The sequence below is a fragment of the Lathyrus oleraceus genome, chromosome 5 (assembly GCF_024323335.1).
Source record: "Lathyrus oleraceus cultivar Zhongwan6 chromosome 5, CAAS_Psat_ZW6_1.0, whole genome shotgun sequence".
NCBI lineage: Eukaryota > Viridiplantae > Streptophyta > Magnoliopsida > Fabales > Fabaceae > Lathyrus > Lathyrus oleraceus.
In genome coordinates, this window is record NC_066583.1 from 127960126 (window position 1) to 128032214 (window position 72089).

General features: G+C 35.8%; 1 protein-coding gene across 3 annotated transcripts; it reads left to right on the plus strand.

The window, feature by feature from the left end:
• Nucleotides 1-7287: 7287 nt before the first annotated feature.
• Nucleotides 7288-51464, plus strand: LOC127088281 (BEACH domain-containing protein B). 3 transcript variants are annotated; one of them, XM_051029205.1, is made up of 42 exons: nucleotides 7288-7588; nucleotides 7810-8109; nucleotides 10273-10336; nucleotides 10590-10809; nucleotides 11430-11606; nucleotides 12412-12732; nucleotides 13688-13910; nucleotides 15549-15617; nucleotides 15943-16401; nucleotides 16569-16884; nucleotides 17410-17874; nucleotides 18004-18162; nucleotides 18265-18414; nucleotides 20206-20361; nucleotides 21449-21490; nucleotides 21617-21961; nucleotides 22645-22818; nucleotides 23143-23303; nucleotides 23414-23732; nucleotides 23924-24353; nucleotides 24455-24791; nucleotides 24867-25055; nucleotides 29058-29313; nucleotides 29505-29696; nucleotides 29777-29995; nucleotides 30137-30313; nucleotides 35523-35635; nucleotides 35750-36211; nucleotides 36362-36575; nucleotides 37243-37464; nucleotides 37584-38054; nucleotides 38149-38469; nucleotides 38578-39030; nucleotides 39118-39164; nucleotides 39369-39462; nucleotides 45618-45824; nucleotides 47791-47916; nucleotides 48021-48392; nucleotides 48576-48807; nucleotides 49222-49984; nucleotides 50073-50150; nucleotides 51000-51464. In XM_051029205.1, the coding sequence occupies exons 2-40, from the start codon at nucleotides 7991-7993 to the stop codon at nucleotides 49905-49907; spliced, it is 9759 nt and encodes a 3252-aa protein (XP_050885162.1). In that variant the 5' UTR covers nucleotides 7288-7588; nucleotides 7810-7990; the 3' UTR covers nucleotides 49908-49984; nucleotides 50073-50150; nucleotides 51000-51464. The 3 variants fall into 3 exon arrangements, with proteins under 3 accessions (XP_050885162.1, XP_050885161.1, XP_050885163.1); XM_051029204.1 differs by lacking the exon at nucleotides 50073-50150 and having other exon boundaries at nucleotides 7289-7588; XM_051029206.1 differs by lacking the exons at nucleotides 7288-7588; nucleotides 7810-8109; nucleotides 10273-10336; ... (1 more) ...; nucleotides 11430-11606; nucleotides 50073-50150 and having other exon boundaries at nucleotides 12558-12737.
• The last annotated feature ends 20625 nt before the right edge of the window (nucleotides 51465-72089 follow it).

Consider the following 72089-nt stretch of genomic DNA (forward strand, 5'->3'; position numbering starts at 1 on the left):
TCAGTAACTCTACATGGCAACATAAAAGAAAACGAGTTTGCCAAAGTTTGTAACTCCACAAGTCATTGTATGAAGATTTGCCAGAGTTTGTAACTCTACACGGTAGAAAGAGAGATTGCTAGAGTCTGTAACTCTATAAGGCAAGAAGAACAAGTTTCCAGAGTCCTTAACTCTATAAGGCAGATGGAAAAGTTTTTAGAGTCTATAACTCTATAAGGCAAAAAGAGAGGTTGTCAGAGTCTGTAACTCTATGAGGCTAAAATGCATGAATATTTTCTAGAGTTTGTAACTCTATAGGGAAAAAAGAGAGGGTGCCATAGTTTGTAACTCTATAGGGAAATAATGAAAGATTGCCACAACATGAGGCTCTAAAGGAAAAATAAAATAAATAAAAAGGGGTTTGCCATAGTCTGCATTTCCATAAGGGATTATATGAAGATTTACCTGAGTCTGTAACTCTACAAGGCAAAATAAATGACCACCATAGTTTGTAACTATATAAGGCAGAAAGAGAGATTGCTAGAGTCTATAATTATACATTGCGAAATGAATGATTGCTAGAGTCTGTAACTCTACAGGGCAAAATAGAGCTTGTCAGAGTCTGTAACTATAAAAGACAGAATGAAAGATTGCCAGAGTCTGTAACTCTATAATGTAAAATGAAATATTGCCAAAATCTATAAATCTACATGATATAAAGAAAGTTGCTAGAGTCTATAACTCTATAAGGCAGAATGAAAGATTGCAAGAGTCTGTAACTATACAAGGCAAAAAGAGAGCTTGCCAGAGTCTGTAACTCTATAAGGTAGAATGAAAGATTACCAGAGTCTATAACTCTATAAGGCAAAATGAAAGATTGCCAAAGTCTGTAACTCCATGGGGAAGAAAGAAAGTTGCCAGAGTCTGTAACTCTATAAGGCAAAATAAAAGATTGCCAGAGTTTATAACTCCATAGGGTAGAGAGAAAGTTTATAGAGTTTGTAACTCTATAAGGCAGTACATAAAGAGATTAATTCAGAGATGGATGTTTAACCATGAGGTGATTAACCCAATGAATGTATGGATATAAAATATGATTGTTGTGTTTGATCCAAAGAGGAGGTGTATTATTGATGCATATTTCTGAAGAAGACTTGTCAATTATTTGATTCAAACTGCACCAAAGTCTATGAACGAAGGCGAATACTTTGAGTAACCAAGGCTTACGCCCCATACTCAAATGTACTATAGACAAAGTTAGGAATGATCCCTCTCATCATTCATCGTTGCTTAAGGCTCGTGGCATGTAACTCTCATCATAATTGACAAGTGTTAAGGGAGATTCTGTTTGTTGCTCCTGATGATGAAGTATTGCTTGTGAAGAAGGAGACTTGATAATTATTCGATTTGAAATATACTAAAATCTATGAGTAAAGGTGAATACTCTGAGCAACTGGGTCATTCGTCCAATACCCAAAGATATTCATAATGAAGATATGAATTCTCCCTCTCACCCCTTCTCTATTGCTTAAGGCTCGTGGCGTATAATCCTTATCATAACTGATAAGTGTTAACTGACGAGCCTTTGTTGTGCTTGAATAGTAGTCTAGTATCCAGTTTGTCTGCAATGTTGTGTCTGACTTGTATTGATTTGAATGTGAAGTCTTGAGTTATTTGTCTTGATAGATCCAATGCAACTTTAGTATATGGGACCAGTCTTATCAAGAGATAAAAAAGCTTCTGATCACTCGACTAGACTGAGGTAATAGGCATATGTCAAAGGATTAGTTGATCAAATAAGATTATGATCAACTTAATCAAACAGGGGAAAGTCCAATTGCAAGTCAGACTCAAGAATTCAAGACCTAAACTCAGGAAAATCAAAGTGTTATCAGGCTTCAATTTCTAAAATTAAAACTAACCTAGAATTGAGATGAATAAGCATTCTATTAGTTAGGAGTTAATTGGAAAGTTAATCCTAAAAATATTGATTATTTTTCTAAGCTAATGTATCAAATAAATAAAAAAAATAGCATCAAAATCACATATTTTTCTAAGTATTTCATACCAAAATAAAAATGTGAAAATGTACGTATAGTAAAGGGCGCTGGGCCTAAGAGGTCAGGCCTATGTTATTGTTTTTTGTTGTTTGAAGTCAAAATCAGTGGTGTATGTGGGTAAGAAGGTACGCATAGTAAAAGGGCTTAGGCCTGGATATGAAACCCACCAGAATGAGGGCAAAAGGGATGGAAGAGTTCGATTTCCACCTCATTCTTCCTTTTCTCCTAGACGATGTTCTCTCCCATCTCTATGACCTAAGGGTGGTCAGATATCGCCCCGCCGCGCTAGAACTCGCTTCGGGCGGCAGGGTATCACCAATTCCCACAAAAATGCCATCATCTTACTCGTATCCATTTCCTCTTCCTACATCTACCATTCGTCTATCCTAAATCATAACTAAAACCCTCGTTCTAACCAGAATCCACAAGAACCCTAAAACTTCAAACTAAAATTGAATAGTAACCAACCATGATCTCAACCCCTAACCTTAGGGTTTTTGAACAACACTACAAACTCTACATTATGGTAACAAACATGGTGCAAAGAAGTGAAAAAGCAAAAAGGTGTGACCTACCTATAGAGCTGAGAAGTGCTATGGTTATTGTTGCAGCATTTGAAGGCGGTGATAAAGACAAGAAAACCAGATAATACATAATCAGGTAAGAACTTCGATCCTTCACTACTTATAGTTACCTCTTATTCTCCTCTTATTATTTTCCTTCAGAAACCTTGAATTTGAGATTAGTCTGTAGGATATGAATGTATGTTGTTGTTGTGATGTTCTTGGTATGCTATGGTTGATACGAGTTGCAGAGAGTGTTGGTGTGAGAGACTGTGAGAGAAATATTAGAGCGTTTGAGGCTTAAGCTCAACCAATTAAACTTTCACGTGAAGCTTCAATGACCATGTGATATGAGCTTTGGTGAGGGTGAGATTATATATATATATATATATATATATATATATATATATATATATATATATATATATATATATATAGAGAGAGAGAGAGAGAGAGAGAGAGAGATTTTGATTGTATAATGATCCCATCTCCCTAAAATGAATGGCTTGATGAATTTATAGGAATCTAAGAGATAATAGAGTGAGGTTCTATTAGATTTTTCAAGTGCCAATTAGTTAAGGGTTAAAAACTTTTAACTAATCGGTTAGTTAGTTAGTTTAGGATGGAAGTTAGGGTATGTTAAGTTAGTTAACGGTTACACATCTGCTAGGATTTGAGGTGTTAATAAGTTAGTTTTGTGAAATGAGTTAGTGTTAGAGAGTTGAATTTGAAGTTAGTCAGAAATTCACATTGTTAGTTGTAGTTAGAAACAATTTGGATTAGTTTGAGTGGATATTATAATTAGAAAATAGACTTGTTAGTTGGATACTCTGATGCTGATTGGGCAGGGTCACCCATTGATAGACGATCCATCTCTGGGTATTGTGTACTTGTTGGAGGAAACCTTATATCTTGGAAAAGTACGAAACAAAGTAGTTGCAAGATCAAGCGCCGAGGCATAGTATAGGGCCATGGCAATGGCAACATATGAACTTATTTGGTTAAAACAGTTGCTCAAGGAACTTCAAATTGAAGAAACAATACCAATAACACTTATTTGTGATAATCAAGCTACATTGCACATTGATTCAAATTCAGTCTTCCATGAGAGGACCAAACATATTAAGATAGACTGTCACTTTGTTAGTGAGAAGAACGAGCCAGGTGACATCGTCACAAGCTTTGTCAACTCTAATCATAAATTGACAAACATGTTTATAAAATCTCTACGAAGTCCCAAAACTAATTATATATGTAACAAGCTTGATGCATTTGACTTATATGCTCAAGCTTGAGGGGGAGTGTTGATATTTGTAAATATATAATATTGATAATAATTGTATATAGAATAGTCCCACATCGACTATATCATGTAATTAGTTATAATCTCTCTCTATATATAATAAAGTCTCTGTAATGCTTTTCAAAACACAAGGTTTAACCTAAATGTCTCTTAGTCTCTCCTAATTTAATAAGTTAAAAGTCGTGGTTAATGTAACTGTTAATTAAAGGAATATTAATTCACTTGAACTGAAATGGTGGAATCAAAGTAAATAAAGCGAGTCCAATGTTGAATGTATGCAAGGAATAACAAACTGTATGCTTAACTCATGCTAATTTGAATTGTAACCTAGTTAGAGAATTGTTCTGTTAGTGTTGAAATAAGTTTGTTCAATCTGAATTGAATTGTTAGAAGTTGTGTTAATACTTTGAACTGTCAGTGAAAACTTGGTTGGCTAAATTAGAAATAAGTTATCTATTAGTGGGTTGTTAAACAATGAATCAGAATTGGATTATCTTGAACTAGATGTGTATGTTCAAAATTTTCCAAAATTGTAAGTTAAACCTAATTTAATTGGTTGTTGACAACCATTTGTTGAATTGAATGCTAAGATATCGAATTAAAAAATATGAATAAGGATGGATGTAGGCTATTGTATTTGATGTATATGCATGGTTGCATTATGGACTGACATGTTTGAGTTGTTATGTAAATCTGTTATGAAATCTTATTGTTAGTTGATGCATTATGGGAGTTAAGTTAGTGTTAACTTACTTGAAAACTGGTAGCTTCAGTTAGTTAAATTAGGAAATTAGGGTTGTGAGTTTGATTAACTACTATTAGATGCTTGTTACGAGTTATAGTTAGTTTGTTTTTGAATTAGACCAAATAAATGTGAAATGCCGATGAACAATGGATCCTATGCTTGTTATTAGGTTGTATTGAACTCATTGTTAATGAACTTCTAGTTAGTGTTTGTTTGTTATGGCTTGGAATTAGTTGTATCTGCTTTGATGTTATGACCTTCAGTTCCAATTAGTGTTGGCTAACTATTAATGTTGAATCAAAAAAAGGAAACATTGCTTGCAAATGGTTAAATTCAGTTGGATGCCATCAGGAAAATTAGTTATGAATTGAATTTGGTGTTAATTTCAATTGTGTTAACATGCTAATTTGGTTTATGGTTTTCTCACGCGTGCATGGTATGAACATGGCTTGAATTGATGCATAACATGGTGTGAATGAGAGTTGACGTTGTCTAGGTTTTTACAGGGATGCCTTAGGCATTATGAAGGAATAAGGTATTGGTCATGAAGTTGTTTTGGCACGGCATAAATGAAGGTGTTTTCATGAAGATACTTTGAAGGCTTGAATATCTATGAAGAATTTTGGACCAAAAAGAGATGGCTTATAAATGGAAAATAAGGAAGGTTAGGGTTCAAGATAGGTAGTTGACTTTTGTCAACAGTTTGACCAAAAAGTCAACAATTTACCAAAAGTCAACCTAGGCCAAAATTTGGATTTTCTCAGTGTAATTTTGTATAGACTTGAAATGGATGTTTGAAATGTAAATTTGATGATTTGTAATGAGAAAAGACTTTTTGAAATAAATTGTAACTTATGTTCCAAGTAATGTGTTTTCTTTCCATAACATGAGTCAAAATGCACACTTGAATGCATCTTAATCTTTGAAATGAACTTGAATAATTTTGAAATGAAAAAGGCCTTCTTTAAATGATAACTTGTATCTTAAGAAAGATGAACTTTCCCTTTAAATTGAATTTGAATATGAATTTGAATCTTGCAATTTGATATTGTATGAACATGAATCTTGACTCTTGAATGGACCACAATGCCTAGCCTTGAATCCACCAAACAAATAATGGACTAGTTGAATGAAAAAACCTATAAGAGATTTAACCAATCAAAGAAAATCTTTCATGGTTGTCCAATGTGATATTTGCAATCCACAGTCAACTCCACTACCATGGTGGAATTAAGAACTAGGGTTCCATGATCAAATCCAATACCGTGATGCAGTCCACATAAATCTAGATCTCAAACATCAAGATTTAGGGTTCCACATGCATTAATCCATAAAGAGTGAACCAATCACCATTGTTGTGCAAAAATAGTCAAGACATAACATACACTTGATCCACTAGCTTTGCACCACATATAAGCAAGACCCTTTGGATCAATGATGCCTATTTGAGAATGCAATTATAAATGAATGATATAGATGAATGTATGTAGAAGTATCTAAAGCCATAAGTCAGACAAGATTGAAAAAAAGGGAGGGCAAATTTTGGGATATGACAACTAGCTTAAGAGATAATAAAACAAATGAAATAAAATCAATAAACAATACCAACATTTTAATCGCAAGTTAATCAAATTAGGCTTGACTCTCTAGCTGAAGCATGTTCCCCAGTAGAACCGTTAGCTGTCGTAGTGTGAAAAATACTTGGAGCGCTCACGCGCTCGAGATGATAATAGAGTCGCTACCGAACTTTATTTATTCCAAAAGAAAAGAGAGAATATCGATAAAACTCTTAAAAGAAAAAATGTTCGTCACAACCAAATTCGAGTTCGGGAGTCGATTATGTAAGGGAAATGTATTAACACCTCTCACATCCGTTCTACTCAACGGAAACCATTTAGTTAGATTTGCGATTACAATGTTAACTTATGTTATTTGTTTTCTTCTAATTATTAAAATGTTAAAAGGAAAATAAAATGTCTCAAAAAAGGTTTTATTAGGGCGCTTGACAAGATTGTGAGTCTTACTTCTACGTATCCTCAAGTGCGATGAAGAATTCAAAACTACGTAGCTCTAGTAGAAAACAACATATTTGTTGGTTGATTTTATTGAACGAATGTTAAGGTCACGTTATAGTGGTTAAGTGTTATTTGTATGCTCGCAATTGGAGTCTTAAACATTTGTTTGTAACGCGGTAGAATGAATTTTGATCGCACGATGGCGGTAAAAGATAAGTTTGATTGGTCGAAATTTGTATTTGAGTGAATGACGAATGTTCAGATGATCGATGCATATAACTCATATCCAAACAATCGGGGAAAAGAATGGTATATACCAAACTGTTCCTTTTTCACCTAATTAATTATGAAAAGGATTGTATATAAATAGGGTTTTTTGAATTAAAGAGAAATACTCGAATGATCTAACTATACGACTCGTATCCAAATATCAAATAAATTAACGCGTGCAGACGCATATCTATAGAAAACTTATAAACTTCAATAAAATTCAACATTCATTTTTTTTTTTACATAAGATATTCAAAAAATGATAAATCCTATATCATTTTTGTAATTAGATCAAATTTGGAAGTAGCTCATCTTACAACGACCAAACGACACTCTCCTCTTATCGGTGTATATTTTCGCAACCTGTGAGAGTGGAAAAGGAAAATAACACGGTGAAAAAAAAATATCGTCAGGGAAAAACCCAACCCAGGGTAAAACCGAAATTACACTCTTTCCGAGTTTTCTTTTCAACACTTTCCTCTCTCTCTATTACGCATTTCTCAAATTCTTGCAGTAATAAAGATTTCTCCCGATTTCATCATCGATTCGCTATTACAAACAGATTACAGTTGAATCGCTGTCTCCGATCTCAATCCACAAACCCTAACATTCAATCTTCTTTTCATTTATCGGTCATTCCATCTTCTAATCAGGTATACTCATTATCGATTGTTGAATTTTCTTATTGTGTTCAATCAGTACAATTGAATTCGTTAATTTTTTGGAAATTTGCGGAAACATTAAATCATGTCTATGTTTGAGCTTGATTAAGCTGAGAAAATGGAATGGTTGAAGTTAGAGTGGGAACTGAGAAATTGATGGTGATTTTCTGATATTTGTTTCCAACTTGTTTCGCTTTAATTTTTGTCTTTAGGTTTGAATGGGGGTTTGCCATAGCTATCAGTGTTTGTTTAAAGCATCTGTGAATTTCGGACACAGTGCAACACTCAACTAGATTGTGTTGTTTCACATTTATAATTTAGTCTCGGGAGAAGTGATGGCTGGAACTACCGTTTTTCTAATGAAGTCTCACGAATAGATTGTGGTGAGGAAGGATGAATATCGTTAAGGGTGTCGCCGACCTTATACGAAGAACTTCCACCGGGCAAAGTGGCGAATCCTCAGGTTTCCAAGCTCATAAGTTCACTCCTCCTGGACCCAAGTTTCGCTTCAGGTAAGATCAGTGTGCGGTAATACTGCAATATTGAATTATAAATTTGTTGTTTTATTAGCGTGTGATGGAAGCACTTGACTTAATTTATTAGAGTTTTATGTCTTGTGATGTACCAAGTGTTTAGCTGATTATCAAGGTTGCCTTCTTTCACAATTGAGTCTCTTAGGAAAGGGAGTTTTATCATTCGTACAGTTTCCTCGAGTGTTCCGGTGCTATAGGAATAAATTGCGCTGGGCAATCACCTGGGTATTCTTCAAAATTAATACCGTATCACTATCAGGGATTGTAATTAGAAGAGTTGGATTGTTGGACAATCACTAGGGTATTCGGCATATTTAATACCATATCATTAACAAGGATTGTAACAAGAGTTGGGCTTGCAAGTGTCATCCCTCTTTAGTCCGGGAGTGAATGGTTGTTTAACATTAAGTGCAGTTGCTTTTACGGAACTGTCTTCTTTTAGCCAATGGAGAAAACTTGCACATTGGATAATTAAGGTTATTCTTTATTACTGCATTTTGAGAATAAATGAAAAATCTTATGTTTTTACCAAAGAAAATTGATGAGTCCCACGTTGGACATGTTACGGCGTGAAAGAGTGTTCATAAGTGGGAGGCTACGCCCACGTTACAAGTCGGTATTGATGTATTGTGGAGCAGTGTATTCAATGGCGGATGACGGAGAGTCAAAGTCCCTATACCGGATGCTTGTGGCGCCATTATGGCGGAGAGCCAAAGTCCCTATACCGGATGCTTGTGGCGCCGTTATGGCGGAGAGCCAAAGTCCCTATACCGGATGCTTGTGGCGCCGTTATGGCGGAAAAACCTGCAATATCGGCTGATAGTTACCATTGCAGAAAGCCCCAAAACCACCATGTATATCCGCCATAGCGCCATGGTGGCGGATATTTGATAACACTGTTGTGGATTTGAGTTAGATCTAACCCGCATCTAAGGATGATTTTTGTCTTTGATTTAATACTACTCTCATTTATCAAAAGGGCGTTTGGGTACTTAATTAAGCGCTTATCGTATAAGAGCTTTTCACTTTAATCCATTGAGCTATTTGTTTTTGATATGCATATTAATTAATAACTACTTGCATTATCATTTGTTTTTGATATGCATATTAATTAATAACTACTTGCATTATCATTTGTTTTTGATATGCATATTAATTAATAACTACTTGCATTATCATTTGTTTTCACTATAAGTTGAATTTGAAGTGGGCGGAAATCAACGATGGTGCAAGGGTAGGCTTCACATGACTGTTTCCATAAGTTATCTTACAAAATTTATCATAATTAATATTTTAAAAACCAGACTAGAGATTGAACCGGTGAAATCTCTAGGATGTGGTTTAATTGGTCTAACCACAATTGAATTGAATGACAAATAAATAAATAAGAAGTAATAAATAAATAAATGCTAAAAATAAAACCGGTTGTACCATGGTTCAAACTGATTCAATCTTGGTTCAACTAGGTTATTGCATGTCTGGGATCAAACCAGCCGGCTGAACTAACAAGTTCAATTTAGTTTTTAAAAGATTTGATTAGAATAAGTTGAAAATAGCTTTGGGCACATCATAAGCTATTTTTGTGAACTCTCCCAAACACTTACCTACATGCTCATGTCATCAAATAAAACCAATTAAGCTCTTCCAATTCCAAACACGATCCAAGAGTTATGACATTTGATTTACTTGGGGTTGGAGAAAGCAAATGTGTATTTTTGACACACAAATAATAGCCAAATAGCATATTGATTCACAATTTTGGCATTTTGCTCTTGCCAAACCATTTAAACTGAACCATAAAAAACAGATTTTGTGTAAAAGGACACAAATTATTTCAGAGGTGGTTGCCCTGCATACAGAAATAGGCGTGTTTTACAGTACACCAAAGGGTTGTGGGAGGTTTGCAAATCGGCAGTAAATTATTTTTGTTAATGCTGTTGATAGCTGATATCCATATAAAATGCTCAACTTTGACAGAGCTTTGGATATCAAATATATTTTGTACGAGATTTTTTTTTCTTTTCCGTATTTGGGTTATAGACTGAGAGATTCACAAAAGAAGAAACTTCAAGACTCATTTGTGTTCATACCGGTAAAATACATTTAATCTGTAATGATTTCATTTGAATTGACTTCTTCCAGTGATGCTGGGGATGAGGCAATAGTAAATACTCTTTGGGAGCGATATCAGCAAATTGATGATAAGGTACGATTGGATTTATGCTTACTAGGTTTTTACTTACCAAATATATAAAGTTTCGAAGCTTGGCAAATTTCATTTAATTCAAGTCATATAAGCTATTCAGTCTGTTGGCTTTGTTTTCTATTTATCTATCTATCTATTATCTATGTGTAAATTAGTTTTTGGATTGCTGCAGTTGAGATTGTTACTAAATTCGCCTCATGACAGTAGTCATTTATTTAGTAATTTTCCTAACAAAAAGACCTTATTGTTTTAGGTGGAGAAAAAGAGGATGCTTCATGTTTTCATCAAGCAATTTGTAGTTGTCTACAAGGACTGGGTACCTGTAAATTCAGGAATATTATTAGAGTCTGTTTCTCTTGAGAATTGTTCATCTACTGATGATGCAGTCATTGGCTGCTCAGCTGGACATCCTGTCGAAGTCATTCGGGTATTAGTTGATGAGGTCACACAGTTAAGCTCACTAGTCACTGAGTGTAAGATGCATATTGCCATCCTTGTATTATATTCATCTTCCTCTTTCTTAATTAACATTCACTATTAGCAAGTCCAACTAGTTTTGTACATGCAATAAAAATTAGAGTTTGGGACTAATACCATCTATAAAGGGCTGTACCATCTATATGTAAGATATTTGAAACAGATGTAGGAAAGGAGGATACATGCTTGATTTTCTTTTATCCGGATTGGTTGTTTAGTTCACTTTTAATTTTTCATTTACCAAGTTAAAAAATAAATAAGTACTTCATTTCTTTGATGACTAAATGTTTTAGACTTAAATTCAGTTTTAAGATGGTATCAGAGCCGGGTTAAGGACTGCAATGTGGACATTTGGCCTAGGCCCATGCTAGGGGTGAGGGTGGATGTTGAATATGTATTTGTGTTGTTGGAGTTTGTTTGAAGTCCCACATTGCTTAGGTTCCCGGGCTGTTAAACATATAAATATGTGAGGGCAACCTCACCCTTGGAGCTTGCTTTTGGGGTTGAAATCCAAGAATATTTAACAGTGCAGAAATGATAATTTTTGTTGCTAGTAGTGGTACTGTTACTGCTGACGTAATTTGATGCAATTCTTGTCTACTCTTGCTATTTTCAGTGAGCACCAGCACTTTGCAATTGCCAACAGAATTGTCTGGGGCTGCAACCAAGTCGTATATTACTTCTGAAGGGTTTTTAATTTTGGATGCCTTGAAAATCATTGCCCGTTCGTTATACAATTGTAGAGTATTTGGATACTATGGTGGAATTCAAAAACTTACAGCACTAATGAAAGGTATAATAAATTTTTTGGTTCCTGATTTTGATTACTTTTGTGCATCTTTTAGGTACAATTATAGATTTTTTTCCTTCTGAAAATTGGTGTAAGTTTCATATTTTCCTATTGTTTTTCTTTTTAATCCTTTAGCAATTTTTAGGTTGTTAATGTTGAGGCTTAGACATATCTGTTCCATCGTTAAATTTTAACAGATGCTTCTTGTTTTTTATTTGTTTTCTCACCTTAATGGACGTTGTACTCTTGTGCATTTTGTTCAAATTGGCATACTTACCGAATAACTATTTTAAAGATATTTGATATTAGGTTTTAATATTGGGCCTAACTCATTATCACAAAACCGACTTGTAAGGTGAGAAATACCATTCTTTAAAAACTCACTTCAAGCTTTATCTTTATCCTATGCGTGACTTGGGTTTTTCCGGACACCCCCTCATGCTCATCATTACTGGACTTGGGGTGTGGATATAAGTAGTGGGTGACCCAGATGAATATGCTTTGATACAATATTATGTTTTTGTAATTGGTCTAACCCATTACTCACAAGATCGGGTTGTATGGTAAGGGCTGCCACTATTTATAAACTAATCTCAGACCTTATCTTTATCCTATGTGAGACTCGGGGTTTTCCCAATATTTGACAAGTATCACTTCCCAAATACTATTTTCCACTCTTCCATTCATTATACGAAGCCTATATTTTGATAATTGACTTTGGTGCTTTGATTATTTGATTCTAATATGTTGCCATTATAAGCCAGAAATTGCGAAGTCTATTCTAATTCTGGGTTCAATTGTGTTGCAGGGGCTGTGGTCCAACTTAAAACTATAAGTGGTGCCCTTTCTGCTGATGAAAGTTTTCCTGACTTTGCTATGGAGAAAATTAATCTACTCCAACAAATTCTGATATACGTTGTGTCAATATTTTATGTTTTCATTGACTTAGGTTCAAATATAGACAAAATGGACGAGCTGTTCTGCGGTCTTGTAGGCCGTTTTTCACGTGTTAATATTGCAATTAGCTCCTCAAATAGTTCAAAGCTTTTGTCTACTGAAGCAAGGTTACATTGGCGTCAGAAAGCAGTTGTTTCTGTGATGGAAGCCGGTGGTCTAAATTGGTTAGTAGGTAAGGTAGGCATCTGTTATATTTAGATATTTGAGGTTATTAGGTCTTTGTTGTTTCGCCGGTTGATTTTCCAACTTGCCAAATTATATGCAGTTGTGTATTAGGTAATCATATACACATGAAAGGTACAATGAATTCGACAAATGCATTATTAAATGTTGGTTAAACTAATATATAGGTGTCTGTAGTTCTAGTTAAACTTTTTTTTTGTTTTGAAAATAGGTACATTGACTGACAGCCATTTAGACATCATATATGTTTATGTTCATCCGTAGGTTATTCTGGGTTACTGTTACAGGTCCCGGGGACTTGATTATAAATATTCATAGTTTGGTAGGACATAATTGAAAATTTCAAAACAGTTAAACCATTGATGTCTATTTGATTTTTTTTATAAGGTTCTTGTTAAAAACTTTTAAACCCTAGGGGAGCTTTTGAAATTTATTTAAATTGTAGGGACTTAAAAAGTAGTTTAACCTTAAATTTTAGTGCATTCACTGTTTGTGTGATAAATCCAGTTATGATTAAACACTGACATGGAGATTGGGGCCAGGGTATGTATTGCTCACAGTTCCCCTTATCTCATTGAAGTGTGTCTATACAAGATAACTACTAGTTTTTAACTTAAAAATAAAGATTTTTTTTTTACCAAATCGAATTAAAAGATAAAGCACACTATTAGGCTTTTCAAAATAACTTATGCTTTTAGGCTAAAGTATTTCTCGAGATTAACGATTTGGATAGAAGCGTGGTCCTGGATAGAACATTTTGACAATAGTTGATCCATGTAGTTGAACCCACTTAGTGGGATAAGACTCGTCTGTTGTTGTTGTTATTGTTGTTGGATGTAGGTTTTTGTAGACCCTTATCACCAAAATATATTTGTGTGGTGACATGCTAGAGATAAAGACATGTTGGACTCGTTTTGTATTCACTAAACTTAAATTTGCCACAGAACTGTTGCGCCTCTGTAGAAGATTCAGCTTGAAAGAACTGTTGATGGATGATTCACTTCAGTACTTGAGCTTGAAAATCCTTTCTTTGGCCTTATCTGCAAATCCCCGGGGTCAGAATCACTTTAAAAGTATTGGAGGGCTGGAAGTGCTGCTGGATGGTCTTGGATTTCCCTCAAATTATGCAACAACTTACAGTAAATTAGTTTTGACTAATGGATTCAGGTATTTTTATATGTATTTCAAGCCGGTTATTCTCTAGTTAGGTTAGTAGAAGGAGATGGTGTGGTTCTCTTAAAAAAATTGTATATGCATTATTCTCGAGGGATTGTTGCAACTTTTAAAGTTTGAGTTCGATAACTGGATGACTAGCTTGATGCTGATGAAGTGTCTGAGCTTATGCATCATATTCCGAGTCTGTTGTCTGTTTTATAAATACCAATACACTCATATGTTATCTCTTCTACTGGTTTTGGCTTGTATTAAGTATTTTGGTAAAATTATCTGGTATTTTGCTACTTCTGTTACTACTTGAGCACACTATTTTGGGATTATATACATTATCATATCAAACCTGTCTTTGAGAAATTGGTGATTTGAGAATAGAGCTATGGTACTGACTGACTTAAGAGATTAGTTTTCAGCTTGATATTATTTATAATGAAAGCTGTACAAAAATAATTCCTTAATTAAGGGAATAAATATGGACAAAGTCGATCCTATTAAAACAATTGTATACAAAGAAAAAAAGCAGTGAGATGATCTTAGAGCTTTTTTTCGAAGAAACCACATGTTAACAGCAGCTGTCCAATTTAAATAATTCTCACCGTTGAGTTTCTCGGATGTTATAATGGGATGGCCCAAGAAAACGAAGGAAACAAGGCTCTTACCGGAAGATCCAGACTTGCTATTGTCTTTTTATTTTGAAAGATCTAAATCTGAACTCTTCTTTGATGATAATAGAAGAACCAGTACCAAAGAGAACAAACATGAACAATCACGAACAGTGCCAAAAAATGCTCAGGCAGTACCAAAACGCTAAGAAAACACTGAAGAGAGTGAGATCCACTGACCAAACTAGGTCGAAACAGGAAGAGTAATGTCTCACAAGCAGATGGGACCAGCGGCGACCTCATTTGAGGTCTGGAGGGTGGCCTTCACGCTCCGGTAAGACTGACGGCAAAAGAAATGCATGTGACGGCACATGCAGCTGCGGTTGACGGCAGGACTATGTGGACTGGCTGATCCGATGACAGCGAGTCTGGTTCATTGTTTCACCTAAGGTCCCGTGTTTCGGCTAGGTTTTGACACTTTTGACAGGCCCAATGATTGTGAGCTCTGGTATCAACTTGAGAAAAGAGTTTTGGACTTTGGTACAGAATGACTTGAGACTTGAGATTAGACCTCAGCTTGATATTACTTATTATTTATAACAAAAGCTGTACAAAGAAAATCAAGTGAATAAATGGTTAGACTTCTTCTAATGGTAGTTATAGGCAGTTATGAGAAGTTATTATGACAGATATATTATTTAGGAATAAATAGGGAAAGGATAGGAGAAACTGGGGATGGATAATTATTGAGTGGTTTTGGGTGGGAGTGACCAAGCTCTCGAATTCTTGATATGGTAGCGTGTTTTCATTAAAAATAACATCCCTTGATATGTATAGTCTTCCACTTGGGGAAAGGCATTTGTAGCCTTTGTGAGAGGTTGGATATTTCTGTTTTCTTTTCTTTAGTTCATTCACCATAGATACCAGTTTCTATCATAAATATATACATAAATAATCTTAATAAAAACATAATTATATACAAGAATAAAATCAGTACATATCTCAACAGTTTTGCTTGTCTTTTTTTCAGGGATGATAAACCATTGCAAAAAATATTTCAGCTTCATATTCTTGCTCTGGAAGTTTTAAGGGAGGCTGTGTATCCTTCAATCTTTACTAATTTTGTGAATTTTGGATGACTTTCACTTTTCATTTGCCATCATTTTTTGATGAGTTCTGAAACATTGCATCAACACCATTGCATACTAAAGTTTGGAAACATTTAAGCGTGTATTCACACAAGCTATATTTGTTTGTCATTCTTAATGATTCCTCTCTGAGTTTCATTCCCATGGGGTATATGTTAACATCATCCATTTTGCATTAGTTTTGCCTTTTCCTTTTTTGGAAACTGGTTTTGTATTGAATCTCATTAAAATTTAACAATACATTTATTGATGTTTGAGACCTTGACAATAATATAGCTTTGGGAACATGAACAACTTGCAATTTCTTTGTGAAAATGGTAGGGTACATAAATTTGCAAATAGTTTTTGTTCACCGGCTTTTGTTCTTCAAGATTTGAGACAAGGGGGAGATTTCGCTGAACTTCAGGCTGTCAGTGTACCTGCTGACATTCACGAAAATGAAAATGATATGAAGTATGATCCAGCTGCGGCTTCTGCTGGCCTTCCATCTAATGCTTCCTTTTCTCATTTTTGGAATGATTATGTCCTTACACTGAGCGGAAGTCTCTGTTCATTTCTTATAATTCCTGGAGTTTCTAAATCTCTTAATATCCAACTATCTTCTGGTCGACTTGCATTGCCTGTTTCCTCATCATATTCCGAATTGTCAATCAAATGGGTCATGAGGGTTCTTTTTACAATATTTCCCTGCATCAAAGCTTGCTCAAATCAGAATGATTTACCAAGCTATTTAAGGTGAGTTTTATCACTGGTTTGCAGTGTCTTTCCTTGTGCTGTTTGCTCAAAAATCTTAATTAACCATCAATAGCAGTTGTGGCAAATTACTCCGTCACTATGGTTATGAAATAGAAACAGCATATACTGAACTTATTTTTGTTGCTGTTTTTCTTCCCATTTTCCAGGGTTTTTGTCACTGTTTTACAGAACAAAGTTCTCGATGCATTTAGAAGTCTTCTTTCTACTTCTCCCACGTCACTTGAAATTTTTCGTGAAGAAGGAATATGGGATCTCATCTTTTCAGAAAATTTCTTTTACTTTGAATCAGCTTCCGAAGAAACTGCTGGACAAATATTTGAACACAATAAGAAGGCCGAAGTATTGTCTGCTTCAAGTAGCACTATTGATACACCAGAAGTCAATGGGGTTAATAGTCTGCAATTGGAAATAATCTCATTTGTGGAATTTGCTGCAACTTCTAATGGAACTACACACAACATGGTGGGTCCTTCCCCCCTCTCCTAGGATGTATATTTTCCTAAAATTTATTTTATTTTATGAAATTAAGGCTTAAACACAGATTTCATATCTGTTGAAAGAGAGATAAAAGATAGGTATATGGTGAAATCTTTGTGTGAAGCTATGGAGCGGGAGGCAGTAATTTATAGAGAAATGTTTATAAGTATGTAGAATGTTGTTCATAATAGATAATAAATTACGAAATCATTTTACAAAACAGAAGTGCCGTAACTTGTCAAAAGATTTTCCTATGCCGCACATGTTGGATATTTGTTTTAAATTATGTGCTACCCGTCTTGTTAATTTGCTCTATGCATTATTATTTTGCTAAAGTAACATTACTATGTGCATGTCTTTTGCATGTGTGTGTCAATCATTTATAATTATATCTAATATCTATTCATTATCTTAACTTTCTTTCTATATTTTAATATTTGTGGTGCATGCGTTTTTCAATTGAGTTCAAATTGTCGAGAATGCCCTTATTTTACCTTATTTTGATTACAGACTGAATTGTCCGCTCTGCTGGATGCGCTTGACCATTCTGCTTGTAATTCTGAAATTGCTGGTCTTCTTGTGAGGAGTTTGGTTCATATTTTGCAGCTCTCACCCGAGAAAACTATTGCTTCCTGTAAAACCTTGAATGCAGTTTCTCGGGTTTTACAAGTTGCTTGTGTTCAAGCACTAGAGTGTAAAAGATCTGGAAGTATGAACCCCTCCAGTGTAAATAGTGGTTTGGAAATTTCAGAATCGGTGCCCGATCAACAAAAATGCAATTCACCCGAGACAGTGCAAAATTGGTTTGGTTGCATGAAAATGTGCCTGGAGTTCTTTACCAAGTTTTCTGCATCATCTGAAGATACAAAGAGTTTTATATTGCAGAGTCTTACAAGCATTGATTGCTTGTTTGATTTATTTTGGATAGAAGGTTTGAGAGATGATGTGCTTGGGCACATACTTGATCTCATGAAGGTGAAAATTTAGTTTTACTTGATTTTGGCTGTTGAGCTATAGTGTAACTTTAGAATTCATATTCTAGGTTATATTTATCTTGTGAGTATTATATATTATGTTGCTATGTTTAATATTGTTGTTTTTCAGATTATGCCATCCTCGGATGAAGATAAAAAAGCAAAGTTACAGTTATGCTCTAAGTATTTGGAAATGTTTACGCAAATAAAAGAACGGGAGAAATTTTTTGTTGATCTGTCTATTGATATGTTGGCTGGAATGAGATCTATGCTTCTGGCTAATCAAGCAGTATGCATCTTATGCTGATTTATTTCTCAATTTTGTTAGTTTAAATGAATATGCATTTTGCAATTTTACTGAACAATTCTCTTTGATGTTTTAATGTTTCAGTACTATCAGGCACTGTTTCGTGATGGGGAATGCTTTTTGCATGTGGTATCATTACTTAACAGCGATCTAGACAAGGAAAATGGGGAGAGATTAGTTTTAAATGTACTCCAAACACTTATTCGTCTGCTTGCAAATAATGATACCTCAAAGGTGCTTTCTTCATTGCTGTCTTATATTTTCCCTTTTTCTTCCCTCGTGTGGTAATAGTTCTACGCGCCACATTACTATTTCTTGTTTCTTTCTTTTTTATCTATTTTGTTTTGATTAAGTGCATATGTTAATAGATTGTACTGTTTTTATGTCTGGTCAGAAAGTTCTTTCTTAAGTTGTTCTTTGGCTGTGTTTTACTGTTGTGTTGGTAAAGACAGATGTGTCATTACATTACATCTCTATAATTCCCCCCATGCAGCAACTCCGTTATCTTTATGAACCGAAATTTAATTTTATTTAGAAGAATGGGTGAAAGAATAGAACTTCTGATTACTTGGTCAAGGACCTGTCATACCACCATAAGAACTAATTCCCTTGAAAGGCTTATGCAAACAAATGGCTTTGTTACATCTCGAATTGAATAAGGATGCTTCATTGTTCTCTTTTGTGCTTCAAACCTCTCTGCTCTTTTGATAAATTGATCTTTAGTGAAATTTTAAAAAAAAATCAAAGAGGAATGTATGATGAACTTGATGTCGAAAAACTTTTCTTTGGGGGAAATGGCTATGGAGCTCTCTTTATTTACTATGCACAAGTTCATTGAGATCAAATTTGGTCAACCCCGTCATGGGTAGAATAGGATGCCAACTTCTTGATGTCTGCTATCAGTCCATACCATTTATTTCTCCTTTAGGCCTCACTTTGATTTCTTGTATCAATTTACTTGGAGAATTTTAAATGGTCAATTTTGATTTTCTAGATGCCTTTTATCTCGTTATCTGTTTTTTACAGATAAAAAATTGGCAGGCTATGGGGTTGTTGAGTAAAAAACAAAGGAAAATAAGTTTTTTCTCCATTTTTTGTGGTAGTATTATAGTATAGGTAATAGTATCTATAAAAAAATTCTTATGTGAATGGAAAAGGGAAGCAAGGCTCTAGCTTAATGCTGTATTTAAAAATCAACACTCAACAGTAATATTGTCACACTTTGAAGAGCATTGAACCATAAAAAGAAATTAAACCTTCTTCTTTGATGCTCTTTCATGGATATGACTGTCTGTGTTGTTAACCTAAAAGTGATGGTTCTAATGCATGTTGGGTAATGATTAATGCTGGGGAAATAATCGTTTCTTTTAAAATCTCTCTGGAGTTCATTAAATGCTTTTTTACACACTAAATAAACTAATCCAGCACACCCGTACCGTTGAACCTATGATTCTTCATTTTCAAATTATTTTGGTTGTCTTCTATCTGTGATTTTGGAGAGTTTAGGGTTCTTCTCTCATGGAAATTGCATGAAAATTTAGGTTAGAGCCCTAAGTGCTACAGAGGCATGTGATCTCTAGAAACAACAAAAATATATAGGCTCAAATGAAACATGTCTAAATGACCCTCCAGTTGTCCTTTAATCCAAGAGCTAATGCCTAAGTTTATGCTTTTTAGGAATGCATCGTCCTAGTTATTGTTACCAAACCTTCCCTTACACAGGGGTCTCATATTTGTTTTGCAGCGGTGGGATGTTTTTTTATGCAGTAAACCTTATCCTATACAGTAAAAGGTACTAGTTGAGCATTATAAACAGTTGCATATTAGCATGCAAATAACAAATCTGAGGTTTGACTGTTTGCCTATTGATAGCATTTTTGTCTTCAATTTTTTTTCAGACTGTAGTCTGTTTTGCATTATAACAGAGGGTTTGATATTTATATAAATATCGAGATCTTGTACTTGCTTGTTTGTATCAATGTCCTTCTATTCAGAAGTTCACTTACTGTTCATTATCTCTGGCAGGCCGCATTTAGAGCTCTAGCTGGAAAGGGGTACCAGACTCTGCAAAGCCTACTGTTGGATTTTTGCCAGTGGCATTCAAGTGAAAGCCTTTTAGATGCTTTGCTTGATATGCTTGTTGATGGTAAATTTGATATCAAGATCAGTCCTATAATTAAGGTGATTTACTAACCAGTGCATTTTTTTGATCCCCTTGCACTGTTTTATATTCCATTGCAAGAAACTGAAGAAAGTTGCATTTGTTGCATCCAAATGCTATATCATATTTCAGTAATGATATTTTGACACAACTCCGGGGACACCATACAGTGACACTATATGTTACTGGTCACAGAATGCCATGTGATTAATGTGTGCCAATACTTGGTTAATTCAGTTTATTAAAGTGGTTGATGAGTTATCCTTTTCTTTTCGTGACAATTTTTAATAATTTTGACAACCTCTAAAGTTACATGTTTAATAACATGCAAATACTTGATTAATTCAGTTCATTATGTGGTTAACGAGTTACCACTTTTGTCATAATTAATTTCTATTTTTTAGTACATGGTTAATGACTTATAAATAATTGGATGATTTAGTTTATTATGTGGTTATTTTGATGCAACATTTTTCACAACTCACTAATAAGTGTCTGGTTAATGACTTGTGAATACTTGGTTACTTCAATTCATTAAATAATTAATGAGTTGCTTTGATACTATATTAACCACTTATGAAATAGTTATTGAAGATCATGAATGACACATTGTTAATTTGGTTGATATTAGTGGTTAATACAGTGTTGAAAGTGGTTAACTTGAATCTAATTAGTGGTTAATGATAACCCCATAAGGAATTGAATTAACCAAATATTTGTATGTCATTAACTATACATTTTAATTTTAGTGGTTGTGAAAAAAGGAATTAATCATGTAAAAAAATTGATAACCCATCAACCACATAATGGACTGAGTTAACCGAATATTTGTATTTCTTTTCTTTAACGATGTACGTTTTGGTGAGTTGTGAAAAGAGAAATTATGTAACAAAATTGTTAATTCATCAACCACATGATAAACTGAATAAGCCAAATATTATATGTCATTCACAACCCAGAATAGAGTGAACAGTGTTGGGATTACAGTGTAACTGATTGTGTGTACAAAGATTGTTTTTGTATCATATTTAGTTCTGTTAAGTTTTCATTTAATAAATCTTAGTCTAGCATTTTCTTATTTTTCTGCTTTTCTGTTTTTGATTTCAGAACGAAGATGTGATAATATTATATCTGATTGTGCTGCAAAAGGTTGGCAATTAATTTCCTTTTTCATTAATTTTTCTTCTTTTCATAATGGTAGTTAGTAGTTGCCAAACTTTGTTTTGATAAAGTAATAACATCTGTTTTATTGCTTGTTATTTTGTGATTGGGCAGAGCAGTGAATCATTGCAGCATCACGGGCTGGATGTGTTTCAGCATTTACTAAGAGATTCAATTTCTAATAGAGCTTCCTGTGTCAGGGCAGGGATGCTTGATTTTCTTCTGAATTGGTTTTGCCAAGAAGATAATGACAGTGTGATATTTCAGATTGCCCAGTTAATTCAAGCCATTGGTGGGCATAGTATATCAGGGAAGGACATCCGTAAAATATTTGCTTTACTCCGAAGTGAGAAAGTTGGAATGAGGAGGCAGTACTGCTCTGTTCTGTTAACAAGTCTCTTGTCAATGCTACATGAGAAGGGGCCAACTGCCTTTTTTGATCTCGATGGGCTTGATTCTGTAAGTCCTGAAGCCATTGTAAACTCATCTATAACTCCCGGTTCTTCTATGTACTGTTTCGAAGTATTTTGTATCTACAGTACTTTTTCTTCTATCCATTCCTGGGCATATAAAATTGTGTATCTTATGGGTGCGTTTCATTTGCAAAAAAACAAGGTACTGTACAAGACAACAAAATTTGTTGTGTTTGATTTGTGAAGTAACTATGGGACTGGACAAAAAAGTGAATGAGGGGCTGAACAAAAACCTCTAGTTTTGTCCCTCACCAGACCATGGTACAAAAAGCTGTCCATAGATAGACTATAAAAAGAAAAAAAATTCCTTACACATAAATTATATATTCTTTTTCTCTTTTTCCTCTCCACTCTTATTTCTCAAATTATGTGCATGTCTCGACAGAATCTACTCATCTTTGCATTTTGACTTAATTGCGGACTATGAATCTGCATTTAGTCATGCATTTAAAAAAATACTGGAAGGTTCTTAATTTTCTTTAAGTTTACTCTTGGATGTAGGAAACATTGTTTCTATTGATTGTTAGTGGTTGTTGTATGTTATTTGTAAAGTTACATTTTTTTCCTTTTCCTGCTTGTAGAACTAATGTTCCATTGCCAAATAATATACAGCCACATTGTTCTTACTTGTAAGTGATTTATTATCTTATTCCTTTCTAATCCCTGTAGGGTATTATTCTTAAAACGCCTCTGCAGTGGCCGCTCAATAAGGGCTTTTCTTTTTCCTGTTGGCTCAGGATTGAGAACTTCCCTAGAAATGGAACAATGGGTCTTTTCTGTTTTCTTACAGAAAATGGAAGGGGGTCATTGGCTGTGATCTCAAAGGAGAAGCTCATTTATGAGGTTGGAGTTAAATCTTCTGAAAATTTTGTTCATGTTGATTGTAATTTTAATTATCTTTTATTCTTAACTATTTGATATATTTTCCTTAGACAATTTATCTTTTTTTTCTCATAATCTTGAGGGGCTCCAATTATGTCTCCCCTGTAGTACAGATTCTTTGTGAAATAATTTACAGCATTCGGATTATTCAAGTGTAATTCGTTCAGTTATGTCACCCTTTGTTGACAATTTCTTTTGTTGCTTTAGGCCTTACCTTATATTTTCTGTGCCTGTTGTTGTTGACTTAATTTGCCTTTGATGTTTGTTTTTGCTTGTCTCTTGTAGTCAATCAACCTGAAGAGACAGCGTTCAGACCTGCACGTTAATTTAGTCAGGAGGAGATGGCATTTTCTTTGCATAACTCATAGCATTGGAAGAGCATTTTCTGCAGGTAGCTTGTTGAGATGTTACTTGGATGGTGATCTTGTCTCATCTGAAAGATGCAGGTTCAAGCCACAATAACATTTATTTATTTATTTAAGGGAGTTTATTTGTGATCAGTTGCTAAATTGCTTCTTGTGGCATTCTGACTAGATTTACATGCTTTATTTTTCAGGTATGCAAAAATCAGTGAACCATTAACTAATTGCATGATTGGTGCAAAACTTAAGATGCCTCACTATGAAGACAGCACACTCACTTTTGAATCCATCCGTGATTCATGCCCATTTTTTGGCCAAATTGGTCCTGTTTATTTATTCAATGATGCCATTTCATCTGAACAAGTACAGAGTATCTACTCTCTAGGGCCAAGTTACATGTACTCTTTTCACGATAATGAAGCTTTACCACTTTCTGGTGATAAAATACCTAGTGGGATTCTTGATGCCAAAGATGGTCTTGCATCAAGAATTATCTTTGGACTCAATGCACAGGTCCCTTACCTTTGTCTTTTCCCTTTATATATGCCCACTCATGCATATCCTTACCTTTTTCTTTTCCCTTTATATTTGCCCACTCATGCATATCCAATTATTATTTGTTCCTTTTTCATAGAGGAGATTCTTTTGAGTCATATTTCATCTATATTTGGACTCAAGCATGTTTGTTATTTTTTTTCCTTCAGGCAAGTGTTGGTAGAATGTTGTTTAATGTTTCACCCATAATGAGTCACGCATTAGATAAGAATTCTTTTGAAGCTTCTGTAATTGGTGGGACTCAATTATGCTCAAGACGCATGCTGCAGCAAATAATATATTGTGTTGGTGGCGTATCTGTGCTTTTCCCTCTAATCACACAGTGTTGCAATTTTGAAAATGAAGTTGGGGAATTTGAAAAGACACCTTTAACACGGTCAACGAGGGAGTGTGTGATGGGTCAAGTTATTGAACTTATTGCATCTCTTTTAGATGAGAATGTAGCAAATCAACAGCAGATGCACATTGTGTCTGGATTTTCAGTCCTGGGATTCTTGTTACAATCGGTTCCTCCACAACAACTTAATCTAGAAACTCTTTCTGCTTTGAAGCATCTTTTTAATGTTGTCTCTAATTCTGGTATACAATTTGTTCCCATTCCTTGTACATACAATTTTCATCTGTTGATATTTCCTTTTGCCACTATTTAGTCTTTATATTTCCATTGCAATGCTCCTCAGGCCTGGCAGAGTTGCTTGTGGAAGAGGCTATATCTAGCATTTTTCTTAATCCTCTTATCTGGGTCTATACTCTTTACAAGGTACAACGTGAACTGTACATGTTTCTGATCCAGCAATTTGACAATGATCCTAGATTACTTAAAAGTTTATGCCGACTTCCACGTGTTCTTGATATAATTCACCAATTCTATTGTGATAATGTAAATTCTCGATTATTTGTTGGAAATAACCTTCTCCAACATCCTGCAAGCAAAAAAGTTATTGGGGAAAGGCCTAGTAAAGAAGAAATGCACAAGATCCGTCTTCTTTTGTTGAGTCTTGGTGAAATGAGTCTCAGGTAAGGTTTATTCTGCTCGATTTGAACTGTATACAGCCAAATTCTCTGTTCAACCAAATTTTTTGGGATATACAGGCAGAATATTGCTGCTGGAGACATAAAAGCTCTCATAGCATTTTTTGAGACAAGTCAGGATATGTCCTGTATTGAAGATGTCTTACACATGATTATTCGCGCTGTTTCTCAGAAATCTTTACTTGCTTCTTTCCTTGAACAAGTTAATATCATCAATGGTTGTCAGGTTTTTGTTAACCTTCTCCAGAGGTATGTTACGCCTTGTGCATTTTATTAACGAAGGAATAATGAAATAGTTGATAAATCACTTTGAACTTTTTGACCTTCACACACTTATGGACAACTCTATTGACTTGAGTTCTCTTTTTCCTCTTCAACAACAGTATATGTTGCTTTAGTCCACCACTTTCATTGTTCTTCCAATAAAGCATGTATATTCATAAAATTTTGGCGGGGATAGTGATGCAGGGCAATCCACAAGTACTCCTCTTGCTATTCCGCTAATAAATCTAAGGCACTCCTATAGGACATAGTGCTTTTCCAACTTAAATATTAAAACCCATATGAATTAAAACTTAATTGATGGTGAAGGTTCTTTTATAGAGCTAATAAAGCCAAACAGCGTAATAAGCTCTTCCTATTCCAAGATAGCCAAATAATAAAATCCTTGAATAACCAACAACTATCAATAAATAATCCCTAACAAAATTTTTATTAAAGGCTAAAAATTGCAAATAAAGAATCCATTGTATATAATTTCCGTCATGCAAGAAAGATCCAGTGGAGCCTGACCTGATGGTGTGGTTAGGTTTGTAGGATGAGGTCCAGCAATGGGCCTTTTAATGTTGGTAATATATTGAGGGAAAGAGAATTTCAGAGAAAGTTGTATGTCTTGAAAATGGAGATTAGAATTAACTAAACGAAATTGTTTCAGCTAACAACTTTATGTAGCTCTGACTTTGACCAACAAATGACTTTAACTTACACCAACTGTAACCGACATCAGTAGTTGGTTACAGCTGTATATTTTTTGAAGCTAGGCTACACTTACTTTGTCCAGAACTATTCTCACCCCCTACAAGTTCAAGGAGAGAGACAATAGGCCACTTAGACAAATTAAGCTCGTCCCCAAGTTACATGAGTTTAGGAGGAGACATAAGCATTGCCAGGTATCCACCCACTGATCCATGCGCCACCCTACAAACTTCTGTTTGACATACTGCCATTCCCAGTCTACTTCTTCTGTTTGACATACTGCCATTCCCAGTCTACTTACCGGCAATCGCCTGACCCACTTGCAGTCTCAGTGTGTCCAGTCATTTCTTTTCGTTCAATCCTTTTCAAATATATTTTTCTGTCTACCTCTTCTGTGTATGTATCTTGTCTGTGTGGACCTTTTTAGATAGGGATGTGTATGTATCTTGTCTGTGTGGACCTTTTTAGATAGGAATGTGTATGTATCTTGTCTGTGTGGACCTTTTTAGATAGGGATGTAAACGGGGCAGGGAGTGTGTGGAGGATGCTTCCCCACTCCCTGCCCCGCCCCCCAATTTTCTCTCCGTCAGGGGGGAATATTTTTCCCATCCCTTTTCCCACAGATTCCCACTGTATCCATCCACAGACATTTAAGAAAATTTCTGTACTTTTCTATCAAAACTATGACACTTTATTTTTGTTATTTCTTTTTTCTTTAAAAAAACAAACATATTTTGGATCTATTTAAAAAAAAATAAAAACACACCTTGCATGCAAAAGCACTTGCAGTTGCTAATATTTCTTTTTCTGTCAAAACAATATACCATGCATAATCATACAAAAAACTCATAACCAAAATATCTCACAATGCATAGAAAAAGTAGCAATCTAGAATTGTCAAATATCCAAAAAAAACTGTTAGATAAATATCCCACAATGCATAGCAAAATAGAATGGGATGATAATCTAAAACATGTAAAATTATATATATATATATATATATATATATATATATATATATATATATATATATATATATATATATATATATATATATATATCAGGGCGGAGGGTACTTCCCCTGAATAGATAGTTCCCATGGGGATTCCCGTTAATAACTGCAAATTGACATCCCTATTTCTAGACCTACCTTTTTCTCTTGTTGTTGTTGTCGTCGTCTTCTCTTGCTTGGAAGAATCTGCGGTCATTGTTCTGGTACTGCTATCTGTATAAACCAAGGCCGGACCTCCTTTATGTTATCTTGTAACCTCTCTATTACGTTGGAGAAACTTACATGGAAGAACTATGAATTGATGGCGGCTGTGGAGATATTGTTCTTTGGTCATAGTTATATCACAGGAGGTGAAAAAGTACAAAAACAGTACAAAGACCTTTTGCAATAGAGTTTGAACCCAGAGAAACTTGCATGGAAAATTGGATCAGGAGTAAGGAGAACAGCTGATTGGTTATCACGGGAGGTGAAAAAGGTACAAAAAGCTCTTGCAGTAGAGTTTGAACCCGGAGAATATCAGCTTCTATAGGAAGCTAAAGGATACAAGCTACTAGAATAGCTACAGGTGTATATTTCACACAGTGCTTAAGTCAACTTTGGAGAGCATGCCGGTAGACATCATTGGACTGTTCATAGTATTACACTCTAGCATGTTTGTTCTGGAGAGAGAATGTCCTTGAAGTAATCAAGGGACCAAGCTATTTGAGGCTAAAGAAAATATTAAGTTTTTGAACTAGGGTGTGAACTTGAGATGATTACTTCATCAACATAGACCAAAATGAATACCACCTGCCCCTGCTTGGTGTATGTAAAGAAAGAAGGATCACATTTACTTGCTTTGGAAACCAAATTGAACCATAGTGTGGTTCAAACGATCAAACCATTGTCCTGGAGCTTGCTTGAGACCATGCAGTGCTTTGTGGATCCTGCAAACCAGAGTAGAACGCCTGCTTTCAAAATCCTGAGGTTGCTGCATGTACACCTCTTCTTTAAGGAGCCCATTAAGGAAGGCATTTTTTATGTTTAGCAGTTGAAGAGGCCACTTGTAGGAGAGAGCTAGAGTCAATATCAGCCTTATAATAATAGATTTGACAACAGATGAGAAGTTCCATTAAAGTCAAATCCTTGAACTTGATGACACCCTCTGGCAACTAAATGAGACTTAAAATTGTAAATGATGCCATTTGGAGGCAAGGTAACACGGTACCAAATTTGATTCTTTTGAAGAGCATCAAACTCGTACTGCATCACAACACGCCACTTAGGGTCTAGCAAGGATTGATTGTTATTCTTTAGTTCAGTTTCGGCAAGAAGAAGTGTAGAGTTGACACGAGGAAGAACAGTGCCAGATTTGACACGAGTTTGCGTAGGGCGAATATTAACAGGTCTGGGGGGATTAGAAGTAGTAGGTTCAGGTGAAATGGATTCAAGTAGGCTAACGTCAGAAGGGATAGAAGATGGAGAGGTAGTGGTTGGGATGTAGTAGGGACAATGTTTGTAGAATTATTGTGGGAACTGAATGGAGAAGAGTGCCCATTATTGTGTAGATTAGAAACAATGAAACAGGATAAATTGGGAGGGAAGACAGGGAGATATCTTTAACAGTAGAGGTGGACTTATTACGGGAAGGTGAGAAAAAAGAATCACAAGGAAATCTAGACTTCATCCGATCAGAACATGACATCTTTAGAGATAAAGAGACAACTAAGAGATCTAAAATAAAATTTATGAGAATTGTATGGTCTTAGTAATGTAAATCTGACAACCAAGAACTTTTAGAATGTTATAATAAGAATCCTGCTTGAATAAGGTGGTGCACTAAACTTAAAATTGTAGATAAGTAGTGGGGAGTCTATTTATAAGGTAGAGTGCAGCAATAAAGGCATGATCCCGATGGGTTAAAGGTATGGGTTGCAATTAAATCCATTAAAGAAAAATCCATCCAATCCGTCCATTATAAAAAATATTAGTCAATGGTTTGGATCCCATCCATTTAAAGTTATGGATGGACCCCATCCATCTAACAAATTTAAAAAATCCATTGGATTGTTTTATTATTATTTTAATAGAAATAATATTTCATTCGCCGTACACATAAAAAGAAAGAAATAATGTCTCTTACATGAGCATTTTCCTAAATTCCTAAAAGCACTTCTATTTTTCAGAAATAAATACTTATACATAGGATTTTAAATATTGTAGATTGGAGGTTTTACATAAACAATTATTTGAAGTTAGTTCTTATGCCTTTTGTTTTGTAATAGGGAGTATGAGTCTATCCGATTGCTGAGCTTACAGTTCCTTGGGAGGCTTTTGGTTGGCCTACCGTCTGAAAAGAAGGGGTCAAGATTCTTCAATATCCCAATGGGAAGATCCAAATCTCTTTCAGAAGAACATAGGAAAATCAGAATGCAACCAATTTTCTTAGCTATATCTAATAGACTTTTCAGCTTTCCGCAGACAGAAAATCTTTGTGCTACTTTATTTGATGTTCTTCTTGGTGGTGCTAGCCCCAAACAGGTAATGTGTCATATGGATAATGGACCCCTCTCCCTAAGATCTTGTTTATTTTCCGATAGCTCAATATTCCTTCTTATAAAAGTTTTCGAACAGCATTGATGTGCTTGACAAGACTGAGTGAATTAGTTATTATGCTGCTTATTTGATGGTCATATGCTGACAATCACTAAAGTAAATTGTGTGGTTTACAGGTTTTACAAAGACACAGCCACCTTGAGAGGGCAAGAAGCAAGAGCAGTAGCTCTCATTTTTTACTTCCTCAGATGTTGCCTCTGATTTTTAGATATTTGTCTGGCTGTGAGGATACATCTGTAAGAATAAAAATAATCAGAGATATACTTGACCTTCTTGATTCAAATGCTTCAAATATTGAAGCTTTTATGGTATGGTAATTACAAGTTCTTTTTTTGCTAACAGTTGATAACTTGGTGAATTATTTTTTGATTAATTATATTGTTAATAGGAATATGGGTGGAATGCCTGGCTAACATCTTCTCTAAAGCTTGGTGTGTTAAAGGGCAAAAATGTCGAGTTGCATAATCATGGTAACAATAAAATGGATGAGCTGCTTGTGGTGAGAAATTTGTTTTCTCTAGTTCTGTGTCACTATCTGAATTCTGTAAAAGGTGGTTGGCAGCAGCTGGAAGAAACAGTCAATTTCCTTGTTATGCACTCTGAGGAGGTATGATTGGAATCAAGTTACGGGTTGACATTTTATTCTTTAATGACGCAATTATGTTTTTGTAATATTCTAGTTTCATTATTATAGTCTGCTCCGGTTTCTTTACACAAGTGATGATTTTGTTTGAAACTCTCCTTGTAGGGTGGAAATTCATATCGGTTCTTTCTCCGTGATATATATGAAGACGTGATTCAAAATTTGGTGGATTTGTCAGCTGCGGACAATATTTTCATTTCTCAACCCTGTCGAGACAATACACTGTACCTTTTGAAATTGATTGATGAGATGCTGATCTCCGAAATTGATAAAGAACTCCCGGTACTGGGCTAACCTACAATTTTAATTCATGAATTGTTCAATTTTTTTCTCAATAAGAGTAAATTAAATGTGTGGAGTGTAACACCCGAGGTCGAAGAGGATAGGGAGTGGTTGTAACACCCGATGCTGAAGAGGATGTGGAGTGGTCTCCCGAATTCACATCGGAATGAGAGGATTCTGAGACTTTACAGGTATGAGGCTGTATGGTTGAAGGAAAACTTATAAGGATTGATTGATACTACCTATACCAACAAAGTGCATATTCTTTTCGATAGTCTAACAAATAAGAACTCCATAGTTAAGCGTGTTTGACTTGGAGTAGCATTTGGATGGGTGACCTTCTGGGAAGTTTCTTGAAAAACATGTGAGTGAGGACAAAGAATGCTGAAAAGATCCGTGTTGGTTTGTGGGATCAGTCGATAATCCTGAAAGCAATCTGAGGCGTTACAAATGGTATCAGAGCAGACCTCTCCCAATACGATGTGGTTCGGGGACGAACCAAGTGGAAGCTGATGGGCATGTAACACCTGAAGCCGAAGAGGACGGGGAGTGGTTGTAACCCCGAGACCGAAGAGGGCGAGGAGTGGTCGTCCGAATTCACATTGGAATGAGAGGATCCTGTGACTGTGCAAGTATGTGACTGCATGGTTTAAGGAAGGCTTATCAGGATTGATTGGTACTATCTATACCAACAAGATGCATCTTCCTTTCGGTAGTCTAACAAATAAGAATTCCATAGTTAAGCGTGTTTGGCTTGTCTTGAGTTGGAGTAGTATTTAGATGAGTGACCTTCTGAAAAATTTGTTGGAAAGCGTGTGAGGGAGAGGACAAAGCATGATGAAAAGATCCGTGTTGGTTTGTGGAGTAATCCTGAAAGCAGTCTGAGATTTTACATGGATGATGAGATATACTTACTAAAAAACATCAATAAAACATTTTGAATAAAACATTTTGAACGGTGGGTATCATTGCAACAGCATACTCAAATTTTATTGAAACGTCCTTAGTCTCAGCATTTTATAGGTGCCATCATGACCACTGTCTCTCATAGTTAGGTGGCACAAGACAACTTCAGCTTGATTTATCAGCACTGTACTAAACAACATAACACATGTGCGCCACTGCAGCATCAAAACTGCCCTACTAATCCTTTTGGTCCAAAACCAAAACACAAGGCTTATAAGTTGAGCTTAGGTCCTATAAGTCAAACCTACGAAGTTGGTTTGTTTGGTGAGAAATTAACAGACTCAAATTATGGAATAAGAACAATAGGACAGAAGACTGATTATATTACTGTGAATACTGAGGATTAACCCTCATACAATGACCGGTATTTAACAAACAATGGATAAAGGTAGTATCTCCTTGCAATAATAGAAAATAAGAACGATAAATGATATTCTCACAATGACAATATCCCTACTGAGATGAGAATAATTCTCACTCCTCATTCCCCATCTCGGGATCTGTTGTAATTCGTTGTGCTGAAATAATATCACCCAAGTACTCCAATTGAACCATGCCAAAACAACAATTTTTTACATTCACCTTGAGAGTATTGGTCCTCAAAACTTCCATCACATTCCTAAGATGATCATTGTGAGCTTTGGTTTCGACTATAGATTAATATATCATCAAAAAATACCGATACATATATCCTCAAATATGATTTTAAAATGTGAGCAGTTAGGGGCTGGATAGTAGAAGGTGCATTTGTTAACCCAAAAGGCATCACTAGGTATTTGTGATTTCCCTCGAGGGTTCTGAATGCTGTTTTTGGAATGTCACTCTCCTTCATCCTTATTTGTTGATACCCTGTCTTTAGGTTTAGTTTAGAAAATATAACAGCTCCCCACAACTCATCTAACAATTCTTCAATAACAATTCTTCAATAACTGGAATGGGAAATTAGTTTCAAGTAGTGATATTATTTAGAACCTATGATGCATAGGTACGGGTATGGTACCCAGTGCGGGTACTGTTACCTGTACGAGATACGTCATTTTAAAAAAAATCAAGGTACGGGTACGTTAATAAAAAAAATAAAAAATTTCTATAAAATGTATGAGTAGAGAACTATATTGTTAGATTCATAACAAAACATTATTATAAAAAGTTGAAAAAACCAAAAATAATGTTAAGATACAAATAACAAAAAAGTTAAAACACATGAATATATTATATTGATATTTGAGAAAACCACAAATTTCATTAAAAAATATATAATGAGAAAAAATGAAGTACCACGAGTACGGTACGAGTACCCGGTACCGGTACTTCACCATTTTAGAAGTACCCATGCTTCAGAGTTTAGAACTCTATAATCCGTTCGGAACCTCCAACTACCATCTTTTCTTTAGTAGAATTTAAGGGTAAGGATTTATACTTTGGCCTAATGAGACCTGCAACTAATATATCTTTGACATATGCTTCAATAGCCTCCTTTTGATGGTGTGGATGCTTATAGGGTCTGATGTTAGTTATCTGGAGCCTTTTTTGATGTCAATAGCATGGCACAACGCACCTGAGGAGGTATGATTTCCACTTCTTGGAATAAAGCAGCATACTCATCCAACACTTCTCCCAAACTTGCAACCTCTCCCTTCACCTCATGTGCATAAAGGTTTCAAAACCAATTCCACATAAAAAGCCAACCTCTCCCTTCACCTCACGTGAATAAAGGTTTCAAAACCAATTCCACATAAAAAGCCAACCTCTCCCTTCACCTCATGTGAATAAAGGTTTCAAAACCAATTCCACATAAAAAGCCTCGTCACATTTCTGAAACTCCTTGAACATAGCCTTTCAAGAAGCTTCTGTTCTTGACAATTAGAGATCCCCTTTAATCTCCACCGTTTTGCCCTCAATAGTAACCCACATCACATGTTCCTTGAAGTCAGCTTCTGACTTCCCTAACCCTTCCAACCATTATGCATCACTGCTACATTAGGCAATTCCAATTGCAAGTCTTGACAAGCTCCCCTCTTTCGGACCTTGTGACCATCCCCAAACTAGGATCAGGTTTGATCTCAATTTCAGCCATAACTCATGAGACATGAAATTATGAGATGCCACGGAGTTCACAAGTACCATCACCATTTTGCCCTGAGTTTTACCCCATAGCTTCAGTGATTTTTTTGATGTCACTCCGCCACACTCCCCATATGCAACTACATAGCACACACTTCCTCCGCCACCCTATCATCATTATCGTCCTTCCAACCTCCTTCTCCTAAAAGCGAAACGTGTAAGTGTCGGTTTTTGCACACATGGTCGGGTACAAACTGTTCATCGCAATGAAAACACAAACCACATTGCCTATGATTCTTCCGGTCAGCATCTGAGTACGTCGGAAAGCAGAGTTCCACGAGAAGCGCTGCCGCTGCTTCCACCGAAGCATTGAGCCACCAACCCTGAACTTCCAGGTGTACTGGGTTGACCCAGATTAACTTGAGTTGGATCCCTGGGTTTATGTTCCTGAGTTAATTTACTGAGTGGAACCAGAACAACGACTCTTTAAATTCAAAGCAGGCCTATTATCCATTGGTTCAATCATTTTACTGGACCCACCCCCTTCCAGACCCAACACACAATTTTCTCTTCAACCTTTCTTGCCATTTTAATCGTGTTTCCAAATCAACAGTGTCGTGTATACGCACCTCTGCTCTCACTAATTCCTTCAACCCATTCATGAATGCTCCGCACAGGATCTCCTCATCAAAACCGGTTGTTAGAGTGAGGACTGCCCCCACTTATAAACACATGTTCAGGCCATATATTGTCCGATTAGGGACTCTTAACACACCCCCTCACGCCCAGGAATGGACATCTGGAGCGTGGAAATAAATGGTGGGTGGCCCGATAGCGGAAATCATAGTAGGTGGCCCACCGGATCTTAAACGAGGATCTGATACCATGTTAAGAATGTGTGGTTTGACCTAACTCAACCCTACAAAACCGGTTGGTAGAGTGAGGACTGCCCCCACTTATAAACACATGTTTAGGCCATATATTGTCCGATGTGAGACTCTTAACAGTTTCAAACTCATCAACAATTCTTACAGATTCTCCATTGTTGCATCCCGGATTCGACTCACAACGCGCGTCGCAACCGAATCCAGGAAATACGCTACGTTCTGGCCTCCCATACTTGAAACCAATTCAGTGCTTTTTATTCAAAACAAATCGAAGCCACATGCACTGTCTCCTCCTCTGGAATATGGCTCATCATGAAATACAGCTCAGCACGGTAAATCCAACCATAAGGATCTTCACTTGAAAAATACAGACCCTTCAAACGCCTCATCCGCTCCTCCCAGCGATCTAATTGCCGTTCACGAACAGCGACATCAGCGCCCTCACGCCTATTGGTGTTTTGTTTTGTAATCAGCGCACACAACATCATCGCCTCATCCTACAATTGCGATTCTCATGACGAATCTTTGTCTCCTCCATGTGTTTCTCCAAATTCTCAATTCGTCCCATTCTTGTCACTACCATATGCTCCCGGGTCGAACTATGAATACCAATTAAACAGTAGTATGGTATAAGAACAATAGGATAAAATACTGATTATATTACTGTGAATACTGAGGATTAACCATCTTACAACGACTGGTATTTAAGAAACACTGGATGAAGGCAGTATCTCCTTGCAACAATGGAAAATATAAGACCGTTAAATGATATTCTCAGTGAGAACATCCCTACTGAGATGAGAATAATTCTCACCCAGTCTCCAATTCCTATTTCAAAACCAACCTCCTTTGCACAACCTGTGAAGCTGTCCTTTAACCCCTTCTCTTCTTCGTGCACCCTGGTTCCCTCCTCCACTTCCTGACTGCCACGTAGGAAGATAGTTATTTCCTCTCTATTTTCCAGTATTAGCTCGTCGTTCGTTCCTTCCATCATCACCAACAGTTTCACATGTGCTCCAAAGTTGCCACAATTAAGGTGGCTTTCCATTGGGTCTTACTGTGAGTGTTCCAAACTGAGAAACAAAGTAGAAATAAACTTTCTCCAAACTTCATTCATATATACGTCCCTCTAAGCCTGCAATAGGATAATGTCATGTCTATAATAGCATTTAAGAAATATTTAAGTCTTTTATCATGTTTTGATTTCATTGTATTGTTATGTTTAGAACCTATTAAAATATTTAAAATTGATAGTATTTTATTAGAGGCATGCTAATATTTTTCCCTTGCAGCTCCTTGGAAGTGAATCTAATTTTCACCTTGATTTGGAAATGGAATGTCACAAGGAGTACACTTCTGCCTTAAAAGATGTGTTGATAGGAGAAGCCGATGAGCAAACATCTAGGTATTAAATCACAGAACTCTGCTCTCCCCCTTATGGCACTACATACACTAGAAAAACATAATTATTTGATGATTGTGATACCATTATTTACTATTTGGCCGTGTACTCTTTCAGAAAATCACAAAATAATAAGCAGCTAATACCATGTGACAATACAATTGAAGATAAATGGTGGAATCTCTATGACAATTTGTGGTCTGTTATTAGCAAAATGAATGGGAAGGGACCCAGTAGCGCATTACCTAAAACAACATCATTTGCAGGACCATCTCTTGGTCAAAGGGCTCGTGGTTTAGTTGAGTCGTTAAACATTCCTGCTGCTGAAGTGGCTGCAGTTGTTGTATCAGGAGGGATAGGCAATGCTTTGACTGCAAAACCTAACAAAAATGTTGATAAAGCAATGGTTTTACGAGGAGAGAGGTGCCCTAGAGTTATTTATCACCTTGTTATTCTTTATCTGTGTAAATCTTCTCTAGAAAAGGCATCACGGTGTGTGCAGCAGTTCACCTCACTTTTACCCTGCCTTTTAACTGCTGATGATGAGCAAAGCAAGAGTAGGCTGCAACTTATCATCTGGTAATATTGCTAGCTCATACATAAAAGCAAGTATATGACTTTACAAGTTTACTTATCATGTATTATAATATTATTTTTTTCTTTTTGAGTCAGTTCTCAATTTGTAAGATTGACCTATGACCAACTAATTTTTTGTTTGGTTCTTGGTAGGGTACTGCTTTTTGTTAGGTCACAGTATGGAATGTTGGACGATGGTGCTCGTTTTCATCTTTTATCACATTTGATCCGTGAGACTGTTAATATTGGAAAATCAATGCTTGCTACTAGCATTGTGAACCGCGATGACACTTTGGAGCCAAACTACAATTCAAAAGAAGCGGGATCCATTCAAAATTTAATTCAAAAGGATCGAGTTCTGGCAGCAGTATGTCTTAAAATGCTATACTGAACAAGATATAACGCTGACAATGTCACGCTTTTGTGTGTGTTGGGGTGGGGGTGGGTGGGGTGGGGGTGTTACGGGGGGGATGGTTGGTATTTCCTATTTGAAAAATATCATATATGATAAATTTTAAGAAATCTAATAAATTGATTAAAAATTAATTTGGAGCAGTATGAAATTTACGTCAATGATTTTGGAAGAAATTTATCTGATGAGTTGTGTGAATAGCAGTCCATGATATGCATGCCTATAATTCAAGTTATAATGCGATCAAATATCAACAGTAAATATGAATTGACTATGGTTAATCCATTTTTGTGTATGACATTTGTTGGAAATTCCGCCTTTATTGTGGTCCGTCCCTAGCCGTATAATTACAGCATTAGGATTGCCTTCATTGTAGCCTCCAACACTTTCATTTTGTTGGGTGAGAAGGGGTGAATTTAGTTCTACATTGCCTAGAGATATAACATGTATAGTTTTTATGAAGCTTGGGCAGCCCTCACCTTACAAGCCGGTTTTGTAAGGTTGGGTTGGGCCCAACCCAAATTCTAAGAACATTGTATTTGCCATACCTCCTTTCAATCCTAATTTTCCACTGTCTACCAGTGCTACTTCATGTTTTTAACTGACTTCTATCACATTTTAGATCAGCGATGAAGCTAATTATACGAAGATATCAAAAATTGACCGCTCCCAGCAGATACAGGAACTTCGTTGTAGAATAGATGAAAACACCTTGGCAGAATCTACTAGTAAGCAAGCTCTAGAAGATGAAATCCAGAATAGCTTGAACTCAATCCTTTCTTCAGATGATAGCAGAAGAGCCGAATTCCAGCTTACCTATGAGGAGGAGCAGCAAAATGTTGCTGTATGCATAACATCCTTGTTTCGATATTACTATTTTTCCTTTGGCCCTGCTTTTCTTTTCATAAATGGTGTTAGATTTAATTTTAATATGTGTATAACCAATTAGGTTTGCTTTTACAGGAAAAATGGATACACATGTTTCGATCATTAATTGATGAGAGAGGTCCATGGTCTACTAATCCTTTTCCAAATTGTGTTGTGACACACTGGAAACTTGACAAGACAGAAGACACACAGCGAAGGAGGCCAAAACTAAGGCAAAATTATCATTTTGATGAAAATCTCTGTAATCCTGTTTCTGCTACTGCTAGCGGATTTGCTAGTCCTGTTAACGAAAGTAATCCTGGTTTTGTGGGTAATATACCTGAACAAATGAAGCAGCTCTTGCTGAAAGGGATAAGAAAAATAACTGACGAGGGATCCTTTGACACCAATGAAACAAATGCTGAAATCAGTGGACCTAATACATCAATTCCCTCTGATCATTCAGACTGCCAATCTTCTGACTTACTAAAGGATAACAGTGACAGAAAGGATATTGTGCTTGAACGAAGAGACACTCCCTCTCCACCTGAGACAGAAGCCAGTGAGGTATGTGGTTTCTAGGAATGTACTCCTTTGATATTTAGAGAGAATCTGAAACTGTATTACAATTGTGAATGTCGTGCCTAATTTCCATTTTCAGGTGCTTGTGTCAATTCCATGTGTTCTTGTGACTCCTAAGAGAAAATTAGCTGGTCATTTGGCAGTCATGAAAAATGTTCTGCATTTCTTTGCCCAATTCTTAGTAGAAGGTACTGGTGGATCATCTGTTTTTAGAAACTTTGATGCCAGTAATTCTGATATGACCAAGTCTGTTCAAAAGCAAAGATCAATGAAGTGGCCTTCTTCTGATATGGATCTTCAGAAGGGAATTACAATCGGTAATGTAGAGGTAATAAATGGAAATGGGCCTGTTAAATTTATGAGATGTGTTAAACGCCATCGAAGATGGAGCATGGCTAAGGTCAGTTTATTGGTTTCATTGTCTTCTCAAATTTTGTCATTTTAAAGGTTGATAGCGCATTTTCTTTTCTGTTTTTGGGGTTGATTCTTTGACTGATTACTGTTTTAGATAAAATCTGTTCATTGGACCCGATATTTGCTCAGATATACTGCAATAGAGATTTTCTTCAGTGGTTCAGTTTCCCCAGTATTTCTGAACTTTGCCTCACAGAAGGATGCAAAAGATATAGGAAACTTGATAGTTGCTACCAGAAATGAATATTTATTTCCCAAAGGAAGTGGAAGGGACAAGAGCGGAGCTATAAATTTTGTTGATCGACGAGTGGCACTGGAAATGGCGGAAACTGCCAGAGAAAGTTGGAGGAGAAGGGATATAACAAACTTTGAATATTTGATGATTCTCAACACACTTGCGGGAAGATCTTATAATGATTTGACCCAATATCCTATTTTTCCTTGGGTCTTGGCCGATTACACGTCAGAAGTTCTTGATTACAATAGATCATCTACATTTCGAGATCTGTCAAAGCCTGTTGGAGCACTTGATACCAAACGATTTGAGGTTTGTCCAATTTCGTTTCTTGAAATATTGATTGGAATATTTCTTACTAGTATTGCACTATTCTTAATGTATGCTTCTTACATTTAGGTGTTTGAAGATAGATACCGTAACTTCTGTGATCCTGATATTCCTAGGTAATTTATGTATGCTTCTCTCTTACTTGTTATCCCCTATACACACATGCTCGCATATTGGATGAGAGTATGTCTCCATGAGAAGAATAAATTTGGCCCTGCAATGCAACATTTGAATGGTCAAAATCCTTTTCTTCTCACTCTCACTAGATACACTTCACACATAACTCTCTCTCATGCGCTGGTGTTTGTCTATTGATGCAGCTTCTACTATGGATCTCATTACTCAAGTATGGGCATTGTGCTTTATTACCTTCTTAGATTGGAGCCTTTTACCTCTCTTCACCGAAATCTGCAGGTATCTCGTCTTATGATATATTATAAGCATTAACTTATTTTTCTCACGTTTTCAACTTCAATTTGCATGACAAAATTGCAAAGTTGATGCAAATATGGATATCTACTTTTAGTCTAGCATAAAATGTTGGAATTCATTATTTAGAAGCAAAAATAGCAACTATCACCCCTTCCCCCATTTTTCAGTAAATATTTTTCATAAAAGTAATCATAGTTGAAATTATGAATATTTTTTTTTGGATTACGAAATTGTGAAGGACTAAAAAAGAGAGAAAGAGAGAAGATAAAATAAAGATTCAACATATATTATTAAATTAATGAATTATATTACAATGTGTTTAGATGAAGAACTTTTACGAGGTAATATAATTTTAGAGGTAATTCAAATATTTCAATGTAAATTTGTTTGGATAATAAATTTGGAGGATTTTATGATGTATTTTTGCTTAAGTTTTTAAGAGACATTTGAATAAACTATGTGTTTTGAAAAGCACTACAGAGACTTTATTATATATAGAGAGATTACAACTAATTACATGATATAGTCGATGTGAGACTATTCGATATACAAATATGCTTAACATTATATTTATAAATATTAACACTCCCCCTCAAGCTTGAGCATATAAGTCAAATGCACCAAGTTTGTTACATATAGAATTAGTTTTGGGGTTTCGTAGAGATTTTGTGAACACGTCTGCCAATTGATCGTTAGTGTTGACAAAGTTTGTGACGATGTTACCTGATTCGATTGTCTCTCTGACAAAGTGACAGTCTATCTCAATATGTTTGGTCCTCTCATGGAAGATTGAATTTGAAGTAATGTGCAATGCAACTTGATTATCACAAATAAGTGTCATTGGTCTTGCTTCTTTAGTTTGAAGTTCCTTGAGCAACTGTTTTAATCAAATAAGTTCACATGTTGCCATTGCCATGGTCCTATACTCTGCCTCGTTGCTTGATCTTGCAACTACGTTTTGTTTCTTACTTTTCCACGATATAAGGTTTCCTCTAACAAGTACACAATATCCAGAGGTGGATCGTCTATCAATGAGTGGCCCTGTCCAATCAGCATCGGAGTATCCAACTATCTGAGCATGTCCTTTATTTTCATACACTAGATCTTTTCTTGGAGCACATTTGATGTATCTCAGAATCCGGATAACAATATCCATGTGTTCCTGAGAAGGGGAACTTAAGAACTGACTTACCACACTAACTACAAAAGAAATGTTTGGACGAGTGACTGTGAGATAATCCAACTTTTCAACCAATCTCATATACCTTCCTGAAGTCAGATAAAGGCTCCCCCTGATTGGGTAGTAGTTTGACACTTGGATCCATAGGAGTATCAGCTGGTTTAGCATTCGACAAACCCGTTTCTTCCAAAATATCCATAGCATATTTCCGCTGAGAAATCACCAAACCATCTTTAGATTGGGCTACCTCGATACCTAAGAAATAGCGAAGTTTATCAAGATCTTTTGTCTGAAATTGATTCAAGAGATGTTTTAACTGGAGTGTACCCTGCTGATCACTATCAGTTATGACAATATCATCTACATACACAATAAGATAAATACACCCTTGGGCTGAATGACGATAAAAAACAGAATGGTCAGCTTCACTACGGACCATACCAAACTGTTGTACTACAATGCTGAATCTGCCGAACCAAGCTTTCGGAGATTGCTTAAGACCATAAAGAGACCCGTGTAACCTACACACCATATTCGATGACTTTCCCTGAGCAACAAATCCAGGTGGTTGCTCCATATATACTTCCTCTTCAAGATCACCATGTAAAAAAACATTTTTGATGTTAAGTTGATGAAGAGGCCAATGTCGAATGACTGTAATGGCTAGAAGAAGTCTATAGATGCCATCTTGGCTACAGGCAAGAAGGTATCACTATAATCCAATCCAAAAATCTGAGTGTATCCTTTGGCTACCAAGCGAGCTTTAAATCGATCAATCTTACCATTTGGACCAACCTTCACTGTATACAGCCAACGACAACCTACTAAAGATTTCCCATGGGGTAGAGGAACCAGTTTCCAGGTACCACTGCTTTGAAGAGCACACATTTCATCAATCATTGCTTGCCTCCACTCAGGGAGTTTTAGGAATAGAAACAGAAGACAAAGAAGAAAAACAAGTATACTGCAAAGGGGAAAGACGATGATAACATAAATCAATATAATGTGGAGAAGGATTTCGTGTTTGACATTATCTTTTCGAAGGACAATTGGAACTTCGGACTCAGGTTGCAGGATAAAACCCGATGAGGGAGGAGGTGTCGGAGGAGAGTCTGCAAAGACCTCAGGACATGTATGACTTCAGGGACAGGGCCGACAGGCGTTGGGTGACGACGCTGATATGTTTGAAGTGATCAAGAAGTGGGGGTGTCAGGAGCCCTAGACCGAGGGGGATAATGGTAGGCGGGAAAAGGTGTGAGAGTACTTTCTTGAATGGGTTTTGGAGTTACGTGACTTGACTCGAAATATGGAACCGACTTGAAGAAGGTAACATCGGTCAATACGAGGTATCGTTGTAGAGTGTGTGAATAACAACGATAATCTTTTTGGGATCGATGATAACCAAGAAAGACATACTTTAGTGATCGAACTGATAGTTTATCAAGACCAAGAGAGAGATTATGTACAAAACATGTGGACCCGAAGACTCGGGGAGGAATTGGGTGAAGTGGGGAATTGGGAAAAAGGATCGAATGAGGGATTTTATTGTTAAGGCCAGAAGAGGGCATGCGATTTATAAGGTTACATGTCGTTAGTACAACATCCCCCCAAAACCGAAGTGGAACATTACGATGGAGAGGTAGGGTCCGAGTGGTTTTTACAAGATGTCGGTTTTTGCGTTCGAATATCCCGTTTTGTTGAGGTGTGTGAGGGCAAGATGTTTGATGGAGAATACCATTGCGTGACATAAAATTTTGAAATTGTTAGGGATAAATATTCATGGACATTGTCACTTCTTAAGGTACGGATAGACACACCGAATTGAGTTCTTATTTCTTGGTAGAATTGTTCAAAAATAGAAAATAATTCAGATCTATTCTTCATTAAAAATAACCACGAGGTGGCAAAATACTTAGACTCAAGAGTAAAGACAGTACGCGAGGGACCCCAACATCGGTGTGAACTAAAGCAAAAGGGGACGAAGCTCGTTTATTGACTCGATTGGGAAACTGACCACGAGTGTGTTTCCCTAGCTGACACGACTCACAATGTAAATTAGATACCTTCGATAAATTTGGCACAAACTTATGTAATTTGGAAAAACTGGGATGACCTAATTGAGCATGGATAGTGAATGGAGAATCTTTGGCTGAGCATGTCTGAGATGACACTGCGAGGTAATAAAGACCTTGAGACTCACATCCGACATCGATCGTCCGGGTAACATTATTGTTAGTGAATGTGACACTACAATCAAGAGAACGAGTTAAACGATTGACTTAAAGTAAATTAAATGGACAATTAGGTACATAGAGGACAAAAGTAACAGAGAGAGAAGGTAGAATTTGAACAGTACCAATCCCTTCGGATCGGGTTTGAGAACCATTGGCAGAAGTTATAGTAGGTAAGAAACCGGATGTAGAGAGGAAAGTGGATTTTTTTTTTATTACCGGTAACATGATCAGACGCACCAGAATCAAGGACCCAAGGTCCAAGAGAAGATGATTGAGCGAGACAAGCAGATGAATTACTAGTGTGTGCTACCGAAGCAGTAGAATCTAAGTTCTGATAATTCTTATACCACCTGAGAAAATCATCGTAGTTTGGCGTAAAGTTATGAGGAGTAGTCATGAGTATCGGATCTGAAACAGTTGGCCTATGGAGAGTGGAGCGGTGGGAAAATTATCGGAATCGGCCTCATCGGAAGACAGTGGGTCAACCGGGTAAAGCACGACGAATAGCAGGCTTTAGATACCATGTTGAAATAAGGATATTAAGAGACATTTGAATAAATCGTGTGTTTTGAAACGCATTACGGAGACTTTAATTATATATATAGAGAGATTACAACTAATTACATGATATAGTCGATGTGAGACTATTCGATATACAAGTATTTTTAACACTATATTTACAAATATCAACCGATTATATTACAATATGTTTAGATGAAGAATTTTTACGAGGAAATATAATTTTAGAGGTAATTGAAATATTTCAATGTAAATTTGTTTGGATAATAAATTGAGAGGATTTTATGATGTGTTTTTGCTAAAGCTAATATTTAGGGATTCCAATTATCACCTAAAAACTAAGAAGTTGAAATTCTTTCCTTACCCTGTAAATTGTGAATCCAAATTGGTCCTAATAATTTATGAAATTATGCACATTGGTCCCTTTATGTTTTATAAGTGTTCATATTAGGGTCTATATATTATTTCAAAATTTTCAAAATTTTTAGATTGGTGCTGTTAGCAGGCCCAAGTTAATGTATTCATGTGTTTTGGCGTGTTTTAAATAGAATAAGGATGAGAAGACAAACTCTCATCTGTTGTTTTTGTGTGGGTTGGTTTGGAAGAGAAGGTTCTCTAATTCTTAGAGGATTGTTAAATTCCAGGTGGTTATTTGTATAATTCTGGCAGTTACCAATTGCTGTCTTGTTTGTAACTACTCTTGTGGAGGTTATTGGCAGAGTTGATATTGTGTTTCTTCAATAATCAGAATTATTTCTATATATTTTCATATTCATATCGGTTTCTATCTATCACCTACCTACAAATTTTAGAAGTTTACTGATTGGCCCTTAACTTTTATAAAAAATAAAATTTACCCAAATTTTATTTTTAACCCACTTATCTTTTGATATTTATATTTTACCCGAAACTTTTGAAATTTATGACAATGACCGAAGTCCAACTAAGAATACATTTACATTTTTATATTATGTTATTTAATTACTTTGCTGATTGGTCCCTCAACTTTTACAAAAAAAAACCAAATTTTATTTTTAACTCACTTATCTTTTGATATTTATATTTTACTCAACTTTTGAAATTTATAACAATGACCGAAGTCCAACAAAAAATAAGTTTGTATTTTTATATTATGTTATTTAAGTACTCTTTGACTGGCGATATTCAATTACTTTATCCAAACAAATTTTAAAAAATAAATGACTTCAATTTCTATCCAGAGAAAAAAAATTAAGAATTCAATTGAAACATTTGAGTTGCCTAGAATTATAAAGTATATATGATTTTCAATTACTTCACCAAACAAACCCTATGGATCATGTTGAGTACTAGATTCCAACACTTGATCAAACATGAGAATAAATGACTTTCTAAAGATAAAATAAAATCACTTATATTAAGATAAGGTTCTTGAAAAATTAATATAAAAAAATAAGAAACATATTTATTCCTATTCCCTAGATAACATAACTTTTTATAGTACTGAATTGTTGGCTTTGGCATTTTTTGTGCCTTGCCTCATCATTTGTTTAATAATATATATCTATTTTGCCTTTTAGGAAAACCTTAACATGTTACTATGAATCATCCATTTCCCTAAGTAGTTTTGTAGATATTGTAACAATCTCTTTCAAAGTAAAGTTTACCGTTGAAAGCCCCAAGTTGAAGAGTGATATGACCTGAATAGTCATATATAAAACGAGCGGACAATCCTCGCTTGTCAAGCATATTTTGTGGATTGAGTTAAGCTCGAACCAAATTCTACGATGCTATCCAAGACTATTTTAGATCTGATAGGCCACTTGTTATTAGGCCATTACTGGGCTGCTAACAGAATAGACAGTTGGTGTTCATAGTGCTTTTATAGTGATGGTGCTTATTTGTATGTACTCCATCAACCAGTGATTTTATAAAAAAAGACTTTTAATTTTGGATATGATAAACTATCCTTGGGTGATTCATCAGCTTAAGCTTTTAGGAGAATTGGTCTTTGAAATGATATTAAGGCCTTTATGAATAATAGTATTTTTGGATTTTAGTATACAAATGTTGGTTTGATCCAAATTAAAACAAACAGTTTTTTTCACTTTAAATCAAATCTTTTTTTTTTGTCTATAAAAGCACCTTTTTTATAGTGGTAACAGTGGGTTTCTTCCTTCCGCCCATATTGCATCATGATTCATTTTTGTAATTTCTTTTGTCAGGGAGGTAAATTTGATCACGCTGACCGACTTTTTCAAAGCATAGAGGGCACATTCAGAAATTGCCTTACAAATACCAGTGATGTGAAGGAGTTAATACCCGAGTTCTTTTACATGCCTGAGTTTCTCTTAAATTCAAACTCTTATCATCTAGGAGTTAGACAGGATGGTGAACCTATTGGTGATGTTTTCCTCCCTCCATGGTCGAAGGTAAGTGAATACCCTAAAATCAACTATGTAAACATGCAACAAAAAAAAGTGACATTCATTAAATATGCTGGGAGTTTTGTTTGAGCTTGGCACGTCATAATTATGAGAATCATACTAATCTGTATGTCTTGAGCCATACTCTCTCAATCATCTACCTTAGCAGCAAACATTTATCAGATTTGACCTTTGAAGTTCAAATTTTGGTTATCTGAAAATTTGTTGCGGTTACATTTACAAATGTGGAAACCGCTCATTCTCTTTGAAGATCTACATGAGTAACCCATTTGAACTTCTACAACATAAATTGTGAGCTTTGCACAAAAGAGATGCAAGATGAATAATGCTTTGAAGATCTACATGAGTAACCCATTTGAACTTCTATAACATAAATTGTGAGCTTTGCACAAAAGAGATGCAAGATAAATAACTACATTATTTCCAGTAATAAATTAACATTTCAGTCTACCCAATGGTAATAATAATTTCGACGTTTAATATTACTGAAATCCTTAACCCAAAAAATTCAGGATTACAAATCACATCTTTTTATGCAACCCAAGACAATAGACATCTAATGAAACTTCACTATTCTTTAAGATGTTTATATTGAACCTACAGCTATATGAACTCCTTCAAACAAGGAAACCTCCAAATTCACTATGTAAAGCAATGTGCATTGCATTATCAAAGTTGTGGGAGAGTGTAGGAATTACTCCCTCCGTTCCTTTTTAAGTGTCACTTTCTTGATAAATTTGTGTTTCTTTTTAATTGTCACTTGTAGAATTCAAGGTAGTATTAAATGCATTTTTGTCAAAATTACCCCTATGTAATTATTACAGAGAGAGAAAAAGTAAAATGAATGTAGAATATAGTTAAGGGTATTATAGGTAAAATGAGAATTATTGTTTAAAAAGTAACAATAATAATTAGTTTTCTTGGTATGTGTAAAAAGTCAAAATGTGACACTTAAAAAGGAACGGAGGGAGTAATGTTTATGGATCTTGGAACCTTTGAGGATTGCTCAACTACTAAACAGTGTTATCAAATAGCGGTGCCATAACCGCTATGGCGGATATACGTGCCGTTTTTTGGGCTCGCCACAATGATAAATATCGGCCGATATTGTGAATTTTTCCACCATAATCCGCTTTAGCGGCGCCGTATAGAGGCCGGTGTGGCGGGATTTTTGCTCTCCGCCATGAACCGCCATTGCCATCGACAACACCGCTACTAAAAGAGATTGTCAAGGTAGTCCTTAAAAAATCATTAGCATTCTTGTGCCTATTTTTTGGGGTTGAGTCAGACTAAAATTATAAGAGAGAAAAACCTATCCTAGAAATGATATTGGACTGCCTGCAGATGTCTAGTCAATGTAAGCTTAACTTTCAATTTCAAATATTATCTCACTTCTAGTAGGGTACTACTCTGATGCTATCTTAAAATTTAGGTTGGCCTAATTCAGCCTTAAAAAAACGCCTTGTAAGATGAAAGATGCCTCCTATTTATATTGTAGATATTGTTTTAGGTTGTGTCACATTCAATGTGGAACTCTGAACACTAACTATACTAACATTCGTCATTATAAAAAACTCTTGGTGCAGCATATGTTTTTTTTTATCATATGTTCAGTAACTTGCTAACTAGTTCATGTTTCCGGGGACCAATATGTATAGAAAGAAACTTTGAGTATCAAAGCAACACAAATAATATCTTTTGGGGACTAAACTGTATATCACTTTGTGAAAGTTGATTGATTCTTGAGGTTTTTATGTTTTTATTTTATTCTCTTCTCTCAAACACTACAAGATACGGCAAATGTTAATCTCAGCTAGTGTGTATATCTTATTATATATTTAAAATTTTGAAATATTTACATGAGGTAGAAAAAGTCAAACAGAAATTTCTTGCAATAATATTCTAATTTAGCAAACCGGAAGTACTTAATTTCAAATCAAAATTTGCACAGGGTTCTCCTGAAGAATTTATTAGGAGAAACCGGGAGGCCCTTGAAAGTGAATATGTCAGTTCAAATCTTCATCACTGGATAGATTTGGTATTTGGATACAAGCAACGTGGCAAACCTGCTGTAGAGGTATAATCAAGATCCACAATTTTTGTTTTCCAATAATTCATGCAAACCAGATTGGCTATACTGTCAAGTGTTCTGGTTAGTTAAGTTGTTAAATTTTTTTGTAGGCAGCAAACATATTCTACTACTTAACTTACGAAGGAGCTGTTGATCTGGAAACGACGGAAGATGATTTGCAAAGAGCTGCTATAGAAGACCAAATAGCCAACTTTGGCCAGACCCCAATTCAGATGTTTCGCAAGAAACACCCAAGAAGAGGGCCACCTATTCCAATTGCACGTCCTCTGTACTTCGCTCCTGATTCCATTAGTTTGACTTCCATTGTTTCTAATACTAGTCATTCTTCATCAGCTATCCTGTATGTTGGTCTAATGGACTCAAATGTTATCCTTGTGAATGAGGGTCTCAACTTATCTGTTAAGACGTGGTTATCAACTCAACTGCAATCTGGGGGAAATTTTACATTTTCTGGTTCACAGGTCAGGATTTGGTTTAATTAGACTATAAAATGCATTTGGATTTATTATGTAGTGTGTTTTACTTTTTGGTTGCCGACCGCACTTAGTGGGATAAGGCTTAGTAGTCGTAGTTGTTGTGTTTTACTTTTGGGTTAGAGTTGTTTTTTGTCTAATGAATGTTGAAATGACCTCTGACTTTTTCAGGATCTTTTCTTTGGTGTTGGTTCTGAATTGCTTTCACCGCGTAAAATTGGTATTCCTGTTCCTGAACATGTTGAACATGGAGAACAATGTTTTGCAACAATGCAGACGCCCTCCGAAAATTTCTTAATATCATGTGGCAATTGGGAAAATAGTTTCCAGGTCATATCGCTAAGTGATGGCAGAATGGTGCAAAGTATTCGACAGCATAAGGATGTGGTGAGCTGTATTGCAGGTAGTTTTCATGGTTAAGATTGATTCCTGTTCAGATAGCCACGAATATACCTATTGATGTACTGGAGTGCACTGCATTGATAATAGTTCACTAGGGGCATGTGCCCCTTAAATCTGGTCTTTTGTGTGACCTTGCCTGATCTATAAAGATTGATGAATCATCTAGCCTCTTAAGCCACAAACTTGCAGTCATTATGATAATTTTTTTCTAATGTTTTGTTCCTGTTTGTTGAATGAATTGAATGATAATGTTTTTATGTGAAGATTGCTACTGATACTATTATTTTTAATATTGACATAAGTGCTTTATTTAACATTTTGTAGTGAGCTTTTTGTAAATCTTATTTGAATTGGTGATTTTCAACCTTCTAGTTTCTTTTTCGTTTCTGGCTAAAGAGTGCTGATTGTGCTGCAGTTACATCTGATGGGAGTATCCTTGCAACTGGAAGTTATGATACCACGGTGATGGTTTGGGAAGTTTTTCGTGGTAAAACAGAAAAGAGAATTCGGAACAGTCAGTCTGAGTTACCTCGTAAGAACACCGTCATAATTGAAACTCCATGTCATATCCTTTGTGGGCATGATGATATAATAACTTGCTTATATGTTAGTCATGAGCTGGATATCATAATTAGTGGATCAAAAGATGGAACATGTGTATTCCATACCTTGCGAGAAGGTAGATATGTCAGATCCTTACGGCATCCATCAGGCAGTCCTATATCAAAACTAGTTGTCTCTCAGCATGGTCAGATTGTGATTTATGCTGATGATGATCTTAGTTTGCACCTGTACTCTATAAATGGAAAACACCTTGCTGCCTCCGAATCTAATGGACGTCTCAACACTATTCAGTTGAGTAAATGTGGTGAGTTTTTAGTAGGTGCAGGTGACCAGGGGCAGATTGTTGTTCGCTCTATAAACACACTAGAAGTTATTAAAAGATATCATGGGGTTGGAAAGGTTTTATCATCATTGACTGTAACTCCAGAAGAATGCTTCTTAGCAGGCACAAAAGATGGAAGCCTCCTTGTGTATTCAATAGAAAATCCCCAGCTTCGGAGAACGACCCAAAGCAAAAATATGAAATCAAAAACTTAACAGAAAATTTAACAATGCATGCGGAAGAAGCATGTGGATTATTAACAGTGAGAGCTGCCCCGTTATAACTGTTCCAGGTAATAATTCATTATGACTACTTGATTTCTTCTCCAATACTAGAATATGTGCTTGACTGTGTATCTCTTTCTAAACTAACTAGTAAAGATCTCATGCAAAATTGCTCGGATGTGGGGAGAAAATGGTGGGAATCTGAGGTGCGAGATTCCACCATGTGTCACTAGAGTAAGACTTTCCTTAAAATAGATTTTTAAGATTTTCCTAAAACTATTTCCTATTCAGTTGTTGTGGTTAACAAAGTCATCATCCCATTGTTCCTTACTGCGGTTCCAAAGTTTATTTCTGTTCATTTTGTCTGTGATCAAGATATCTTAAGGGACAGTTAGCAATTAATAAGATTTTTCTAATGATTCATGGGGATCACTTTTTTTAAAAACCTTAAAGCATAATTGTTTAGGAAAACTTTAAAGGTAACAACAAGCTGCCCTTGGTTTTATTTTTTCTTTGTTATAGACATTATTTTAGCAAAGCCTGTCAATATTGTCATATTGATTTTTCACTTTCTTTGTTATATATAGACATTGTTTGGGTGAAGACATTTTTTAGCAAAGCCTGTCAATATTGTCATATTTATTTTGGAATGGTACTCATACTGGTCTCGATTAAACTAAAATACTTAAAGTCACATTAAGAATTTTAGTTAACTGTAATTATTTTTTTAGTATAATAAAAAAGAAATTTTGTTTAGTATTTCTCAATTTGTCCTTCATAAAAATCTGTTCAATGGGAATAAAAGGGTTGTTTGAAAAATAAAAGCATATTAGTTGAAGTGTATTTTATGAATGACATTAAAGAGGTAAAATTAGTTGAGACTATTTTTTTGGTACCTCTCCATTTGTAAATGTAGTAACAAATTTCTCTTCCTCATAAAGTATTGTGATTTGTATTTGTTAATCTTTGTATAATGTCTAATCTATAATCTAGATAATTGTAATTAACAAGTGCTGTAATGTTTCTTTGCAAATTAATTTCTAAATATTGATTAGTATTATACTGTTATCTAATTTATTTCAGGTACATCCACTGGCTATATGTTTTTGGGTTTGTTAGTCTTGCCATTTTATTGAGTTCTGTATGATCACAGAAGTGCTTGTCCTGTGTGATACAGAAATGGGGTGTCGGCACCAGCTTTATCTGAATATATGAAACATGGTTTGACAAATAGGAACTCCATGGATTATCTTCCAATTCCTGGGCACCGTGAGACAGTAATTCCCCAAATCGGTTGTGTATTAGATTACCGGGAGCTACAGACTGGGGTTTCGGGGATTCATATATGTACGATACATGTACAATATAAATGGTAACACTTCTATGGGATTTCAGGGATTCATGTGCACTAAAGTTGTAGCTTTAAGGTCGTTCTTTTCATTGTATTTTGTTAACATAACAGAAGTATATTTTTGTACAGAAAGGCTCGAATGCCTTTTTATCTTGCAACGAAAAGATATCATTGCCAATGAGATGTATTTTACTGTATGTTTGGTATCAGGGGTTTACCGAAATTAAGGTCAGTCAATGTGATTTCGGCTAAAGTATACTATTTGGCAGGCAATTCATCTACCCTTTTGCTTATGCTTTTTGCTTCAATCTTTTGCAATCGAGCTACTGTTTCTATAACTAAAATCATTCCAGGGTATAGAGCGTTTATCATTGGAGAGAAAAATTTCAGTGACGTTTCTGTGTAGAAAAAAAAATCAGTTACCGAGTTCACTCATTGTATTGATCACAAAAGGCTTGTTACTTTACTCTTAAATTTTTTGTATGAATTGTAGAGTCCATTTTGTTAATTTTACAATTTCCTCTTGCCAGATTTAAAAGGAGAAAGTCACATGTAGGGTGTATATGGTTGGGTTTGGCCAAACAAAAATTCTTTTGTGCTTTGAGTTGGGTAGCTAGTAGTATGGAAAAATATAGGTTAATCGAAACATTCAAAATGAATAATATGCAAGTTGTAATTCTGTAAATTGTGTCTATACTTTAGATTATAATATTGAATACCTAATGATTAAACAATAAATAATACGAACTGGTCATGTTTTCTCTTCAAGAGTTGAGAGACTTAGAGGTTTGAGTAAATTTGTAATATAATATGGTGGATAGGGCTTGTTTATGGTGGCGAGAAGTCCTCTATGATAGTGTTTTGATGTGAATTAGGAGATTTGTTCATGTGAGGTGAGAGGTTCTTTAGATGATTTTGGTAGCAAGTACATGGTTATCGGCGGTTGTGTATTAAGGACATAATGAGCGTTGCGCTCTTTAGGTTGTAGAAAATGTGTAGTACTCGGGGTATATTCGTTCTCCTTGAGAGGATATGTATTTATAGAGGTCTTTATGACTTAGGATTTCTTCGTAAATGATCAATGTTCACTTAGTCAATAGTGGATAGTTGAATTCATGTTTTTGGAGTTGCGGGTCAGTTAATGACCTTGACTTTCTCTCTGTCCGAAAAATATCTTATTTCACGTATCCCAAGTAGGGGCGAGGGAAGACTATGGAGCCATGTGATACCTCTCTTTGTCGCTATTTTATAGTAGCCTTTTCAAAGGCAGTCCAAGGACATCACCTTAGGCGAGGCCTTTTACACATATAATAATACATAGTCTTTCAGACACGATAAGTATCTTTTTACTCATGGTTTATGAGAGTATTATGAAAATTAGTGTTTTTCTTGACGAGGTTTTTAACTATCCAGTGAGATTCGGCTAAAGAGACACTAAGTCTCTCAAGAAAGGGTTTAGTTAGTTTGGAGAATTTAAATCTTTTATACATAATTGTACATAACCCAATTGACGAGACCACTTGTCTCTCAAGCAAGGCGTTTGACCTACTTGGGCAGGACTTCCATTGAGCCCTCAAACAAAACTTGTTATCAAGTCTCTCAAGTTAGTAATTTGTCACGTCTCTTTAGGTGTGACTCTTGAGTTTTGTCCCTTCCGACGAGACACTAAGTCCCTTAGGATAGTATAATTATCTAGAGAATCTAAGTCCTTCGGGCAGACCTATACATAGCCCAATTATTGAGACTACTAGTCCCTCAGACGAGGTGTTTAACCTACTTGAGTGAGACTTTCATCGAGCCTTCATGCAAGACTTGTTATTAAGTCTCTCATAATGGATATTCGTCGCGCCTCTTTAGGAATAACCCTTAATTTTTGTCCCGCCTGAGGAGTGTTGATCTCAAAAATACGATATTTCGCGAAGCCATTTGCACGCTCGCGAAAAAGTATTTCGAACAGAGTCGCCATCGAATTTTATTTAATGCTAAAGGAAAGGGAAAATATTGATAAAACCCTTAAAAGAAAAAAAAAACGGTCGTCGCAACCAAATTCGAGTTTGGGAGGTGATTATGCAAAGGAAAATATTAGCAACACTCGCGTCCGTTGTACTCAACGGAAACCTTTTAGTTAGATTTGCAATGGAAAGTTGCGTGATGTTAGTTTACGATCTTCTACTTATTTAGCGAGAAAGAAAGAGAGAAATTTTAGGTTTTTTTATTCATGTGCTTGACAAGATTTTAAAATCCCGTTCCTACGTATCTCTAAGTGAGACGGAGAACTCAAGGCTGCGTAGTTCTTCGTAACAAAGAATTATTTATTGATTGCTTTTAAGGAGTAACACTTTAGACATATTGAGTGGTTAAACTTTTTCTTGTTGCTCGCTCTTGGAGACCGAAGTCTTTGTTTGTTTCACATTGATATGGATAAAACATCCTTGTTTCTAAAAATGTTTTTGAAGTCGCGCAAGGGCGGAAAACAAATTTGATTGGTTTGAGTATGTTTTTGGGTTTGGAAGATGAATACTCATGACTTGTTAGCAATTACTACTTGGGTCTAATATTTGGGATTATGAATGAACCTTTAACCCAAGTATACTTTTTCTTTCTAATTTGTTGCAAAAATATCTGGATATTTATAAGTGTTTTGAGACGAAAGACAAACACTTGAGCTTGCAAGCAATTACTACTTGGGTTAGTGTTCGGGTCTATGACTTGACATTTCACCGAGGTAGTCGTTTCCTTTCCATTTATTGCAGAAAGAAGACATGTTTGTACTTTTGGCGAAAGAGGAAGTATTTATGACTTACAAGTAATTACTACTTGGGTCTAAAACTCGGGGTTATGATTGAACTTTCACCCAGATAGCCTTTTTTCTTTCACCCAGGTAGCCTTTTTCTTTCGTTATTGTTTGAAATGGTCAACATATGAATTAGTCATTTTGAGTTTGATTGTGAAAAGGATTTGATGTTGGGTCAAGCGTTTATTTGCGTTGCGGATGAATTGAGTTATGAAAATGGCTGATAAATGGTTTGAAGTTTGATAATGAAATGGTTTGATTTGGAAAAAAGACTTGACGTTTGATCAAGCACTATTTTTTGTTCTTTTTTTTTTTTGAAAATGACAGATATTACGCTAATCTTGAACTGACAAAGGAAAGAGATAAAATTATTATATTTCAATAGGAATGGTGGATATATTTTGTTGAATGGGGACATGATAAAGCGATTAAACTACATGCCTATTAAACAAGTGTAAGCATACAACAATCTCATTGTAAGAAAGTCCAATAGAAAGTCAAAGAAACGAAAATAAAACGAAGTCTAAGAATAATGAATAAAGAGTTATGTTAAGCCATCTTATAGTTGATTCATGTAGAAATCATTTTATAAGAGGTCAGACAAAATTATTTGCATCCAAACATGTTTAAAAGCTAAATTAAATTTATGCTTCGAATTCGCCACGTAATAAAAAATTCGACAACATAGTATGCACATATATTATTTACGTTACTGCAACCAAAATCCAGCAAACAATTAGTGTGTGACAAATGTCAATGTTAATTTAAAATTAAAAATGAAATTAACTAATTAAAAATGAAAAACTAAATACATAGTTCAAGCCACGTTAATATCCAACAACAACAACATCCCTCTCATGTGTTATCTTCAATTTCTCACCGTCTTAAGCTTCAAATAAAAAATAGCAACAATTATCGGTCATTCTTCCTAACTGTTTAAGCAAACAAAAGATAAAAACAAGATAACACGCCTCTCTTTGTTTGGCTTATTTAAAAAATCACTTTTCAAGAAGCACTTATTTATTTACTACTTAAACACAAATCCAAACAAGAATTAAAGCATGAATCAATTCTAAAATAAACTTGTCTCTCTCACATTAATACAACAACAGATACATGCATATATTGAATTTAAACGTAAATTAAAATGAAATTCATGATGAACACAATCGATGCATAACTGAATGAAAAATTAAGCTAAGCATGTGACAAAATATATACAAAGCACTAACTATAGGCTATCTGATCAAGTCCAATGATACCGACAACCGTTCGGCTCAAATTTCATACTCATGGAATTATAAAAAAACGAAGTGAAATCTAAACTCAACATCAATGAATCAACAACATACAATAACACAACATTACATAACTATGAAGTTCCGACACGCCATTTACACGGTCTGTCAGCGTGTCGGACACCGACACACGTATGACACGTATCAGACACGTTTTTGAAGTGTCCAACAAAATAAATTAATTATTGTGGACACGGATACGATGTCTTATTACAAATAAAGGACACAACCCAATTCAAAAATTTATTTTATAAAAAAAACCCAATTCAAAAAATTTCCAAATTTAAAAAATAAATAGATTTTTAGATTTCATATTCCACTTCATTACTATGAAAACAACACAATTAGGATTCTTATTTCTTTATTTTCACTGCTTTTGTCTCCACAAAATTCTTTTATCTTCTCTGATTATTTTCATTTTTGCACATCATTGTTTCGGTTTTCACAAGGTATATATGAATATCAATTATCATGTTTGAAATTTGTTTAAAAGTGTTGAAAGAATTTTTTATTATTTTATCTTAAATAAACATAAATTTTGCTTCTCATTTTAAACTATTTACAAATTTTGCTTCTCATTTTAAACTCTTTATAAATTTTGCCCATAAATTACATTATTATAATATATAAAATATATATAATGGTGTCCTTGTCCTATGATTTTTACATTAGCGAGGTCTTTCTTTCTGTGTCTGTGTTGCATACCGTGTCCGTGTCCTGACTTCATAGTTAAAGAATCGATAAAAATCAAAAATGAAAATGATGGATCTGTACCGTTGCCAGAGCGACGAACTTTCATCATAACACATCAGCAGTATCAATTCACAAAGGCAACAACATACAATAATGAAACAACTCCGCTCAAACCGAAATAGCTTTGAAGCAGTGGTTCGTTATTGACATACACAGATCTGCTGCTCCGAATTATTCATAGTTTTTGTAGGTGTTGAATGCGCAGTTCGGTTAGGACAAGAAGAGAGGTTTGTGAGAAGGATATGTGGTGGAGAATCAGAACTTGTATGTGGGGGTACTGTGAGCATCGAAATGGTGTTATGGTGATGAAATGGTAGTTACAATGGTGTTTTACATGGTAGAGATCAGTGGAAGAAAGTGAGAGACAGAGTGGTGGACGGATCGGTTGAGATCAGAGGTTTGGTATGTTATTCACGATGGTTTTACGTGTTGTGGTGAGTTTGAAGTGGTGATGGAAGAGTATGAGGAGTTTGGAATGATATTTGTTGTTGTGTATGGTAATGATGGTTTTCACAATTCAAGTAAGGTTGGTGGATTGGATGATGTTGCATGGTGGAAGCCACGAAAGCTACAGATCGGAGATTGTGGTTGTTTCAGGGTTGAAAAAAGAAGAAGATGTTGATGTAAGTTGATGCATGTTTTTGTGTGTGTGATGGATAAGAGAGTTCCTTATATTTTAATGGAAAGAAGATGGATGTTCAAAAAGAAGATAGTTATCTTTTCATAGTAAGAAAAAAAATCGAATCCCCCTTAAGACACGTTTGGTTAAAGTGGATTGGAGGTACCTTTTGTTTTTTTCAATTCTTTTCCATATGTTGCCTATGAGAGAGACGTTGAGAGTGGATTTGAGAGGGAGGACACGCGTCTCATGCCTAGTGGTAGGGATATTTGTTGTGTACTGGAAAAAGAAAATAGGTTATTACCAACTGTGGATAGTTACATGAATTCAAGAAAACGTTGTATAATGCACTTTTGATTGGTCAGTCTTTGGATTTTTTTTCAATTTTCCTCCATATACTAGTTGTTACCACGTGGAGTTGATTGTGTGGATCCCTCACTCTATTTGTCAGCATGAAATGCATATATGAGCATTATTCTAGAGACAAAAATCAATATAACTAATCAAAACTAAATAAAAAATAAAAATAAACACCTAACAATAATCAAAATAAAATTGAAACAGAACCACGTTTAATCCTATTTAATTATTTTGAATATATTGACCAAAAACAAAAATAAAAAGACTCAAAATGAATAAAAGCCAGACACGAAAATGTCCTAAAAAATAAATTAAATGCACTAAAATGATCAGCGTAAAGTAAACCTTTTGAAACATACAAGTTTTGATCACTTTTTTAAGTAGAAAATGTTTGTTGAAAAGGTTCAGGCTGATCAAAATGCGACAAAAAAATGATTTGAAAAAATAAGACGAGCACGTCAGTTTAAACTACACGAACCGTAGATAAATAATACTGACGTCTGCAAGTTCGATTTTGAAATTTTCCGCCCACTACTTTCACGTACATTTGAAATTTGATTCAACCGTTTTGTCTATAGATCCGTAAGTTTATTATGTTTGACATTTTAAACATTATGCGAGATAAAATGCATGTTATGATATACAGATGATGTGAAAGTCACGAGGAATATATTGATTTATTGATTGAGGGGTAAAATTTGGGTATGACAGTTGTCCATATTTAAACATTTTTAATTAGAGGATATGAAGAAATCTTATTTTCAAATCATCATAATGTTGAAAGATAGTTTAAATACCAAACAGACCCTAAATTGTGTCCTCTTATGTAATGGTATGATATGTTATAGTTATGAATGAAATACAATGAGATTAAAAAGTACTCCTATCTTCTTAATCATCACATGATATGAATGAATGCACTTGGATTAAGAAATAATCTTGACTTCTTAATCATCACATGGATGTGTAGCGGTAAATTCATGACCATCAAGCTATGGATAAACTTGACGTCAATAAAACCAGAGTCGCCACCGCGCTTTTATTGTTTCCAAAGGAAAGAGGAAAAGTATGAACAAAACCCAAAGATAAGAAGTTTTCAAATCAAAACTAATAAAATGCCAGAGATTACAGGTAAGGGGATTGGTTACACAAAGGGAAGGTGTTAGCATCCAAAGTGTCCTAGGTACTTCTAGGGAGCCCTTTTTTATGTGTGTATGTGTTTTTGGTATAAAAGATGTTTGAGAAAAATAGAGTGTGGGGATGGGAAAATAATTCACTAATTATATTTTTGTATTTGACAAGACCTTCAGACTTGTGCCTACGTACCAACATAAAAATGAGGGATCAAAACCTCGTCGTTCGTGGTAACAATTTCAAAATGGGTGAGTTGCTTTTAACAAAATTTAAGTGGAAAGAGGCAGAAAGGGCCCAAAATGTTGAATGAGTGTTAGTTCTTTTTGTCTTTTGAAGTTTTAAGTCAATATGATTAGATTTACTTCCAGGTTTGATTTAAGAAAAGAGTTTAAAAATTCAATGGCATAAGGTCAAAGTTTCTATTTGAAATAAGGTCTAAATTTGAAATCACAAGCAAAGAAAGATTTTGAAAAAAGGGGAGAGGTTTTGAAATTTAAGAAGTGGGAGGAGATGAAGAGACTAATCCTAAGCATAAAATTAAAAGTTAAGAGTTAAAAAGATCTAACCAATGGGATGCAATCCAACAGACAAGAATGTCATATAGAAAACCCATTTTTCCTTTGGACTTTGAATCATGCAATTAGCAATATCAAACATCATGAAGATCAAGACGTCAAATAAAGATAGCCATATCCAAGCAAGCAAATCCCATAGCTAGCATTCTTCTTTGTCTTCTCATGTATCAGATGAAATACTCTTTGATCCACTTAGAATGAAGCATCAGACACAAGTTCAAAGTAACAATTTGCATCAAGACAATGTAGCAGACGAGTTCAAATAAATCCCAAGACTTGCAATAGATGAAGGCTCAATTCATAATAACTTGGTCTCTGAAATTTTGTCATTGGCCAAGTCCTTTTTGCATAGGGAATGTTGCCTAGTTCTAAGTCCAAAAGTTCAGATCAATATCAACAGTCGACCAAACATTTTGTAGGGTTTTTGTTGTTTATTAAGTGTTTTAAGGTCCTAAGACCACATCCAAAATCAAAATACACAAAAAAATATATACAAACACAAGATATGACTCAAATGAGCAAAGTGAAAATGGCATAAACATAAACAAGTTAAATAAAATGTAAATGGCAATGAATGATAAATGGCTAGAAACTAAATTGCATAAAGTAAATGACTTAAAAGTAAAACAATATTAATAAGAGTTAGTCAAATGTTAGTCAAAGTTAATTGAATGTTAGTGATGTTTTGTTTTTTTATTGATTAAGTCATTCTTTGGAGAATATTCAACCATCTATTCACAAGCATGAATCCTTGAACCAAGACATCTTCCATAGGAAGGAAAAAAGGCCAAGTTTCCACATAATACCATGAAATATGGGAGACTTACAATCTCACTTACTAGAATGCTATGCCTTTAGGTTCAAATTTAGCTCTATGTTAATCAATCATAATTGGACTTATGTAGAAGTCACAACTATCTGAGGTCGGACAATAAAAATTTAGGGGTTAATGCATGTTAGAGATTTGGTATAATGAACCAAACTCCTAAAACATACCACACACTAAAGGAAAAGATCAAAAGGGATGGGCTTATCTCATCCATACTTGTATTGATTCATCTCACACAAAGTCATTGATGAACCAATTAACCTTAGGATATTGAGATTTCATTGGTCAATGAAAGAAATGGGAAAGAATAGGGATGAATATGAAGAGAGAGGAGAGATGATTAAAACACAATTTGGTCATGGGTGGAATTTTGTCAAATTAAAATCATTCATTCATTTTGGGAGATGAAATGTACATTTCATCAATCCCCTAAATTCAATGATTTTAATTCAACAAAAATCAAATCAACCTTGACCAATGCCCAAACAAATAGTCAAACATCACAAGACCATAAAAATGGCTCAACATAATTTTTACACAATTAATCAATTAAAAATACATTAAAATTCAATTTAATTTGGTCAAAACCTAAAATCATTTCAAAGCAACAAATAAATGGCCAAGAGATTTATCCTAGGTCAAATGACCTTAGACAAAAAAGTTCATGATTTTTGAAAAGTCATAAGTATTTTTAAACAATTAAAAATATGCACAAATACATTTAATTCATGAAAAATATCAAAATTCACCCAAAAAATAATTTTAATTCATAAAAGAAATGAAAAATATTTAAAGATTTTTGGTGAAAGTCCCATATTTTTTGGATTAAAAATGAAATTAATATGAATTAAACAAAATAAAGCAATTAAATGAAAAATAAAAAAATACAAAAAAACAAGGGCCATTAGATCTACCTCATTAATTGAGATGGCAGATCTAATGGCCACACGCGCGCTATCCATGGTGGACTTGATTTAAAGCGCCACACGCGTGGTAATCAAAACCAATGACCAAGATTAGAATGCTGGACCAAGATCAGATGGTTGGAACCTTGCCAACACACCACCGGAGCCCTAGCTCCGGTCATCTTCTCCGGCGAGGACCACCAGACTGGTCCAACCTAAACTTCATGAAAAATGGAAAACAAGGACACTAATTTGAAGAGAAAATGCTCAGGATCACGAATCTGGCCTCAATTTTCTCCAATTCCAAGTATATAAAAAGATACAGGGATTTGAATTTTGAGGATCATGAACTGAGTTGCTTCGATTTGACCTCAAAGCAACTCAATCTTGTTGCCTACATTGATATGACTTCAGCCAACCAAAAATCACAAACAATAATGACGAATTGAGAGAGAATCGAGGAGATGAAGTTTTCTGAAATTTAACCTTTGAGTAGCTTCAATTAAGCTTGATCTTGATTTTCTTGGTTCTTCCTCCTATTGCTTGCAGTGATCAATTGATATGGAAAAGGCAATGAATTCTTGGAGTTTGAACTTCAAAACAGAAGGTGAAATTCAAACTCGATTTCAATGAAATACTCAAGAGATTTTCTGGAGTGAGGGGTATGAGTTGTCTTGGCAAGGCTTGGGCAATGTATTGATGCATTTATGAGCTCATGGCACTTGTATTTATAGGCTTTTCAAATGCTTTTTGCACACTTCCATTCAAACTCCAAAAATAGTAATGAACTCATGCATGCTTGCATGGGCAAGTTCAAATTCCAAAGAATGATGTCAAAGGGTCCAAAATCATGCACATGTGAGGCTGAAAGCAATTCATGAAGCCATGCAATGTGGAATGGAAATTGGTCATGAAAATCTTCCAAATGGGGCCATGCATTGCACCCATGCGCAAGTCCTTTAATTTTGATCCAAATGAGATGATCTTGGAATTTTTGGAAAGGCGAGATAAAGGGGAACAACTTTTAGGTTGAACACTTTTCCATTTGAATCTTGGACCATGATGAATTTTGAGGTGGAAGTTTGAAAAATTAAACATATTTGAAAATTTTCTAAGTACCAAGTCAAATGTTCACTTCTTCCACCTTGGATAACATGTGCTATGGACTTCAAATGGAAAAATTTCCTTCATCAAAGTTGTATATATTTAAAACCTTTTTATTATGGTCACAAATTTGACCTCATTTGTATTTGGCATGAAGGAGTTATGCATTTTAGAAGTTGAGGAAAATCACTTGTTCAATGGTAATGGCCAAAAATGAGCTATAATGTTTCCTTTTGGCACATGCATTTTAAAGTTGAATTTTAACTTCCTACAAAAACAAAAGCTTAAAATTACACCTTGAATTTGATCATGGAATTTTAATGGCTTTCATGTCATAAAAATTGAGCAAGTTATGGTCCTTGGGAGTTGACCTCCTAACTAGGGTTCAGACAAAATGACCTATAATCGTTCACCATAAAAAATGACTTTCCATGCAAACGTAGATCTTGACTTCAACATGAAAGTTGTTTGTAGTGTCATAAGGAGTAACATTTATCTTGGAATCATTTTCATATGACAAAATGTGTAGGAGATAGGGTCTAGGGAACCCCAGTTTTGACCCGTTGACTTTCTTTGGTCAACCACCATGAACCATCTTGCTAGCTTGATATTATATTGATTTTTGGGACTCATGGAGGATAATATATGCATAATATTATGTAATATTAAGTATACCTTGAAATATTTGATCAATTGATGAGGAAACTTGTTTAAGAAGTCACACAAGATACCCATATAAATTAGGGTTTCCAAGGCAAACAAGCTTCAAACTCTTGATGAATTCTTGATCAAAATGATATGTGAAGATCATGGGGATCCATATATGATGTCTAGAGTCAATGTGAACCATCTCTTGATTAGTCTTCTTGCACTGAGGGTCTTAAACCCTAAATATGAGCTTGATGGAGTATGGTTGAACACATACACTACCTACAAAAGCAACGAACTATACATTGACATATTTTTGGGTATTTTGGTTAGTAAATAATGAAAAACAAAGTATGATACAATCAAATATGCTTGGTGACCTCTCCCAATGCAAACCCAATGAATAAGGGGTAAGGAGGATGCCAAGGTGTGATCCTAAAATCAATGCATATGATGAGATAGCATGCAAGATCTTAGGGTCAAAATTGGGGTCTTACAACTCCCCCTATTTAAGGACATTCTTACTGAGGATGTGAAGGTTAAAATATTCATATCAACTCCGTATAATGGACTTAAGTAAAAACATATAGAAACAAAATTTGGTCCCTAAGAGACCTCATGATGCATATGATATGAATGTTAAAATATATCTTTGTGGGGAAATATTGCCACAAAGGAAAAGAATTCGGAGAGACTTAAAGTCCACAGGAGTATATTGCATTCCATAAGGAATATTCACTGGGGAGACAGAGATTCTGGGGGTAAACAGGTTATGCGTAGGCCAGGCTACGACTTAAAAACTGTTGGAGACACGAGGGGAATTCCATGAAAATAAATCAATGGAAGGACTCGGTTGGGGGATAAGGGGAAAATCTACAAGGGAACGGGTAGATCAGAATAAATCTGAGATACTCGAACCAAACTCAAATGGGGAAGAAAGATCTTCAACACAGGAGTACCAAAAATATATTATCTAATACCAGTTATTGGGTAGGAAGATAATGTATTCTGACAGAGGGACATCCGTTACCGGTTAGGGTAAACATATCAAGGATGAATTGCTGAGGAAAAAGGAGGTGTATTCGTTACTAGTTACTGGGTAAGAACAACCTGCTAGGGAAAATATCAAATAGGATTTACAACTACCGGCTATGGGGCAGAAGACCAAAGAGAGAATATTCATCACTGGTTAAAGTGAACATATCAAGGATAGACTCAGAGGAAGAATATCCGTCATTGGTTAGGATGAACATATCAAGGATAAACCGTCGGGGAAAAATATGAATTATATCTATCAGTTACTGGATAGAATACCAAAGAGAGAATATTCGTCACTGGTTAAAGTGAACATATCAAGGATAGACTTAGCAGGGAAAAGCAGGATTTATAACTATCTTTTATTGGGTAGAAAACCAAAAGGGAGAAAATCCGTCATCGGTTAGGATGACCATATCAAGGATTAACTCTCAGGGGATAAGTAGGATTTATATCTACCAGTTACTGGATAGAATACCAAAAAGAGAATATCCGTCACTGGTTAAAGTGAACATATCAAGGATCAACTCTTTGGGGAATGAAAATATGGATTACAACTACCTTTATACTGGGTAGAAAACCACAAAGGGAGAATATCTGTCATCGTTTAAGATGAACATATCAAGGATAAATTGCCTAGGGAAATGTGAAGATGAATTCACTGGGAAAAATTGAAGGAAGTAAATTACATTTACCGGGTATTGGAAAAAGTAAAGTACTCATAAATCGAGAAAAGAATTACCAGTTACTGGGTAACAAACTCTCAAGGGACCAAAAGTATCTCTCTAGGTAAGAACTAGAAAAAAAACCGTCAAACAGGGACTCAACCCAATGAGGACATGACTTAAGGGGAGCGGTTCCATCCAGATGATTAAATAGGGAGGAAATTGAAACAATAATCATCCACAAGAAAATAACTCAGTGGGGAAATGAGAAAGGTTAAATTCTTTCTGCTTAAAGGGGCTGACACTCTACAATTGAAAGAGGACAAACACACCAAACCTGCACGGGGAAATAATGGCACCATAGCGGGGGATCAAACATAAGGAATCAAATGCAATAAAAATGCACAATGAAATATCTGATGTTGTGTTATGTAAGTATATGAATGATGATTATGCTGACAAAACAATCACAAAGGATACAAATATCTCATATTTGAATCATCGCTACAACACTCGGCTAATCTCAACAAGATGGAAACACCAACTGGAGAAAAATGCTGGGGATGAACACCAATAATCTGGCTCTGAATATCTCAATCCTGGCTAGGGGAAAGAGAAAAGGTTTGTCGAGGATCCGAGTTGTCAACTTTGCGGGGAATTTTAGGTCAACACCATATCAAATGGGAGACAACCTTGCAGGGGACCGAGTCAAACACTTCTCAAAATTAACACTGCCATTTTTGGGGATGAACTCCGTCGGGGAGAACAAGAGGTAAAACTCTGCACGGAGGATCTAGACAAACTACTGAGGATGTGAGCCTTCAACTCAGTTGGAAATTTTTTCAAAAGGGATCGATCACCAACTCCATTCTACTAGGGAATAAATGACAAATTATTTGGGAGGTATCACCAAACCAATTGCTTGGGGAAGACCAACAAGGCTTTGCATGTCAAGACTTACCTGTTTTCAGACTACTGTTGATATTCCTTGCTGAAATTTAGAGTACTTTCTTTTATTATTTAAGAAAAATGATTTTTATTAATTTATTTCAAAATTATCATCATAAAAAATTCAATTTTATTTTAGATGAAAAATAAATAAGAGTGGAAACAATTGGATAAAAAGCTCAACTTTATTTAATAGAATGGCAGTCTGTAAATGACAAGACTCCATAGATCTTTACAAAAGTTGAAAAATGGTAATTTACACGGAAAAGGGCTACATTGAATACAATGATCACTATTCTCCCTACCCACTTCAATATCCGCTGTGCTCTTCGGCTTTAGTTGAGAAGGACGAACCAAAACCAAATGACTTACTCAAAACTGTCCCAACGATCAAGACCAACTGAATGTAGTTACTTGCCATAATCCCCAATTTTTGCCTAGATTGCCCCAAGGCAGGGTACTCAATCTATCGGGACAATTTTCTATTTTATATCTCTAACTTTTGCTTGGATCTCCCTTTCGGGTTTTCAATCCACCGAGACGCTCATTTTTGCCTAAGCCAGCCTTTCAGGTTTTTAACTTAGCGAGTTGTTCTTTTCTTTTTAGATGAAGTATTTCTTAATTGCATCGAGATTCATAGGACAAGTGAACTCTTCACCATCCATAGTTGTAAGAATCAAAGCACCGCCTGAAAAGGCTCTCTTAACAACATACGAGCCTTCATAATTAGGAGTCCACTTGCCCCTCGCATTAGGTTTGAAGGATAGAATTTTCTTGAGCACAAGGTCACCTTCTCTAAACACACGAGGTCTGACCTTATTATCAAATGCCTTCTTCATTCTCTGCTGATATAACTGACCATGACAAATGACAGTCAACCTGTTCTATTCAATTAGGTTCAAGTGGTCATATCTGGTCTGACACCATTTAGCCTCAGTCAACTTGGCTTCCATCAAGACACACAATGATGGGATCTCAACCTCTACGGGGAGCACAAATTCCATACCTTAAACAAGTGAGAAAGGGGTATCCCCTGTTGAAGTGCGGACGGATGTACGATACCCATACAAAGCAAATGGGAGCATCTCATGCCAATCCTTGTATGTGACAACCATCTTCTGGATAATCTTCTTAATGTTCTTATTCGCAACTTCAACAATCCCATTCATCTTGGGTATGTAGGGAGAAGAATTATGATGTGCAATCTTGAAGTCTTTGCAAAGAGCTTCCACCATATTATTATTCAAGTTCGATCCATTATCGGTAATGATCTTACTTGGCACACCATAACGGCATATAATATGATTCTTGATAAACCTTACATTTGCATACGATGCCGCTTCAACCCATTTTGGGAAGTAGTCAATTGCCACCAAAATGAAACGATGTCCATTCGAAGCTTTGGGCTCAATCATCCCAATCATATCAATTCCCCACATGGATAAGGGCCATGGAGAGGAAATGATATTTAACAGTGTTGGAGGAACATGAATCTTATCTGCATAAACTTGACACTTGTGGCATTTCTTCACAAACTTGCAACAATCAAATTCTATTATCAGCCAATAGTAACCCGCCCTTAACATCTTTTTAGCCATAGCATGTCCATTGGAATGAGTACCAAAGGAACCTTCATGGACTTCAGTCATCAACATGTATGCTTTGTGTCTATCCATGCATCTGAACAAAATCATATCGAAGTTTCTCTTGTAAAGCACATCACCATTCAGGTAGAAGTTACTAGCTAGTCTTCTCAAAGTCTTCTTATCTTTCAAAGATGCCCCAGGCGGGTATATCTGACTTTGGAGGAAACATTTAATATCAAAATACCACAGCTTCTCATCTTTGACCTCTTCGACAGCTAGTACATGAGCTGGCCTACCAAGATGCATCACAGTCAGATTAGGAACTTCATTCCAGAATTTCACCATGATAATTGAAGCCAACGTTGCAAGAGCATCTGCCATCCGGTTTTCATCTCGAGGGATATGATGAAACTCAACCTTTGTAAAGAAAGTTGAAATCCTCCTTGCATAATCTCTATATGGTATCAACCCAGGTTGATTCATCTCGCATTCACCTTTGATTTGATTCACAAGCAAAGTTGAATCTCCATAGAGGTCGAGATATTTGATTATGAGATTAATGGCCTCTTCAAGCCCCATAATGCAAGCTTCATGCTCAGCCATGTTGTTTGTACACTTGAAAGTTAATCTAGCTGTGAATGGAAAATGAGTGCCTTGAGGAGTAATAATCATTGCCCCAATGCCATTACCATACTGATTAACAACTCCATCAAATACCATGCCCCAATGGGAACCAGGTTCTATCCCTTCTTCAATCAATGGTTCATCACAATCTTTCATCTTCAGGTACAAGATCTCTTCGTCAGGAAAATCATATTGTACTGACTGGTAATCTTCAATCAGTTGGTGAGCCAAGTGGTCAGCCAAGACACTACACTTGATAGCTTTTTGAGATCGGTATTCAATATCATACTCGGATAACAACATCTGTCAACGGGCAATTCTCCCAGTTAAAGAAGGTTTCTAAAAAATGTACTTGATTGGATCCATTTTGGATATCAACTAAGTAGTATGATTCAACATATATTGGCGCAGACGCTTAGCAGCCCAAGCCAATGCGCAACATGTTTTTTCAAGCATAGAATACCGAGTCTCACAGTCGGTGAATTTCTTACTGAGGTAGTAAATTGCATATTCTTTCTTCCCATGTTCATCTTGCTGACCCAGAACACAACCCATACTCTCATCAAGCAAAGTCAAATACATAATCAAGGGTCTTCCTTCAACAGGTGGAGACAGAATTGGAGGCTCAAGAAAATACTCTTTGATACTGTCAAAAGCTTTATGGCAGTCTTCGGTCCAATCACAAGACTGATCTTTCCAAAGAAGCTTGAAGATAGGTGCACATGTGGCAGACATATGCGATATAAATCTTGAGATATAATTCAAGCGGCCGAGAAAACCTCTGACTTGCTTCTCAGTTTTGGGCGCATGCATTTCTTGTATTGCTTTGACCTTGACAAGATCAACTTCAATACCCTTCTCACTGACAATAAAGCCCAACAACTTACCAGAACGAACATCAAAAGTACACTTATTGGGATTCAAGTGGAGTTTGTACTTCCTCAAATGCTGGAATAATTTCAACAAATTCTCAACATGTTCTTCTTCATCACTTGATTTGGAAATCATATTATCAATATAAACTTCGATCTCTTTATGCATCATATCATGAAAAGAGTGGTCATAGCTCTTTGGTACGTTGCACCAGCATTCTTTAAATCGAAAGGCATCACTCTATAACAGAATGTTCCCCAGGGTGTAATGAATGTGGTCTTCTCCATATCTTCGGGTTCCATCTTGATTTGATTATAACCGAAAAATCCGTCCATAAATGAAAAGACTTTGAATTTAGCGGACTTATCTACCAACATGTCAATGTGCGGCAGAGGAAAATCATCTTTCGGACTAGCTTTGTTCAGATCTCTATAATCAACACATATGCGGACTTTTCCATCTTTCTTTGGAACAAGCATAATATTGGACACCCATTACGGATACTCATAGGTAACAAGAGAACCAACATCGATCTACTTCTGCACTTCCTCTTTGATCTTAACTGCCATATAAGGATGAGTTCTCCTTAACATCTGCTTGACTGATGGGCATTCTGGCTTCAACGGTAATTTATGCTCCACAATCTCAGAATCCAAACCAGGCATGTCTTGATAAGACCAAGGAAACACATCGAAATACTCTCGAAGAAGATCAATCAACCCCTTCTTAGCCTATGGACATAGTTGAGACCCAATATTGACTTCCTTCACATCGTCTTCGGAACCCAAGTTGACTAGTTCAACCTACTCTTTAAATGGCTGAATGGATTTTTCCTCATGCTCAAGTAAACGAGATAATTCATCAGATACTTCTCCGTCATCAGTTTCTTCCTCAGCCTAAAACATAGGGAAATCAAAGTTTGGAGAGGGAGTATGATCATTGTATTCAATGGGTTTGAGAACCAACCTGCATAATGATTTGATATTTTGATTTTAGATAAGTGAATTGTGACCAAATATTATGCATATGGAAGATTATTATTTATTTATGTTTTTTTTTGTGATTACCATTTTCAGAAAAAGCAAAAAGTAAAAATAAAACATCATAAATATGGATGAATAAGATTGCATTTTATTGATGATAATTGAAATGCCCAACACTGTTCAATCCTCCCTTAGGCATAGGAGAAGAATTTTTCTTTAAATGAAAAAAAAACAAATTACTTAGATCGGTGAATAATAGTAGGAACATCAACAGCAACCTAATTGTTGCAAATCTGGCCATGTGTCACAAAGTTGGCGTAAGCTTCGCCTTCATCATCACTATCCTTGATCACAATAGTTGAGTGTTGATAATTCCCATGAATGAACCCTCCACTGGGAAAACCCGTTTGTACGTTGAACGACCTTGGTTGAAATCCCAATCCGGCCATATTCTTTCTCTCAACAATCTCTATCATTCAGCCCCACTAATCAGTGCAACCAACCTCAATAGCTTTCTGAGCATCCTTGAGAGAGGACATAGGTGCCCCAGTCTTCTTCACTTCAATAATAGACAAGGCTTGGAACAGCGTTCCGACCTCCTCCTCAGCTTCAACATACAGAAAGGATGACAGATGGCTCACTAATAGTGCCTTCTCTCCACCAATAACGACAAGCTTTCCGTTCTTCACAAATTTTAGCTCCTGGTGCACAGTAGACGTCACTGCTCCTGCCTCATGAATCCATGGCCTTCCCAATAAACAAATGTTGGTTGGGTGGTTATCCATCACTTGAAAAGTAATTTGGAAATCACTCAGACCTATCTTAACTAGAAGGTCCACTTCACCAATGACGGTTTTACGGGAACCATCAAATGCCTTGATAACTAAGCCACTGTATCTTATTAGGGCGCCTTGATAGGAAAGTCTGGACAGAGTTGACTTCGGAAGCACGTTCAAAGACGAACCAGTATCGACCAACACATTGGACAAAGCATCCTCCTTATAATTTATAGAAATATGGAGCGCTAGATTATGATTTTTGCCTTCCTCGGAAAGCTCTTCATCATAAAAACTCAAATTATTGCAAGAAGTGATGTTAGCAACAATATGGTCAAACTAATCCACGGTAACATCGTGTTCAACATAGGCTTGTTCAAGCACTTTCTGTAACGCCTCCCTATGTGCTTCAGAATTCATCAATAGTGACAGCACGAAGATCTTTGACGGGGTTTAGAGCAGCTGCTCCACCACATTGAACTCGCTCCTCTTAATCAGACGTAATACATCATAATTATCATTAACCTTCAATTTGGTGATTTCACCAGACTAACACACTAGAGCACTAACTAGATTCACCACTAGCATCTCCACCCTCTTATTGGATGCAACATCCACTACCTTCTTTGAAAAGACCGGACCAAAAACACGACAACTACGGGTCACCTTTGCAATATCAACTACATGTATCACAAAATCTGCTACTGATAAAGGAACCTCTTGACCATTCTCCACCATTGTGGCGTTCTACTAATAAGGCACAACTATCGAATGCGTACGGAACAGGGCCCGCTAACCGTATTACCAACGGCGATACCAATCTATTAACATTGTTGTTGTTGTTGATGTAAAATTGGATTACTACCCGCTCAGGGGTCTTAAACACTGACACGATTACATTCACATCATCTCCCATATCCCTTGACTGTTGAATCTGGATTACATTCTCATCCATCAACTTCTGGATATCTCTCTTGACAATCATACACCCACGGGGGTTCACACTACAAATGACACAACCATCATGGTCATGCTCACAGTCACTAATTAAACACATAGTTCTATGCATTTCCACCAACAACCTACGAATACGTCGTACATCGAATACTCGGAAATTCCCTAGACAACCGTCCACCATGTTGGCAGTAGCATTACCATGAGCGGGCAACGAATTAGGTTTTACATTAGGCGCTCTATCCTCAAAGGACACCATCCCACTATTCACAAGCTTTTATACTTCGTATTTCAACGGATATCAGTTCTCTATGTCATGGCCAAGGGCTCCCTAGTGAAAGGCACAACGAAGTTCAGGTTTGAACCACCATGGAAGTGGCTCAGGAATTTGCGGAGGATTTATGGGTTGAATAAGGTTCTTGAGAACCAAAGATGGGTACAATTCTTCTTAGGACATAAGAATATGATCAAAGGAGACCTTCTTCCTCTCAAAATTTTGTTGCGGTTATTGGGAAGGCCATGTTGATTTCCTCGTTATACTTCTGGGACAGTGCATATTTTACCTTCCATCTTCCTTACGGAATGGTCGCACCAACTCTCTTCGACATGGCCGCCATCACAGGGCTGAAACCCACTGGACATACCTATGATCCTAATATCGATTCTATGGATACTATTTCCTTTTCGACCATTAGAGCAACGTATTCAACACACATTGCACATTACCATGATAAAGATATTGAAGTTGTCTATGACGTGGAGCACATAGCTTTTTTGGCTTTGTGGTTGTCACATTCCGTGTTTTGTTCAAAATCCCTACAAGTCGCCAAAAACTATCTTACTCTGGCCAACCAACTGCATGCGGGGCACGATATCTGCCTAAGTAAGATGATCCTGGCAAGCCTTTATGAATCTTTGAGCGATGGAGTGGCTCAACTGAAGAATCTGTGGGATAAAGGGAACCTTCTTCTGTCTGGCCCTTTTTGGTTACTATACCTTTGACTTAATGCCACTTTCGAGGCCAGCCTGTCGAACAAGGGCCTCGTCTACGAGGATGCTGAGGGAACCCGGAATAGAAGGGTCGAAGGCCCAAGATTAACTCAACTAACCCCTAGGGACAAAGGACAAACTCTTCAACAAACCTTCATGAGCTATATCATGATGTTTTCTAAGTGTCATGCCTTCACTTCGAGCATGGCCCCATTCACCTTCAGGAAAATTGGCCCCAAGTGCTTTACCAGGACCTTCCCCTCTCCATCTAAGAAACAGGAGACAGGATCCTTGTTGATTTGGGAAGCCTTTTTGACGCCCAGGATTCTAACTCTTCGATTCAATCCTTCGAAGGTCCAGGTTACTCTT

Bases quoted from the DNA above. Each gene is read 5' to 3' on its own strand.
- LOC127088281 (XM_051029205.1), top strand. From the start codon at position 7,991: ATGAATATCGTTAAGGGTGTCGCCGACCTTATACGAAGAACTTCCACC. The intron at 29,996-30,136 runs GTATGATTGGAA...CTCTCCTTGTAG, and splicing joins TTGTTATGCACTCTGAGGAG to GGTGGAAATTCATATCGGTT. The intron at 39,463-45,617 runs GTATCTCGTCTT...TTCTTTTGTCAG, and splicing joins CTCTTCACCGAAATCTGCAG to GGAGGTAAATTTGATCACGC.